Genomic DNA, 71,645 nt, shown 5'->3' on the forward strand with positions numbered 1-71,645 from the left:
CTTGTCTCTCTCCTCTGGCTTCTGCAGGACCAAAGTGCTGGGTAACCCATCTTCTGGCTCTGACAGGACCAGAGAGCATTTGGCGACCAGGACTCTGAATGCTGTGGTACCAGACAATACCTTGCAACCAGGACTCCAACCCAGTGCCCTCAGAGGTCAGTGCAGGGCCCACACTTTGGCTCCAGCATGCCCAGGGTCCCCCAAGAGACTGGAGCTTTGCTTTTAGTGGTATCTGAGGTCATTGTAGATGTAGGGTTAGTGTTCTAGCATCTGAGGTTCTTTCTAGTGGCAACTTCAGGCCCTGGAATCTCTAATGCTATGGATTCAGAGGTCACTGTGGGGCCATGGCTGTAAACAAAGCCTCGAGACCGCAGACAGACTTTAGCTGGTCTGAGGTTTGGTATTCTGATTCCAGAAGATTCACAGACTCTGAGGAGTGACAAAGGCTTTGACTCTACCTGGTGCTTTCCAGACAGCCCTGCTCTTGTCCTGTGGATCACATCAGAAGCTCATTTAATTAACACTAAGTCATCCCTTCCCACAGCTAAAATTTCTACTAATTAAAAAGTATGGCTGGGCAGTGGTGGTGCACGCCTTTCATCTCAGCACTTGGGAGGCAGAGACAGGCAGATTTCTGAGTTTGAGACCAGCCTGGTCTACAGAGTGAGTTCCAGGACAGCCAAAGATACACAGAGAAACCCTGTCTCAAAAAACCAAAAAAAAAAAAAAAAAAAAAAAAAAAAAGTATGACTACCAGGGAAAACTTTAAAAAAGTTTAGTGTGGTATGTGTGTGTATGTGTGTCCGTATATAGTATGTGTAGTGTGTGTTGTATGAATATGTGTGGTGTGAGGGTAGTGTGTGTGTGCGTGTGTGTGTATAGTATGTATTGTGTGTGTGTGTAGTGCATTGTAGTATGTGTTTTGTGTGTGTAGTATGTACGTGTTGTATGTGTGTGTTGTGTATGTAGTATGTGTGTAGTGCGTATGTGTGGTGTGTGTATATTGTGTGTGTATTGTATGTGTGTGTAGTATGTGTTGTATGTATGTATGTTGTGTAATACATGTGTAGTGTATATGTGTGGTATGTGAGTGTCTGTGTGTGTATGTCTGTGTGTCTGTGTGAATAGTGTGTATTGTATGTGTGTATATAGTATATGTATAAGGTATGTGGTGTGCGTGTGTTGTATACCTCTGGAGGTCAGAAGAAGAGGAAGGAAGTCGGAGTCCCTGGATCTGAGATACAGGAATTGCCCTGTGGTTGTTGGGAAATGAACTCAGGTAGGACATCTGAAAGAACAGCAAATGCTCTTAGCAACTGAGCCATCTCTCCTGCTTCAGGCTACCAGGAAGTGTTAAATCACACAGGTAGCTATGATTTGTATGTGTCTAAAATGCAGGTGTTGCAGTGTGTGATAGTAATTGGAAATGAGTGAGGTCTTAAAAATTCTCAATCCTTCCCTTGTGTGTATAAACTTTAAGGATTTGACTCTGTGCTTGTACCTTTTTCTGAGTCCCAGGGTTGAAGCTCAGGGATGGAGCCAGCAGTTGCCTCCAGTGACCATCTCCAGCTCCCTGGAGAGAAAGTCTTGAAGCTGGATTAGGCCCCAGAGATCCTACCTTGGTGGTGTTCCCCACATGTTAAGCAAGTGCTCCACCATGGGACTAGATCTTCAGCCAGTAAGACTTTTTTTTTTTTTTTTTTTTTTGAAAAAAATAATGAGTCTAGTGTTTATTTATTTATTTATTTATGCATGTGTATTAATATTAAACCTCTATTTGGATATATGCCTGCATGACAGAAGAGAGCATCAGATAACATTATAGATGATTCTGAGCCATCATTGCTGGGAATTGAACTCAAGACCTTTGGAAGAGCAGGCAGTGTTCTAATGCTCTTAACGGTTAAGCCATTTCTCCAGCCATGCCCATGACCCCTCTTTTAAATATATAAGTTTCACAAAGCTTTAGCTTAGAGAGAGGTTTACTCCCTTCTTCATCCTGCCTTGTGGTCACGTCACTCATCCGTCTGGGACTGCATCTCTCACCACATAGCCTAACCTGATAATGCCTTCACCTTAGACTTCCAGCCCTGGAAAGTTCTTTGTATGTTTACCCACTGTGTGTGCCCTGCTATGGAAGCACCCTCTGAGCTATGTCTGCTGCCATGGCTGGTCTACTACTGTTCAACAGTGCTGATCTTACGGCCTGGTGAGTGGACATGGCTGGAGAGCTCTGACCCACTAATACAGTCAAAATTTGAACGGACTATTGAGAATTCAGGTGAGATGATGGAACCTGGTTGCAGAAAGTTGGTCACAAAAACCGAGTCCTCAGGCTGGAGAGATTGCTCAGTGGTTAAGAGCACTTTGATGTCTGCAGGTGATTAAATTGGAACCCTCAAAATGGAACGGGAAGCATCTCTGGGTATGACATCACCAACACACATCAACAATACAGGATGTACGCTTTTCTATTCCCCTGGGCTTTGTTCTCCATTAATGTTCTCAGTTAATGACTGACCAGTGCAGCTATCGGGACCTCTTAAGGAGCGAACGAACATCTGAGGCTTTGTTGACTCTCTGCCTTGCCTTCTGCTTTCCAGAAAAGCTTCCGTCTGTCTCAAAAGCTTCCATCTGTCCTGGGGACGTCTCTCAGCTTTTTCATTCAGTGCTTAGGATCCTAGCTGCTCACCCCCTGCTTCAGCAGCCCGGGCTTCCCTGAGCTGCTCTCAGAGCTAGGTCGATTTACAGCTAAGCAAAGTTTAGGATGCACTGATAAATTTAGACAACGAAAATCCTAGAATAGGGTCTTGCCAATAATACAGAAATCCCACAGGGGTAGAGTGAGAATCTCTTAATAACAGAAACAGCAGGAGGCTGAGAGCAAAAGACCTGTGCTGCGTGCTCCTGCCCCCTGCTGCGTGCTCCCATTAGTCCTCCCACCTTGGAAAACCTTGCTTCCCCCTGGAAAGCCTTGCACAGAGTTTCTGTCTCTGAAATTGTGGTAGGCGCCACATTCACTTTGGCCCATTCACCTTCTTCTCTAGAGTGCTGTTTTAATAGTGATGAGGGTGGGGACACCATAGATCCAGAGGAACTTTATATGATAGCTTTACAAAAAAAATTTTTTTTTAAATAACATTTTAACAACCAGAGATAATTTTAGTCATACATTTAGGATTAAATAAAAGTTATGTGAAACTTTCTGAAAACTATATAGCATCATTTAAACAAAAGCAATATCAGAAATGAGATTTTTCTTGGCGTTAGATGATAGGCCAGGAACATAGAACTTTTCACAACCCCCAAGTGGTTTGTACACAGTGAGGAACGGTCTGATGGGAAACGGAGCCTGACCATGTTCTTACACATATTAATACATGTTTTAAATAAGTACATATAAATATTTAGCATTGATATATACCTTATATTGATATTTAGCAATGATATATACCTTTATATTACATTAAGTATATATTAATTTTATGTGTAGCATATATTAGTATATATTGAATATATTATACTTATAATACATAAATGTAATATATTAACATAGGTTTGAGCCCTCTGTTAGGCAGTTACTTATCACTATGACAAAATACTTGAAGAAATCAACTTACAGTTGGAAAAATGTGTATACTCTGGCTTTTGAGTCAAGAGGTTTCAGGTTGTAGTCCTTTGGGTCCATTGGTTCTGAGCCTGTGGAGATGTAGAACACTGTGGTGGAGGAGTAGGGGAGAGAGAGAGAGAGAGGAAGAGGGAGAGAGGGAGGGAGAGACAGAGACAGAGACAGAGATTGCCTAGTAAATTACAGAGGCAATACTTACTGTGGGGAATGAAATGAGGTCATGACAGCTCTGAGGTACAGTTGAGAGAAGGATTTTATTGTGGCTATGAGAGAGAGTACAGCCAGAGGCAACCGGAAGAGTCCAGAGCAGGAAGAGAGTAGTGGACTAAACCTTTAGGCCATGAGAAGAGAGAGTAGGGAAAGCAAGGGACATAAAGAAGAGAGAGAAGCAAGAAAGAGGAACAAGACAAAGCCAAGAGCCGAACTGAGGGCTAAGAGAGAGAGAACCAAGACAGCACATGGCCTCTCTCTCTCTCTCTCTCTCTCTCTCTCTCTCTCTCTCTCTCTCTCCCTTTCTTCCTTTCTTTCTTTCTTTTTTTTTTTTTTTTTTTTTTTGTTTTTTTGTTTTTTCTTTTTTTGGTGGGGGGTTGGGTTTTTTTGAGCCAGGGTCTCATGCTGCCGGGCTAGCCTTGAACTTACTATGTGACTGAGAGTGGCTTCAAGTTCTCCTTTTCCTGCCTCAGGTTTCCAAATACTGACACGGGCCTTACATCACTCATATAAGGAACAATCTGGCCAAAAGCTCTAGTTTCTGTGAGCCAGCTTTCTTCATTTTACCCAAATCGTGAGCTCAAGAATGTCTCTTTTTCTGCAGGTCCTCAGTGACACTGGAGCCAGGGCCTCAGAGCTGCTAGCTTCCAGGGCCAACATGGATTCCAGTGGGAGAGGAGGTATGGGTTCTATTGCTCCACATCTCTCTCTAGGGTCACCTCACCTGTGTCCTGAATACTGAACATTTGAACATTTGAGTATCTGGGTTGAAATATTACAACAAGCAAACACAGAAACAACCAAAGCCACAAGCAAAAAAAAAAAAAAAAAAGAAAAAAAAAAGAAAGAAAGAAAAATAGAAATATTGTTAGACAATAGACTTTCAAGTGGAAGGTCAAAGCCTCAGTGGAAAATTCCTTCATCCCTCAATTAATCTAAAATTATAGTAACTGTAATAACACACAAAGGGGCTCTTTCTTCACGTCTCCAGCAACGTGGAGAAGTAACATTGTTCTTTTCCCACAACCCCAATCATTTGAACATGAGTTCCAGTACAAAGTCTCTCACACAGACTCAAAACCACATTCCTATAATTTTAGCTTGGTGTGATGTGGAACGTCATCCGTATATACAAACACTTCCATGGATGTACAGAAGTCCCTGCTGTGTTTACACAGATCGTGAGCATGATAGGGTGAGCGTCTAATTAGGGTATCCATGGAAACGCAGACATGTTCAGACATGGCTAAAAGGACAGGATGTGAGACCACCCAGGGTCTGTTTACACAAGAATCAGAGACACACGAACGGGTGAGACAGAGGGCAGTGTGGTAAGACAGAGTGGACCGTCTTGGAAAGAAGACCATCTGCTTTGAAACAACAGAGACATCCATCACCTCCTTCTTGCCCTAGACAGGCATCTCTGAAAGAGGGAGCAGCTATCTGCACAGGTGGGAGATCTGGCACTACAGTTTAGGCGGCAAGCAAATACCTAATTCTCCTACCACATACAGGGTGTGATGTGACCCACGAGTTCTAGGGTTCTTCTTCTGTGACCAGGAGCTAGGAAGACGGCTAAATGCTTGAAGCCTGTGGGGACCAAGTTAAAGAGCACAGGAGACTCAGATGGAATTTCTTCTCCCCTTCTCTGTGGGGCTGTCTATTAAAGCCAGTGAGGCCCAGGAGTGCAGTAGGAACAACACCTGTCATTGTGACCTGGCTCCGCCCACTTCCTCAAGGCACTTCCCCTTGATCGTCTTACTTTGCTCTCAGGCTCATGACCATTGCAAATGCTTCTCATCCAAGAATAAGGCTGCTTGTGCCTTCTAGAATGTCCTGGGACTCAACTCAAATGCAGAGGCGTCTATCCACTGAAGTTTCTGCATGGACGCCCGATTTAGGTGAGTCTTTGCAGGCAGAGTGATCCCTTGAACCTTAAGTCATGCTGTTTCTCTGCTCAGCTTTTCCCCTTCCTCAAGAGAAATTCAGCTTGTAACAGTAACGCTAATGAATGAATAAATGCAATTAATTAATAATCGCAATTATTGGTTTGCAAATACTCGTCGCGCCTCCTCTGTGGGCTACGATCCTTGAAAACCAAAGGCTTCTCTATCTTTCCATTGACTAATCCAACAAATGTTTCTGGGTACCCTGTGTTAGGCAACAGAGTTGTCACAACGACAAAACCACTGTAACATCAATCCTTGGGGAATCTGCAGCTAAACAGTAACAGTGAATTCTCACATAATATTCATGTGAAGGCTACATGCTGAATCAGAGTCAGAAAGTACTGTGGGACTGTTGGTCCCACATTAATTAATTAATTAATTAATTAGAATGCTAATTAGTATAGCCAATATGGAAACCAGTACTGAGGGAGTCCTCAAGAGACAAAAACTTTTTTTTTTTTTTAAAGATTTATTTATTTATTATATATGAGTACACTGTAGCTGTCTTCAGACACACCAGAAGAGGGCATCAGATCTCATTACAGATGGTTGTAAGCCACCATGTGGTTGCTGGGATTTGAACTTAGGACCTCTAGAAGTGCAGTCAGTGCTCTTAACCACTGAGCCATCTCTCCAGCCCGAGACAAAAACTTTTGATCACGAAAAGTGATGACTTTAGCCGGGCGGTGGTGGCGCACGCCTTTAATCCCAGCACTTGGGAGGCAGAGGCAGGCGGATTTCTGAGTTCGAGGCCAGCCTGGTCTACAGAGTGAGTTCCAGGACAGCCAGGGATACACAGAGAAACCCTGTCTTGAAAAACCAAAAAAAAAAAAAAAAAAAAGAAGAAGAAGAAAAGTGATGACTTTATGACCCATGACTGAATGATAAAACCCACCCAGGTGCCGTGACATATCCACAGAATGAAGTTTCACTCAGCTGTAAAGAATTAAGCTGTAAAATTAGGGGCTGGAGAGATATGGCTGGGCAGTTAAGAACACTTGTTTCTTTTTCAGGGAACCTGGGTTTGATTCTCAGCACCCACAGGGTAATTTTCAACTGTTTCTAATCCCACAGTTCCAGAGGATTTGAGGGCCTCTTCTGACCTCTGAAGGCAACAAGCATGCATGTGGTGTGTGTCTGGGACACACACACAGAAACACACATGCATATACACAGTCACACGTGCACATATGCACATAGTCACAATCCTCTCTCTCTCTCTCTCTCTCTCTCTCTCTCTCTCTCTCTCTCTCTCACACACACACACACACACACACACACACACACACACACACACACAGAGTTTAAGGCTTAGTTTGCATGTCCCTAACATAGGGCCACTAACACTTGCTTTATTTGCCCAGTAGAAGTGAAGCCAATAGAAGCTTTGTTTCTAAACTACACGTACCACATGTCAGCTACCGGACGGAAAGTGTCTGCCCTCCTGAAGCAGCAGTCTCTTGCCAGGAACTGTGTGTTGGGAGCCACAGTGAGCATGTCAGTATCCGCCATTCCAAGATGGCGCGGACATCGTGTCCTCCCACTAGTAAACAATTAACTGCGCAGGTGCAAAGGCAGAAAGCCCGCCAAAGTCACTGGCCAATCCCGAGGCATAATATTGGGTGATGAGTGAACAGCCAATCAGAAGTGACTACGTCACTCTAGGGTGTATTTAAGCTGTGCCTCTTCCTGTCTTTGGCCCTTCTGCGTTTTCCACTTCTGCTGTTACAAGTAAAGCCTCGCTGTGGTGATACCCGAATTCCGTGTCTCTCGTGTCTCTCTTCCACGGGCGAAAGGGGACGCGGGAGGTGCGCGGAACAACTGTGTACATTCTTCGGCACTAAGGCACAGTCTGGAAGGAATCTGAAACTTGTGCCAGCTTCCTGGAACTCGGTCTCCCCGTCTGTATCAGCTGTCTGGTCTATCTGTCTGTCCAGTTTCTCCAGGGACAGACTCCATGTTACCTGCCAAGAGAGGGAGTCAAAGCAGGAACCACACTGGTTCCTGGAGCTTCCCACTGTCAACAGCCTGCCCGGGTACCCAGGAGATTTTTGTGCAGCCTTTACTGCCTGAGAAACTGAGGAAATGCTTGTTGGAACTGCTCTGAGAAAATGAGGAGATGAAGGACGTTATAATATCCATTTATGAATCAGCGCTCATGGCATGACCTTTGTAATGTTTCCTGTGATTTCTGTAACTTTGAAAGAACAAGAAAAGCTAAGGGTTCCAACCAAACACACTTCTCACCTTCTGGATCTTTTAATGGATATTAAGTCGCCACTTAAAATGTGTTGGTTTTGGAAAGACCTAACCGAAAAAATAATAACCTTTCTCTTTTTTTCCTGGAGGATCATTTTTCATTTTGTAGGGTAGGGAATTTTGTCAGCATTGTTGAGACCTTCCATCCTCAGATGTCTAGACATGCCATGCACAGGGTGTGTACTCCTGCCTGAGTTTTTAGTTGATTTAAATTTAACTTTTCTTTCTCTCTCACCCTCCACTGTACCTGTCACCATCAGCATCTAAACTATCCATAGGTGACCATCTTAGAGACAAAACCTGGCAATTGCTATGGTCTCCAACAAATTCCCTTTGGAGCAGGTTACTTTTAATTGTAGGGAAAAAAAAATTAAAAGTCTTGAAATCGTTGCTAAAAGAAAGAGTAACAGAGTTTAAAAGATGGTGGCATGGGGTGTGACATTATGGATTTTTAAAGAAAACATTGGGGAAAAATTAACAAAGCTAATAATAAATAAACTAATACAAGGTTAGTAGACTGGAATGTATTAGACAATTCTAAACTAAAAATCTACAAACTACTTAAAGGCATGAATCAATTGTTTTCAGCTTTTATTGTTAAGGTCACAAAGTTTGACCTATTTGTCAAAACATCTGTCTCCATGAATTCTTTGTTCTTTAAACAACAATATGGTCCATGTCTGTCCTGTTAAAGCTTCGCTCCCTGGCTATTCATTTATTGGCTCTTCAGTCCTGGCCTCATCATTGGCCTTCTTGACCATGGTTCATTCACTCATCCAACAAATGTTGGTTGAGAGCCTGCTGTGCTTCAGACAACATCCACGGCAACATGGACCCAGACCAGGAAGAGCTTATCACAAATGGGAAACAGCTAGTAGGCCCAATATGACCTATCTGTCTCATCCCTAGTGCACATAAATACAACAACAGCAACAAGTAAAACCTATTGTGCTTCCTGTCAAAATCAAACTATGGAGGGCTGGAGAGATGGTTTAGTGGCTAAGAGCATTTACTGAGGACCTGGGTTCTCTTTCCAGTACCTACCTTGGGCAGCAACTCGCTGTAACTCCAGCTCCAGGGTTTCCAGTGCCCCTTTCTGCCCTCTGCAGGTACCTGCAGGCATATGATACACATGAACACACAAATATGCATAAATAAAACACATCTTTTAAAAAGAAAACTGGAGGTTGGAATTCTCTCTAGAGTCTCATCTCTTATATCAGGCCTTTTCAGGAGGAGGTTGTAAAAGACAGATGATAAAAGAATTTCGTGGGAGGGGGCAGGAGAAGACTAGAATGTCCATTACTTTGTTGCTCTAGACCTTGGGCAAATTCTTTGAGCTCTCAGACCTTAGATTACTCAACCATAAAGAGGGATGGCCAGCCGGGCAGTGGTGGTGCACGCCTTTAATCCCAGCACTTGGGAGGCAGAGGCAGGCATATTTCTGAGTTCGAGGCCAGCCTGGTCTACAGAGTGAGTTCCAGGACAGCCAAGGGCTACACAGAGAAATCCTGTCTCGAAAAACCAAAAAAAAAAAAAAAAAAAAAAAAAAAAGAGGGATGACCATAGCAATTATGGGCTTCTTAGTTAGGATCTTATTGCTGTGAACAGACACCATGACCAAGGCAACTCTTAGAAGGACAACATTTAATTGGGGCTGGCTCACAGGTTCAGAAGTTCAGTCCAGTATCATCAAGGCAGGCATGGTGTAGGATGAGCTGAGAGTTCTACATCTTCATCTAAAGGCTGCTAGTGGAAGACTGCTCCCAGGCAGTTAGGACAAAGGTATTAAAGCCCTCACTGACAAGGCCACACCTACTCCAACAAGGCCACACCCCCCAACAGTGTTACTCCCTAGGCCAGACTTATACAAACCATCACATGGGTCAATACAAGTGGTAATGTGTTCTGTTACACCTGGCTCCCAGTAAATTGGTCTACTGATATTGATATTCATGCCCCTGGGTAGTCTCCTCACAGAGCCCCTCCCCCTTCTGACTCAGATGGGCTACTGAGGCATAGCTGTGTGTACGGCAGATGTTTGGTCAGCACTTGCATGTTGGAGCTAACCCTTTTGCAATCCAGGTGTCATATAAAGATGTTTCCACTGCATTGTTGAGACTGTTCCCAGTCTTCAGCTATCCCACAAGTCATTTCAGTTCCGGGCAACCCATTGGTTGGCCATCAATGGCGGATAACTCTGAGCAAGTCCAGGCAAGACCACTTTGAACCTTATTGACATGGCCAATGTTGTCTATTCTATTGACAATGGTGACAATTTAGACAGTTTCTAAGACATTCCAGACTTTTCCTAGCCTTTTTGTCTCTGGAGCCCCTCCCAGATCACCTCCCTAACAATCTGTTTAGAATATTCTAGGCTTTTTGAATAACTCTAAACTCTAGCAACTTCTCACCAATATTTAGTTCCTAAAGGTGATTCCACACTTTGGGGTGTTGTTACAACCCCGCCCTGTGCTGTGTTTGTCTGCCACCCACTTTCTGTCTTAGTCTGTTTTCTGTTTCCGTTACAGAATGCTCAAGGCTGTGTGGCTCATAGATGAAAGAGGTTTCTTTAGTCTCATGGTTCTGGAAGCTGGGAAGTTCATAGCCATATCTGACCAGAGCCTTGTGCTACTTCCTGTGGAAGCTGGAAGGATGAGTGGACCCACATGGAAGAGGAAAGGGGGCTGAACTCTCATCATAGCTGAGTTACTTCCCAAGACAGACATCACCAGAGTCGTGACCCGGACGCTCCCACTAGACCCTCCCCTCAACAGTATTGATGAGGAATTAAGATCCCAACACATGACATTTGCTGACACTCTTCCTAAGGTACTTATAGAAACTCTATTTGGGGGCGGGGGGATCATCTGTGGCTTTTCTCCTTTTTAAAAAAGTCACATTTCTGTATTGTCAGTCAAATGGAGACAGATAATAATTGTGTATCATTGACATATCCTTGACTATTTGAAAGCTTTTAAGGAAAACAAACAAACCATCAAAACAGGTGAGGCCTGAAGGTTTAGCTCTGGAATGACTTTGTGGTTAATTATAAACGGTATTCCTAAGACCTTGGAGATAGATACTAAGGAGCCCTGAGAAACCCAAGGGTGACTGCCATAAATGCCAAGGCAGCGGTGAAGGACAAGCATGTAAGATGATAGACACACTCACAAAGCTGTGAAACTGGGACTAGTATCCACCTATGGGACAATGTGATAATAGTCTTCTCTCAGTAGCTCAGCTGCTTAATTAACCGATACCAGAGGGCTCACCACACTGTGGGTGGAACCATCCCTTAGCAAGTAGGCCTGGATTGTATAAGAAAAGTAACTGAGCAAGCCTGAGAAGGCAAGCAAACAGTGTGTCTTCATGGTCTCTGGTTAAGTTCCTGCCTTTAGGTTCCTGCTTTGAGTTCCTGCTGTGGCTTCCTTCAGTGGTGGGCTGTGACCTTTTCCTCTGTAAGTTAGTGTTGGGCACTGTTTTATGACAGCAACAAAGAGCAAAAAAAAAAAAAGGACACTTATTTGACTTGAAATTTTTTGAAGAGATAAGTTTAGATAGACTCTTCTCTGTATTCCATATAAATTTGTACCACTTAGTCCAGGCTGGCTTCCATTTTTCAGGCTGGCCACAGTCTCTTGAGTTCCATGACGTGGATCCTCATTGCCTCTCTCTTGTTTTTGATCTTGCTGCTCACGTGGCCACGTGGCCATTCTGGTCTTGAACTTTGTGGCCTTCCTGCCGCAGACTCTCAAGTACTGAGACTGTAAGCTTGTATTACAATTCTTTAGGTACATTCATGCTTGACTGAAATTTTCATGACTGATAGCTGGGTCATAGTGACATAAACTTTTAATCCCAGCACTCTGGAGGCAGAGGCAGGCAGATCTTTTTTTGTTTGTTTGTTTTTGTTTGGTTTTTTTTTTTGGGGGGGGGGAGGGAGGTTTCTCTGTGTAGCCCTGGCTGTCCTGGAACTCACTCTGTAGACCAGGCTGGCCTCGAACTCAGAAATCCGCCTGCCGCTGCCTCCCAAGTACTGGGATTAAAGGTGTGCGCCACCACTGCCCCGCTGGGCAGATCTTTTCGAGTTCAAGGCTAAGTCTGGTCTACAAAGTGAGTTCCAGAATAGCCAGGGCTATCTATGCAGAAAAGCCCTGTCTCAAGGCTCCACAACCACACACATGCACAAATTACAGATTTACATACAATCATAAAAACAAACACATATCTCTTGTTCAATGTACTTTTGTATAAAGATAGAGCCATTCAACCTACACTGATATATAATGCATTTTCATCCTGAAGGATCCCTCTCATCCCTTCAGAGGCAATACCCTGTCAAGGGCATAGCACTGTTTTAAAATTTTTATTTCAGGACGGTATATTTATTATAGAATATTTATTACAAAATACTGTGTATTTATTACAAGAGGCAGGGCTGTGCCTATGAGACTTCTGTAGCTGGTATGTTAGAGGAATCAGGTTTTTCTCTACCCTTTGTTTATTGACCACCTATCCCAGACTGTAGTCTCTGTGTCTAGTTAGGTACCACAGAAAAATGAACTAAGGTGTGTTTTAACCACACTTGATTTGAAGTCTTTCCTGTATTCATGCAGTCTGTCTTGTTTCTATGCAGACTAGACTGTGCCTCTAGACCTTACTAGGGACATAGCATCTCTTCTGTGGTTTATCTGTAGCTGACCATTCTCATTTGCATGGAAAAGAGGGCCAGCAGTGTCTACAGGCGTGATGCACAGTGTTTTATATGCCTGTCAGTGGGGCTCCTTGTGTAGATTCCCTCATACATCCTCAAACCCCATCCCCGAGACAGATGTTCCATAAGCTTTGTCCAGATGAAAACAGGAATGTTGTAGGTGGAACACACAAATACACCCTAACTTCTCCAACTAGCCAATCACTCATGGCTCATCATTCATCAAAATCACCACCCTTCTTAGGGCTTTTGTTCAGTATCTGGAAGATGAGGAAGACAAGGAGGAGGAAGAGATATTCTTACATTTTCTTTCTTTCTTTTTTTTTTTTTTTTTCCTTTCCCCTTCCCTTCTCCCTCTTGCTCCAGCCCCAGCTCATTCTGGCCCAAAGTACACTATTGCTATCTTCAGACACCCATATGAAGGCGTCAGATCTCATTATGAATGGTTGTGAGCCACCATGTGGTTGTTGGGATTTGAACTCATGACCTCCTGAAGAGCCGTCAGTGCTCTTAACCGCTGAGCCATCTCACCAGCCCATTCTTACACATTTTCAAGTTGTTCCTCCCCCCAAACCAGATAACACGCATGTAGGGTTGTGCACTGAGTGGAATTAATGTTTGTTACTCTCATTTGTTTTTGAGATCTGGGCTCACTGTGTAGTCCAGGCAGGCCTAGAACTTGAGATCTTCTTATCTCTGCCTCTGGAATGCTGGGATTAAGTCATGGGTTATCATGATTGGCCCTCAAGCATTTCACATCTGAAATATGCTTCAGCAAGGGAATTCTGGCTCCTGAATTTATTGCGTCAGAGGAATCTCCTCTGAAAAGCAAACCCCAGAGGGAGTGTGAGGCAGTGTGGGAGTAGCTTAGCCCTCATTGTTTTCCTGGCCTTTTACTTCACGACTTGAACTATAAAAAGAAACACTCCGCTGCTGCATGGGAACGTAAGGATGCGTCTCTTTTTTTTTTTCCTGCCTTCTTTGTGTCGCCTGGCAGCTGTATGTTGGTGGACCTGTGATGTCGGATGATGGGAAGGGCTGCAGGGGCTTGTTCCTGGTTACTTCATTTCAGGGTTAGCCTGCTCTCAGGGCACCTGGGAGCCCGGGTGATCTTCATCTCTGAGGATCACACCTGTACTTCTGACAAGGAGTCCCAAGTCTGCAGCACACATATGTTTAGAGGCGAGGCTGGAGAGCTGGCTTAGCGGTTAAGAGCACTGACTGCCCTTCCAGAGGTTCTGAGTTCAATTTCCAGCAACCACATGGTGGCTCATAACCATCTGTAATGAGATCTGATGCCCTCTTCTGGTGTGTCTGAAGACAGCTGCACTGTACTCACATACATAAAAAAATAAATAAATAAAAATATGTTTGGAGGCAAACCAGGGCAGAATGAAGAAATGAACTTGAACCTTGGATCCTTGTCACTCTTCCAATGGCTCCCTTCTGCTGTTCTTAGTCTCGTGATACACCCTGGGGGCCTGGACCTCTGACGTGTCGGGGCTCTTCTGAGGAGTTTGAGCCACTCACCTCGAGGCTTGTTTGGCCTTGCATTGACTTGGCTCAATCTTTCCTCTGTGTTCTCAGAGAATTGCATCATCTCTGCCTATGCTTTTGAGACAAGGTATAAAGATACAGCCTCGGCTGTCTGCTGCCTTCAAATGGACCATCCTCCTGCCTCAGCATCAGTGTTAGATTTAAAAGCATGTGCCACCATTTCTTAAGTTACTATAGATATGTGTGTGTTTATATATGTGTGTTTGTGGATTGTGAAACTGGAAAGGGTATGGTGGGAAAGGAGGAAGATGTCCTGAGGGAGATGAGAAATGATATTGGAAGGAAAACGTGGAGCAGGTGGAAGGAAGGGAAGAGGGGGCATGGGGAAGAGGGAGCATGGGAGGGAGGGGCGGTGTGTAGGGAGGGGATAGTGACAAAGGATAATGAGACATGTATGAGAACATTATGGTGAAACCCATCACCTCGGATGTGATCCTTAAGTTAATTAAAAATAAAATAGGATAAATGTAGTAATGTATACAGTTACTCTGTGGGCAGTAGCTGAGTATATGGTGTATTAGTGTGCAAGTGTGTCTGGATGCAAGCTTAAAGAGTGGCCTGCAGTTGAAACCAAGTATCTTCCTCTATCACTTTCTGCTGTGTTTTTTTTTTAAATTTATTTATTTTATGTATATGAGGACACCATTGCTCTCTTCAGACACACACCAGAAGAGGGCATCAGATCCTATTACAGATGATCCCGAGCTACCATGTGGTTGCTAGGAATTGAACTCAGGACCTCTGGAAGAGCAGTCAGTGTTCTTAACCACTGAGCTATCTCTCCAGCCCCTCTGCCTTGTTTTTTTGAGGTCTCTTTGATGAAGTCATCAATCAGCTAAACTGACTGACCAGGAGCCTCTCTGCCCCACCAGTGCTGGGATTACAAGCGTGTGCCACCACATCAGATTATTCCTTCCTTCCTTCCTTCCTTCCTTCCTTCCTTCCTTCCTTCCTTCTTTCTTTCTTTCCTTCCTTTCTGCCTCTCTTCCTTCCTATCTTTCTTTTTTTTTTTAAGATTTATTCCTTTTTTGTTTTATGTGTATGAGTGTTTCACCTGCATGCATGTTCGTACATCATGTGTGTGCCTGAGGGTGTCAGATCTCCTGGAACTGGAGTTACAGCTGGTTGTAAGCTCTAAGTGAGTGCTGGAAAGCAAAGGGCTTCTGCAAGAGCAGCCTGTACTCTTAACTACTGAGCAGTCTCCCCAGCCCTTCCCACACCAGTTTTTTATACAGGTGCTGGGGATCTGAACTCACATCCACATGCTTATACAGCAAGCACATGCTCTGGTCCTATCCCTGTATTGTTTAAAATTAGTAAATTGTTTCTGGAACATTCCATTTAATATTTTCAACTTTCTCAAGACTATATTGGCTATGGAAACCTAAGCCACAGAGAATGATAAGGAGGAAGTGGAAAAACCGTGCCTCAGCCACGGGAAGGAACTGCATCCTGGAACTAGAGACCAGGATGGGATCCACAGAGGCCTTTCTGACTCATTCTGTTTCCCTCTGCACACCTGCCTCTACCTTTGGTAGTTAAAACCCACTCCTGACCAATTTAGCTTTCTAAGCTGCCCATGGTGGTTCAGGTAAGCGATGACTGATAGCTTCAGTCCCACTCACAAACTTCTGAGGGGAATTTGACCTCACGAATCTTTCCTGGGTCATCCTCAGCAATGCCAGCCAGTTGAGAGGAACGCATCAGAGCCAGACACACAAGCTATCCCTAAAGTGACAGAACGGCTTGAGACAAGGGACCGGTTCTTAGAATGGAAAGATGGCGACCTGGGAAGATGGCTTGAGTAATAAACAGATCCCCACACAAGTGTGAGAACCTGAACTTGAATCCCCAGCATCCAACACAAGAGTGAAGGTCAGAACTTGTAACCCCACTGTTAGGAGAGTATGGCTCGAAGTTCTCGGACCTTCCTCATGCTGCAGCCTCTAACACAGCTCCCCATGCTGTGGTGGTCCCCAACCATAACATTATTTTGTTGCTACGTCATAACTGTAATTTTGCTACTGTCATGAATTGAAATGTAAATATCTGATATTTGATTCCAGGGGGTCATGACCTACAGATTGAGAACCACTGGTATAGACAGCTGGTTTCTCAGAGTTTACTAATCTGTGAGGTGAGTTCCAGGTTTAGAGAGAGATTCTCTCTTAAAAGATCAGGTGGAGAACAATAAAGACACTTGGTCTCTGGCCTCCACGGGCACACTCATGGGTGAGTGTACCGAGAGAGAGAGAGAGAGAGAGAGAGAGAGAGAGAGAGAACACACACACACACACACACCAAGAAGAAACAGGCCAAAGCATTTGCCCATCAAGGCAAAATCTAATTCTCCGGTTTGGAATGTAGACCTTGCATAGTCTGATAGTCTGACATCTTATTTTTCTCCCATTTCCTGCTTGCCTCCCTATCCAGATTTACCCTCCATAATGAATGCAGTTGACTCTCCATGACTACAGGGCCCTGCACAGATTGTTCGCACTCTGGAATGTTCTTCCTCTTTTTCCACCTGACTAGCTTCTAATCATGCTTCAAAGAGTCAACTCAAATGTCACATTCTCATGCACAGAAAATAATCTCTGGTCCAAGTTTCATTTTACTGGGAATTAATCATCTTAGTTGTCATGGCGATACATGTCACCCTTGAGGGGCGGCAGCAGCGTGTATCTCAGTGGTAAAGAAGTGTGCACAGTAAACTGAAGGATAGTCTATTCACTCCCAGTTCCCATGAACTGGAGTTTCTAAATGGTGACGGTAAAGTTAAATGTAGCAGTATCAGAAGATATGAAGTTTGTGTGTGTGTGTGTGTGTGTGTGTATTAGAGAGAGAGAGAGAGAGAGAGAGAGAGAGAGAGAGAGAGAGAGAGAGAGAGAATGGGGGGAGGGAAAGAGAGGGAGGTTTCTGATAAGATTACTAGCTGTTCCCTATTAATAATACCTTAGGCATAGCACAACCTAAGAAATGACTACATTTCCCAGACTTCCTTGTGGCTAAGGCCAAACATATGACTGGGTCCCTGCCCTAGATTGTGGATATAAGAGATAAGCGTGACATCTGTGCTATTGCTTAAAAGGAAACAGTTTGCTGTCTGCTTTTTCTCTTCCCCCTTTTCTGGACTGAACAGAAGGTGGTCATGACCCAGCTTTGACCACGAAGCCAAGAACAACATCCTAGGAACTGTGATGCAACAAGATGGGAAGGAGCCACGTCCCTAAATGACCCAAAGGAGCTCAACAGTGTCAGCAGCCTGGACCACTCAGCTCTGCTCTCTTGTGTGAGAAATAAATCGGTTGTATCTTCTTTAAGCCAATAGTTGGGATCATAGCCACATTACCAATGCTTTACTCTAGCCATCTAGCCCTGAGGCCAAGCAGGAGACAGATCTCTAGAGCAGAGATGAAGTCACTGTTCTCCTTTTGTCCCCATACCCCAAACATAGCATCTTATAAATGATAAGTGTTCAATGAACCTTTGACAATTCAGTGGGTGGAAGGAGGGAGGGAGGAAGGCAGGCTGTAAAAAGTGAGCTGAGCGGTGGGATGGACTGTAGTCTTGGAAGTACAGTGCTTGCCTGATAGGCCCTTAGTTTGATCCCAGCATTGAAAAAAAAAAAAAAAAAAGACAGGAAGGAAGGAAGAACAGAAAGATAAAAGGAAGGAAGGAAAGACTATGTTAGGACAACTCTGGACAGCCCTTAAATCGCAGCTGAAGGTAGACTTCCATTGCCGCCACCTAGGTTCCTCGGAACTTTTTTTTTTTTTTTTTTTTTTTTAAGGGGGAAAAAATATCGTGTTAGTTGGTTGACCCCTGCTGGCTGTTTGGAATTCTGCAGCTTGAATCAGTCAAACTGTTTAGCCAAAAATGTCTTCTTCACTTTTTAGAGATCAAGGAAGCAGCTGTTAAGAATCTGAAGCCGCACACAGGCAGCGTTAAAAACCAACAACGACAGACACAACGGGGACTAACAATAACAGAGCAGTGCTCTGGGCTGGCCACCGTGGCGGTGCCATACCGCGGCGGTGCTGAAGCAGCCCTCCTCCGGTGGGGGAGGGGAGGCTCAGGGTCTGCTTTTCCTCTAGAAGATTGGTTGAAGCTCAGTGTCCAATTTCTTCTTTTTATAGATGTGTTTCTGTCCTTTGATCACGACAAGCCATAAGATGCCTCTCCGGTCCTTTCTCTTCTGTCATTTCCTTATCTGTTTCCATAGCTTGCTTTTCTCTCTCATCTCTATCAGTGGAGTTAGTCATGTTGGCTTTGTTGAGTAATTTGATTAAGGGGAAAAAAAAGAAAAGAAAACTGAAAAATAAACAAAAAAACTTTCATTCACAAACTCTCTCAAAGCATTGTGAAGAATCAGAATCTCCCCAGATTAGAAGGCATCCCAGGCCAGTGGCTGGGCTCTTCTTCAGTTTTGAAAAAAAAAACAAAACAACCAACCAAACAAAAGAAAACAAATAAACAAACAAAAGGTGCTTCTAAAACCAGTCTTGTAACTCTCAAGTGGCTGGAGAGATGGTTCCATGGTTAAGAGCACTAATTGCTCTTTCAAAGAACTGGGGTTTAATCCCCAACACCCACAGAATGACTTCAACTCCTGTTTCCAAGTGTCTGACATCATCTTCCTTCCTCTTGAGATCCTGGGCATACATGTGGTACACAGACAGACACAGAGGCAGAACACTCATGTGTGCTGCATGGTTTTTCATAAACTTGACACAAGCTAAAGTCATCGAGAGGAGGAGACCTCAGTTAACAGAATGCCTCCATAAGATGGGGCTGTAAGCAAGCCTGTAAGGAATTTTCTTAATTAGTGATTGATGGGGGAGGGCTCAGCCATTTGTGGGTGGGGCCATCCCTGGGCTGATTGATGATTCTGGGTTCTATAAAGAAAGCAGGCTGAGCAAGCCAATAAGCAGCCAGTAAGCAGCACTCCTCCATGGCCTCTGCATCAGCTCCTGCCTCCAACTTCCTGCCCTGTGTGAGTTCCTGTCCTGACTTTCTTTGGTGATGAACAGCAATGTGGAAGTGTAAGCTGAATAAACACTTTCCTCCCCAACTTGCTTTTTGGTCATGGTGTTTCATCTAAGCAAAAGAACCCCAGCTAGGACAGTGGATCTCAATAGTTAGCTCAATCTAGACTTAACTATGTAGCCCAGTGCTAGGAGGCTGAGGCTTCAATGACAGGCTGAGTTATACAGCTCATGTCTAGCCTGAGCTATTCAGAAAGGCTCATGCCTGGAGACAGAGGGCTTATGAAAGCATTGTGTGATATTACTGGTGGAACATAGATTCACCCCAAAACAGTCACTGGGGCTTTCTTTCTCTTTGCACACTGAAAAGTACTTGTTATCTTCAGTTTCTTTGGCTCTGGCTGCTGGAGAAGGAAGCAGAAGGTGTTGTTGCCAACTACCCATGATGCCAGGCTTCTAGGTATGGGAAGCAATGAAGTCCAGCAATCCTGTGTTCTCAGACCCCAGCACATTTTTTTTTAGGATGTATACCTGCCCTCTTCTAGAGACTGTTCCCTGAGAATGTGAACATGGAGTCCCTATCAGAGATAGGGATTTTAAAAGACAATAAACTAATACTGTATAATTTTATTTGAACCCTGTGATGGCTTGTATATGCTCTGTCCAGGGAGTGGCACTATTACAAAGAGTGGCCCTGTTGGAGTGGGTGTGGCTTGTTGGAGTGGGTGTGGCCTTGTTGGAGTGGGTGTGGCCCTGTTAGAGTGGGTGTGTCACTGTGGGTGTGGGCTTTAAGACCCTCATCCTAGCTACCTGGAAGTCAGTATTCTCCTACTAGCCTTCAGATGAAGATGTAGAACTCTCAGCTCCTTCTGCACCATGCCTGCCTGGATGCTGCCATGTTCCCCCCTTGATAATAATGGACTGAACCTTTGAACCTATAAGCCAGTCCCAATAAAATGTTGTCCTTTATAAGACTTGCCTTGGTCACAGTGTCTGTTCACAACAATGAAACCCTAACTAAGACAAATCCCTAGGACATGTTAAATCCTGAAACAGGGAGATGTCAGGACAGTGGTTGGTGCTTCTGTGTGTGAACATGTGGATCAAGTTGGGAACTTGAGTGGGAAAAGACCATGAGGGGATTTTCTGTATTTCTATGAAGTATCTGGACTTCCTTGTTATAAATCTTGATTCATAAGTAGACCAATAGACCCAAGATTGGTGCATACCACAGCATATAGATCAGAAGTGGCTAAGGAGTTGGGGAGAAGTGTTGAATTGGAGTGGAGTGCTTGTCAGGGTTTCCTGACCTCTTGGTTCATTTTTAATAGGTCTCTACGCAGCCAGGCATATTCTGAATGCTGCTTCACCTGCTGGATTCAGAAAGTTGGTACTACAGTTTTGAATACTCCCAGCCCCAGGGTTTGTTGCCTGGCAACCATCCAAGGATCTGCTGATAATGCCATAATCATGACTTCATCCTGTGGAGAGATTGGCAGCCAGCTTCCAAAAGGGTACCCAAGGATCCTTATCTCCTGCTTTTGCCTTTCTCTCTCTCTCTCTCTCTCTCTCTCTCTCTCTCTCTCTCTCTCTCTCTCTCTCTGTGTGTGTGTGTGGTGGGGATATCTTCCTCCCAATATGATACTGCAGACCAACAAGTTATAACATTAAATCAGCCATCATGCTCGTTCTTGGATCAGTTGTTTTGGAGGAAGCCAGTCCTGAGGAGATGCTTTCCTACCCCGCAGCTAGCGTCAGCTGCCAGCCACGTGAATGAGCCACTTTGGAAGCAGATCCCCCAGACACCTTGGTTCATGTTTCACACTGAGCCCCCTGAGAGGGCTCAAGTCAGATTCATCTTGCCAACCCACTCCTGAGTTCCCTACCCAGAGAAGCTCAGAGATTCAGAGATCTCTTCCCTCTGCCTCCTGAGTGTTGGGATTAAAGATATGGGCCACTAAGTTTGCCTCTTTTTCTTTTTTTTCCCCTCTGTTTCCCCTCTTCCTCCCCTTCTCCTTCTTTTGAGAGTGTCACTATGTAGCTCTGTCTCATCTATATAGACCAGAGTTGCCTCAAACTCATAGAGATTCTCCTGCCTCTGCTCCCTGGGTGTTGAGATGAAAGATGCCCTTTAAAAGCTATTTCTTTTTTTTTTTTTTTAAAGATTTATTTATTTTATGTATATGAGTACACTGTAGCTGTTTTCAGACACACTAGAAGAGGACATCAGATCCCATTACAGATGATTGTGAGCCACCATGTGGTTGCTGGAAATTGAACTCAGGTCCTCTGGAAGAGCAATCAGTGTTCTTAACCACTGAGCCATCGCTCCAGCCCTCAAGAGTTATTTCTGTTTTGTTTTGGTTTTTGGTTTTTTCGAGACAAGGTTTTTCTGTAGTCCTGGCTGTCCTGGAACTCACTCTGTAGACCAGGCTGGCCTTGAACTCTGAAATCCTCCTGCCTCTGCCTCCCAAGTGCTGAGATTAAAGGCGTGCACCACCACTGCCCGACAAAAGTTATTTCTAATATCATATTCTTCTCATCAGCCTCACTTTTCTCTTCTAAGAGGACTCTGTCTACCCAGTCATAGTGTGTGTATGTGAGACCCGCCTTTAGAGATTTCATAGCAATGTTTTCACTGTAAAAGAAATACTTGCTCACTTTAGAAAAAATGAAAAATCTATACAGCAGCCATTGTTAAAGTTGGGTATGTGTATGTTTCCAAAGAAAATTAATTACAAATGACTTAAAGTGATGAGATTATTTTTAAAAATATGTTTATTTTATGCACATTGCTATGTTTTTGCCTGCACATATGTCTGTGTGAGGTTGTCAGAACTTGTAGTTACAGACAGTTGTGAGTTGCCTTGTGGGTGCTGGGAACTGAACCAGAGACCTCTGGAAGAGCAGTCAGTGCTCCTAACTACTAAGCCATCTCTCCAGCCCCAGCAATGAGGTTATTTATCTTGCCACAGCCAAAGTTCTTGAAACCAGTGTCGTCTCGAACCAGAGATTTGTGTGTTAAAGGCATATTCTGGTGAGTGATAACTCAGAACTTCTAGAACTAGCATGGACTCAAATGACAGGGAAGGAAGTCATCCCTGAGGCCCTCTATCCAACCAAAGGATATAGCCTCCAGGAAGAGAGTGGAGCAGGGAACTGACAGCAGACCCCTGTGGTTGGACCCGCCCCTTTCTGAGCTCTTCACCCAGTCTCTGTGGATCCCTTGGCCCTTGTCACTGACCCTGGCGACAGAATGACAGCTTCCTCCCACTCCCCGCCGCACCCCCCCCCCCCTTCTCCTTTTGTTTTCCTCATAGCTCAGCCTGAAGGAGAGTCATCCGAGGCCACGGCTCATTGCGTTTGATTTCCTAGGGCTGTTCTAATAAAACATCACAAGCTGGGTGGCTTAAAACAACCGAAACAACTTGCTAGCTCATAGTTCTGGAGTCTGAATGTGGAAAATGAAGATGTCTGTTGGCAGGTTGGTTCCTTTGCAGGGTTCAGAGCAGACTCTGCTCCCTGCTCTTTCCTGGCCTTGGAGGAGGCTGGTGATCCCTGGGGTCTCTGTGGCCTGTAGATTATTGTCCCAGTCTCTCCTTCTGCTTTCACACTGGATTCTGTGTGTATCCTCTGTGCCTTCATCTGGCATGAGCCAGCTTTCTGAGACTGTAAGCAAATCAAAGCAACAACAAAACAAAACAGCCCATGATAAAGGACTTATAAAGGGGAGGGAGTTACGTTGAGCTGTAGTTCTGAAGGATTCTGGCCGTGGCTGATTGGTCCTGTTCCTTCTGTGTTTGTGCTAAGTAAGTACTTTATGACTTCGGTACGTAGTGGGGCAAAATCATTTGCTTAATGGCTAAGACTCAAGTAAGGGACAAAATTCCACTGTTCCCTTCAAGACCTTGATCCTAATGACTAGACTGTCTTCTTTCTATAAAGCCCCACCTTTTAAAACCTTCCCAAGAGAATCAAGACAAGGACTATGCCTTTACCATATGTGGGCCTTTGGGGGATAGATAGTTCAGAACAGTAAACAAATGTGACATAGGGATATTATCCATCCCTGGATTTGGGCTCCACCCTAATGTACTCTGACTTCATCTTTCCAGATTACATCCACAGAGACATCATAGGAATAAGGCCATGTTAGACTAAGGACCACGCATGGCAGAAGGCTCCGGGAGGACATGTTTGTAGAACATACAACTCAGTCTACATCAGCATTCACAGTCCTGGTTTTAGCCATCGGTGAGGGTGATGCCAGTATCTAGACTAGGCCTACTGAATGGATGATAAATGTCTTTCTCATGAGGAATAAAGGAAGAAAATATTTTAAACTCAAAGTCTCTTGAAATAAATTTGATGAAACCAATTCGTGAAGACCCCAGGAGATGACAGATGAAGATTCTGCTGACTTTCCTGTTGTCTGAAGGAAAAAGAGAGGGGCTCTTTGCAGAAGGAAGCATTCTAAACTGTAGATGGTTAGAACAAAACTCTAACATAGGCTTGGCTCACCAACTATTTTGGCAAGAGGACAGTGCAATGAACACTATGTAACCTCTAAAGTGGCTTTAGCAAGAATTTTTAAGAGCGCCAGAGAAGGCTGATGTTGAAACATTAAACAAACAAACAAAAAGCTAAGACAAAAAGTTGTGTTTGTAGCATGAGCTCACACATGCACTAAGAGGTAATAGTCCCCCAAGACGGGTCCAGTGAGCTGGGGAGAGGGAAACAAAAACCTGTTGCTTCCAGTCGCCTCAGATTCTACATGCTTCTAGATTACCTACATTTCCCCCTCCCACTGATAATGTCATCATTTAGGAAATACACTTTCAAAATTTGAGAGCAAGTGTAGAGGTACTAAAAATCTGCAAAGATTTAAAGAGTTCTCAAACTCAATATTCCGTTTGTACCAATGCTAAGTTCTGTATTCAGAACAATTAATGAACCAGAATGATTTGACCTATGTGCATACTTTCATGGTGGAATTGGAAATTTTATGTACTGGTTAAATTTATATTATTTTTTTTATAGTGCTGGGGATAGAACCCAGGGCTTCATGCACACTAGGCAAATGTATCCCAAGCCCTTTTTTTCTTCTTTTGAGACTGGGTCTCAGAGTGTAGCCCAGGCTAGCCTCGGATTTGCAGTCCTGCCTCTGCTTTCTGAGTGCTGTGATGTGTGGACTTTGTCCTGCTTCTTATGGAGGTTTCCAAAGCTTCACCTACTGGTTTCTAGTCTAGCATTTGGCCTTCAGGACTACCTGGCTTGCTTAGGGAGCACACCCTCTAAGCTCCCCTGGGCATTTCCTCAGAGTTTCCTTGGATGTTTTGTTTTGTTGTTTTTGTTTTTTCCAAGGTTTCTTGGAAAACACAGGCTTCTCTGTGTAACCCTGGTTGTACTAGAACTTGCTCTGTAGACCAGGCTGACCTTGAAATCACAGAGAGATTTCTGCCTCTGCCTCCAAGTGCTGGGATCAAAGTTGCGTGCCACCACCTCCTGGAGCTTTCCCTTGGTTTTGGTGACCTCGATGGTTTTGATGAATACTGGCTAGGTCTTCTGTAGAGTATGCCTCAGTTTAAGTTTGCCTGATATTCTTCTTAATTAAACTGGAACTTTTAAGTTTCAGGGTAAAAATTACCCTGTAGGAGTTTTTCATCCTCGTATCAAAGGGTCTTTACTCCTGTAATGAATGAAACACAATGAAATCCGTTTTTAAATAAGAGTTGCGCCATCAAACAGTGTTTGTTTCTGGAGAATGAGGAGTGTTTTCTGATAACTTTATGTAGATTTCTATGCAAAACAAAATATTTTATAGTTAGGAAAATGTTTTTTAAAAGATAAACTTTAAGAAGAAGCACATTGTCATTTTCTGGAGAGACTATTCACTGGAAAATAGGGACCACGGTGGCCATGGGAGGGGCCTACAGAGCCCCTGCTTTAGCAGCAAGTGGCAGAAAAGAAATTTATCATATCAGTTGACAGCCGGGCATACTGGGGTCTCCAAGACACAATGGTCCAGGTGGAAAGCTTTGCCATCCTGTCTATGCTCAGAATCATCATCGTCATTGTCGTCGTCACCGTCATCGTCATCATCATCCTATAAATACCATAAGAAAGACTGCAACTGGGCATAGCTTAGGGGACTGGGGAGAGAGAGAGGAGTTTCAGCCTCTACGTGGCCTGATCCAGGAAGGGAAAGTGTCAGGTTGACAAGGAACACACCAAGGCCTGACTTTGTGCTTCGGGCAGTCAAGATTACGAATGGCAGTATAGACAGTAACAGCAACAAAAGGGCGCAGGCTCCGGCTGGGCAGACAGCTCTAATGAGAACATGGAGATGCATTCCAGGCGAAAGGGTAACCCGAAAAATGTAAGCAAGCCTGGAGCCGAGATTAGCTAGCGCCAAATAAGTCATGCAAGGCTGGGAGTGTGCGGGCAGCTGCAAGGAGCCCAAGGCATCTCGACAGCGCTCTCAGTCTGGTTCCGCAAACCTTTGTGTAAATACTGACTTTTTTGGGAAGACGTGGAGGGCCTCTCTTTTTTTCCCCACTGGAGGCAGGGATTAAGGAGAGTTTATTGATTTTTTTTAAAGCAGGCTATTTATAATTAGGTCTTATTTTAGATCTAATAAGTCTCCTGTAAACAAACAAACAAACAAAAAAAATGGGTTCAGGGAGGGAAATATGATGCCAGCCTCTGGGTAAAGTGTTTCTAATTGCTTTGAAAGATGTTACATTGAAACCAAGTCTGTAGGTTCCATGATTACTCAAGGCTCCTAAGAAGCTTATTACAAAGCAAGAAAGCAAGGGCAGTCTTGGCCACTGTGTCTGTCTGTCATCTCTTGGCTAGTATTACCTTTTTTTTTTTCCATACAATAAAGCTGGATAACTTCCAGAGAAAGCAGATTTTTAGTTTCCACTGACAAACTTGTACTTATCCTTCAAGACTCAAGGGTTCACAAGGGGTCAGTTAACGTTTTCTCAAATTCTCCCAGCTGGCCCAGCAGCTTCTACAATGCAACCATGGGTTTCCTTCAATGATTGCAGTTACTGGATCATTAAGGATGATCATTAAGGATAAGGGATGGCTCTCCCTTGGTTTGAGTCTCTGTCACCTTTTCCTATTTTGCATCCTTTGCTCTGTCAAAATCGCTCAGCAATTAGAAGACCGCAAGCCTGTTGATGAAAGAAAGCCTGGGAGAAGCCTGGATAGCCAGAGGAGTAAATGCAGGAGACCAAGAGAAGTAAGCAGTCACCAGAGCCCAGGGAGCTGTGGAATGTGGAGGGTGGGTATTCTCATTCCAGATCACCTCTAAGGAAGGTCTGCACTTCCCAGAGTGCTCAAAGAGACCATGCCTCTCCCTAGAGGCATGGAGACGGAAGGATAGATAGAGGTGGTTCCCCAGGAAGAGCAGTTCTGCAGGGAAGGAATGAAGGCAGCCTCAAGGCTCTTGCAAAGACTTCTGGGTGAATGCTGTGATCCAGCCGCTCTGGGTCCTTTGCCAAGGGGTCTGATCTCCTTGAACCTTAATCTCATTTGTAAGACTCATTTGAAGTACTCAAGCTCATCCTATTTTAATAGGCAAGCAGAAAACTGTATTTATCTAGGAACAGAGTGGTATTCTGAAACGTACACACATACTTTGTGAAATAATGATGCCCAGTTGATCAGCACACAGACGAATGAGCTTTGTACATACGCATGGTGAACCCACAGTTTTCAGTGACGGTGCCTGTCAGTGGGTTCCACAGTTGTAGATTTGGCCAGTAGTGGGTTAAAAATATTTGGGAAACAAAGTGTATGTGAAGTCAACAAAACCAGACCCCTTCTGCTGCTTCCCCTATGCAATGCAGTGTGACAGAGACTCACACAGGTTCCATATTGTGCTTTTTGTTCACTTCTTATGAGTGACCTATGACCTAAGGTATGCAGGGAGATGTGAGCAGGTTTATGTGTAGTTACTGTTAGCATATCTTCTAGGCTCCACCCATCAGTTACCTAGCAACACCCAGATCTGATCCTAGCTTTCTATAAAAGGTTTGTTTGTACTCTCTGCCTCTGTCTCTCTCTTTGTTCCTCTCTGTAACCTCCTTTTTCTCTGCCCCCACTCCCTTCTCCCCCCTCACTCCCAATTGCCCCAAATAAACTTCATTTTATTCTAGACCTGCCTTATGGCTGGTACCTCATGGGAAGGGAGGATGCCTCAGCATGGGCCCGCTAAGGCACTCCCTCCCACCGCATCATACCACGTTGTACAAGGCATATCAGTTATTATACAAGGGGTTTGGGCATCTTCATCTGTAGTCCTGGGTACCCTCTCCTACTTACAGCTCTGTGACTTATGAGCTCTGTGACAACATCTATACCGCTGCTAAGGTTTTGTCTGTTACAAGGGCATCCAAATCATTTCAAATCACTGAAGACCCACAGAGCAGTTGCAATAGTTATATTAATGAATAGCAACTGCATGGATCATATCCTATGCACTGAGCCCTCAGTTCCCAGGTGTCCTGTGCTTGGTCTCCTCTTGTGCCCTGTTGTTTACTCTGTCCAGCCTACTGGTCTACTCCAACCGCAGCACACTCAGGCAACCCAGGCCTGAGTTAACCCAGGCCATAGCTAACTTTTCTTCTTCTTCTTCTTCTTCTTCTTCTTCTTCTTCTTCTTCTTCTTCTTCTTCTTCTTCTTCTTCTTCTTCTTCTTCTTCTTCTTCTTCTTCTTCTTCTTCTTCTTCTTCTTCTTCTTCTTCTTCTTCTTCCTCTTCCTCTTCCTCTTCCTCTTCCTCTTCTTCCTCTCCTCCCCTCCCTCTTCCCCCTCCTCCTCTTCTTCCTCTTCCTCCTCTTCCTTCTAAATGGAAATAAATAAATCCCCTTTTCCTCCTTCCTACCCTTACCTCAGCCCTCCATTGTGGCCTTCCACAGAAAGAATTCCCTCCCGCAAGCTGACTTTAAGTTTCCAGATATCATTTCAATAAATGTCCATCACATTGAATTCTGGTGTATGCAGTATCCGATGTGGTCAGGGGGCTAATAGAGGATGATGAGACGGTTGAGCAAAGGCCTATAATGGCTACACTTTAAAAAAAAAAAAAAAAAAAAAAAAAAAAAAAAAAAAAAAAAAAAAAAAAAAAAAAAAAAGCCCGGACTGGACTCTGACTCCGGATCCACCGGGCCTGCCTCCTGAGGTCCTGGGGTCACAGACATACTCCAGTACACCTAGCGAATCACTTTTTAATTTTGGTGAAGAAAACCAACAGGCTGGCAGCTCACCTGCTTGATTAGTGAGGCACACTAGGGGGCTAAGTAAAAAGCCATGTAGTGCCTAGTGCCAGGGCGGTAGTGGCGCATGCCTTTAATCCCAGCACTTGGGAGGCAGAGACAGGTGGATTTCTGAGTTCGAGGCCAGCCTGGTCTACAGAGTGAGTTCCAGGACAGCCAGGACTACACAGAGAAACCCTGTCTCGAAAAACCAAAAAAAAAAAAAAAAAAAAAAAAAAAAAAAAAAAAAAAAAAAAGCCACGTAGCGCTCTCCTGCCTGTTGGTGCGTAGGTGAAGAGCTCTGCCCACAGGGGGATGGGGAGCGGTGTCTGCACAGTTTTATAGGGTAAGGGGTGTTGGACAGGCAAAGTCAAGGGTTTCCAGATGAGGGGACAGTGGTGCAGTGGTGGAAATCTGGGGAGGGTGTGCTTGGCAAAGGGCAATTGGTGTGCAGGCAGTCTTGTATTTGGGGAGAATGAGCCAAGATGGCTGCCGGTTAAGAGAGCAGAGTGACCATGATGCAAAGGGGCACCACACATCAGAATGTGCTTTACAGCCATGCAGCGGGATGTGGGTAGGTGTGCTTAGGCATGCCGCGCTTCTGTTGTTTGTTTTTCCTGAGACAGGGTTTCTCTGTGTAGTCCTGGTTGTCCCGGAACTCACTCTATATAGACCAGGCTGGCCTCGAACTCAGACAGATGCCCCTGCCTCTGCCTCTGAGTGCTGGGACTAAAGGCATGCGCCACCACTCTTTGGTTTGTATTGTAAGAGGGTGACTAGACATCGGAGGATGGGATGGCGGTATTAACTGCCAGCTTGATTGTATGGAGGAAGGACTAGTGGACTAGTCACACTTCTGCATGTGTCTGTGGGGCCATCCCAGAGGAGTGTGGCTAAGGGAGAAAACTTGCCAGTTCAAGGTGGCAACATGTGACAGGCTGGGGCAAAGATAAGAAGGGGCCTACTGTCACAGGTATCCTCTCTTTCTGCTTCTCGCCAGTGTGAGTTGAACAGACTTTACTGTATCTTCCTGCTGCCAAGATGTTCCAGTCCAACCTCAGGACCAAAGCAGTTTTTCTATCTCCCCAGGGACTGAAGCTCAGAACCATGAGCCAAGATAAACCTTTTCTCCATCATCGTCGTCGTCGTCGTCGTCGTCGTCATCATCGTCATCATCATCATCCAGGTATTTTATAGCAACAACAACAACAACAAAAGTAGTTAACACAGGATAATTATGAGGGTAAAGGAAACATCTTCAAGAGAAAATTTGGATGCAAGGGTGAGCTGGGTTGGGTATCAGAAGAGAAGAGGATGTGTGAAAGAAAGTTTGTTAGTGGCTGTCTATCAGGTAGCATTCTGGGATACCTGAGAGACAATAATGTTCTTTTTTGTTTTGTTTTTGTTTTATAAAGTACTTTCAGGTATCTTATTAGGCTAATGAAAACGGCAGTTGCCTAATGATTTGGCAGAAGACAGAAAGTAAGAGCAATGGGTTGGCATATGGAAAGAAATCAAGTCTAGGAGCTGAGGTAGAGTGTCCTGCTGGAGTTTTCTAAGGTCTCTAATGACACTATTGGTGTCAGCCACCGTTGGCTGCGAAGACTGGGACTCACATCCTAAATGCTCTCAACTTGGGCACGTCTAGGTCATTCAGATGCAGGAAGCTGAGGGTGTATTAGCAGGACATCGTGGTGGATTGTCGGGAAGACTGGCAGAGAAGCAGGTATGGATGTCAGGAGAGAGCCCAGCAGGAGATTCAGGCTGGAGCAATGAAGCCAGAGGCAGAGGTAAAAATCACCCAGGACGCCAAGCAAAGGAAAGTAAGTACTCAGGGCCTAGCGGCTGAGGAGGGGTGGCAGTGGGATCTGAAGTAGGGAGGGAAGGAAAGCAAAGCAGAGCCTGGAGGCTGCTCGTGATTGGTCAGGCTGAGGAAAGCTGCAAAGGAAACCAGGTGAAAATCCCAAGGGGATGGAGCCATTTGGGAGCAAAGACAGCAGGTAGGGAGAAAAGGTGTGTTAAAGTCAGCACGCAGCGCATGGTTTGGTTTCATCCGGGGCCATTCTGCCTCCACGAACCAGTTTTAAAACATCCAGACCCCACTTGGCTAACTATCAGTTCATAACTCAAGCCTCTAGAGAGGCCACGTCTTGACCTCCAGGGTCTTGTGCGTCCTGGGTCAGAAGGTAAATCAAGTAGGATGTTCTCTAATCCTGTCTGCTCATCCCTGGGATCAGAGCTTCTGGACCATGAACCAATACCTACCTCTCTTTGCTGCTCTGTACTGAGGAAAATATCTGTGTGTAGGTTTTTCTGAGCATCGCTTTGATCTCACTATAGAGACATTCCGGAGAGTGGCGGGCGGGGAGGTGGGGGTGGGGGGGGAGGGGGAGGGGGAGGAAGAAGTCTTATGACGAATCTGCTGCTTCTTCTCTGAAAGATTGGGAGCAGGGCTGATTGATGAAGGTCACGACTTTAGGAGCAAAGCCCTCTTCTTGAGATCAGAAGAATCCAGCCTGCTGCCAACCACTTATAATCTTGCCTCTCTCATGGCTAAGTAAGCACTTCTATGAACTACCACGTGCGAAATGAATATTTGGCTTTATTAAAGGAATAAGCAATCACGCGTGACAGGGTTTAAACTGTTAAAAGCCGGTAGTGAGCCTCCAGATCTAACCCTGGTCACTTACTCTTTTTTTTTTTTTTTGGTCACTTACTCTTAGTTGCTTGATGTGAGGCCACTTCAAAACTCAACAGAGTCTTAAGCTCAGAGAACAGCTTTACTCTGTGGTCTTGATGGGAGTCGCCGAGAAAGTGAGATCGCGCATGCTCAAAACACTGGTACCTTCCTAACCTCCGATTCCCTTTCCCAATGCCGCAGCTCATCAATACCTTGTCCAAAACCCATCTTTGAGGAGGTGGGCTTGAGACAGGCTCTTACCATCACTACACTTGGTCACCTAATGGATAAATTCTCTTTTGCCATACTTGTTATGACAGGCAGAGTATGAAGTAGGCAAAACGGGCTGGGTTTGGTAACAACATTACCAAGAGTTCATTCACCAGCAGTGACATCACCGGCAAAACCATGGGTGTTCCAGTTTCACCCAGTGTGAGTACAAGCAGCTTTTTACCACGTCTATCAATTTTTATGATTTACTCTGAAAGATTTTTGTTGTTGTTGGCTTTTTTATTTTATTTTATTTTATTTTATTTTATTTTCTCTGTGTGTGGCCCATGTTTGCGGATACAGAAGGTCTTCCTGGAGGCATTATCTCTCCCTGGCTTGATGGTCTAGTTAGCCCGCTTCCTCCTGAGTACCGGGATTATAGGTGAGCCACCCCTAGCATCCCCTAGCATTTCCATGGGTGCTGGAGAATCTGAACTCTCCTCCACGTTCTCGCCCAGCAAGTACTTCACTCACTGAGCCATCTCCTCCAGAGATTTTGAATGCCAGAATCTAGGAATGAGGAAGGAGGCTGGGGGATTTAACAGTGTGTCATGGAGCTACAAATTCGCCATTTTCTCAACTTTTCTATTTTTCATGATCACATCATAACTGTGTGTGTGTGCACTTTTTTTCTGGCTAAATACACATTCCAACAGGCATGGGGTAGATTTTAGAGATGACTATGAATAAAGCCAGAAATAAATCTTAAGAAATTAAGCACTTATTAGGTGGTAGGCTCTGAACACACACACACGCACACGCACACGCGCGCGTGCCTGCCTGCCTGCCTGCCTGCCTGCCTTCTTCCTTACTCCACCCCCATGTGTGTGAGTTGAGGACCGAACCCAGGGCTTCTTACAAACTACCTCTGTAAGAGCTACACTGCTACCTCAGAGCAATATCCCCAGCCCGCTTTTTACTTTTTGTTTGAAGACAGAGTCTAAGTACCCCAGGCTAGACTTGAACACACTTACCCTGTAGTCCAGGCTCATCCTGAACTGTTTCACCTTCTTCAGACTCCTGAGTAGCTGGGATGCCGCCGGCAAGCCTAGGAAAATACAGATTTGCTTTTCTAAGAAAAAATAAAGAGGTATTTAAGATACAACCTTTCTCTTCAAAATCTAGGATTATTCTCTCTCAGTTTCTCTCTGTCTCTGTCTGTTTCTGCCTTTCTCTGTCACTCTGTCTGTCTGTCTGTCTGTCTGTACTTCCAGGTTCCCATGAGGTGAACAGTTCATTTAGCTAAGCACAGCCGCCATGCTGTGTTGCCACAGACCTGAGGGCAACCAGGCTAGGGAACCACGGTTGCAACACAAAAAAGTAGACCTTTTCTATCCAAAGTAGACCTTTTCTCCTTCTAAAGTCTCTGTTCTCGGGTATTTTGTCACAGTAACGAGAAGCTGACAAACAGGAAGTGTTGTTCACAGTGACGTTCTAGTAAGCTAAAATGAAGCTGTTTCTGTGCCCTTCTCAGAACTCAGGCTTGGAAAGGTAGTAGCCAAATGTTCCAAACAGTCCTTTTTAATTATTTATTTATTTTTTTTTAAAAAGCTATTTATTTATTTTATTTTGGTTTTTCAAGACATGGTTTCTCTGTGTAAACCTGATTGTCCTGGAACTTTGCTCTGTAGAACAAACAGGCTGGTCTCAAACTCACAGCAATCCACCTGCCTCTGTCTCCCAGGTGCCAGGATTAAACTGGGATAAAACGTGAGCCCCACCACTGTCCCACCCTTTTTATTGTTTTAGTTGATGTTGCTGGGATCTGTTATCTGGGGATGTTGTCAGGGCCCTGCAAAAATGAGAAAAGTGTTCCACCACCCAGCCAGTTCAGTCCCTAAACAAAACAGCTTGAATTGACATGTTATTGAGGGTTCCTTTGTTTCAACTCAAACATAAAAAAAAAAAAAAAAGAAAAAACTAGATGTAACCTGATGGTGACCTCCCAGCCCCATCACTAGGAGTCACACTGAAATGACCAATTTGTTCTTGTTTTCTTTCTTCTTTCTTTAGCCTGTCCCCTTACAAAACTTACAAAACCAACCCCTCTGTGCAACCCATAATAATGTGCATTCTATTTTATGGAACTAAGTGCTGCCTGATGCTAAATTTAACAATTAAAAAAAAACCTATCAATTAGAAGGTTTAAATTGTTGTAATTTTGTCTTCAGATGATTGAGGCCAGCTTTCTTCCATGTTCTCGGTAGCTATCTCAAGGGGCTTCCAAAAAGGCAGTTTTGCTTAAGCTAGTTTGAAGACGACTTTTTACCTGGTGACCTTCACTGTGAAGACCAGAAACCAAGACAAAGTTGGAGACTTCAGATGGGATTGGTGCTGAGAGAGAGTTGAGGTGGAAACGTGCTCTGCAGGAGTGTCTGTCTGTCCCAGTGCTGCTTCTTCGTGGTGGCAGTCTATCCCAACCCCACCCCCTTAATGGTGATTTTTGCCCTTGTGGGCATCTGCTTGTTTAGTGATCATTCCAAGTTGTTTATCATCATCATCATCATCATCATCATCATCATCATCATCATCACCACCACCACCACCACCACCACCACCACCACCACCACCAGCACCATCATCATTTTACCAAGTATATATTTCTAGTTGCATGTTGTCACTGAGAGTCCTGTTTTGGTGTCTATGTGGCCAGCTAGTGTCCCAATAAATACTTTAAAAAAAACAAACAAACAATCTGTTTGTGGCTTTAAATATTTCTATAGCTATCCCCAGGGACAGATGGCCACAGCTGGCTAAAGAGTGGCGTCCATTTTGTTGCAGCTAGACAAAGCGCACAGCCCCAGCCTCTTGTAGGTACTTCTTTGCTGGTTCTGGTTCCAGCTGACTCTGCAAGACTGTGGAGCAGTAGGGGTGGCTGTTCTGAGACAGGAGCTAGTTTGTGCATTATGACACAATCTCTTAACAAAGCCTCGCCCACACACAGTGCTTGGTTGTGCGTAGTATTTTATTCCTCTAATCCCTGCACTCTGGGGTTTAGTCTGATCTTCTATCAGTTTTATGGTTGTTTCTCTGTGGGCACCAAGCCTTAGAGCGTCCCCCTCTGCCAGTGTGCATGAAGCCCGGCTTCTTTAATCCACTTCTGTTCATTTGTACACAACCGATGTACTTAATAGTTTTGCAAGCCCCGGGTGGCTCCAGGAAGGATTCTTCCACAGGTTTTTCTTGCATCTTTGACCATGACCAGTGTAGGAAACTTTCCACTTCAGACTTAACTAAAGACTAATGTAGGTGACAAACTGAGCTCATAATTGAGTTCAAAGTTGGGACACTAATACTTTATGATGTTTTACCAAACCTGGTGGTGGTGGCACTCACCTTTAATCCCAGCATGTGGGAAGCAGAGACAGGCAGATCTCTGTGATTTCAAGGCCAGTCTGGTCTACAGAGGGAGTTCCAGGACAGCCAGGGCTACATAGGGAAACCCTGTCTTGATACAAAAGAAAACACCAAAAACAAACAAACAAAAACACCCCCCCCCCCCAAAAAAAAAATCATAAGGGAAAGGAAGGATCTTACCAAAAAGGTGCTGACATGAACAGGCCGTCCTCAGAAGCCAGATGGAGCTTTAATATCTAGTCTATGCCTGAGTTGTTTCCTACACTTTTTTTTCCCTCTTCATGTGTTTGTTTATTGCCAGATCTCAAAGCCTTCAGTGTTTCCTGTTAAACAAGACTTGTTTTCCTCATGTATGCACCGCAGAGTGCACCCTAACCCTAACCCTAACCCTCAGCTCACCAGCTCTGCAGCCACAGAAGGTGTGGGTAGGGTGTACTTATAGGACCAGCAAAACTGGTCAGCAAGGGAGACGACTTTGTTATTTCATAACACTTTGGAACCCCAGCTTTTTCTAGTAAAGGCAACCCCTCTGGTTCTAGTCTAAGCAAGGAGAAAATGGATTATTGCTTTTACAGAAGTCCGTATTTGGCCAGGTCTTGAAACATCTATGTTTTTTATTTTCTATCTTTCCATCCTCAATTCATGATGTAGATCAGGGTAGCCCCAATCTTGAGATCTCTCTGTCTCATCCTTTCTATGCTGAGGTTACAGAGTTGTCCCTCTATAACTAGCAGTGTATATTCTTCTGAAAGTACACACAGGTACCAAGGACATGCAGTTCACTCCGTGTTCCCATGCAGGCCAGCTTGTGGCACTGGGCTGGAGAAGTCTCATTTCCCAGAGTGTCAGAGTCTGAATCTGTCCAGAGTCATCTTTTAAAGTGGGGAATTCATAAATCATACTGAAGCTCATCAAAATTGTGTTTTAAATTCAAAATCAAAAGGTAAACCCATTGACTTCCTCTATCATTCTTAAGCCTTTTCTCTGACTGCAGGCTACCAACCAGGACGCCTGCTAGCACAGGTAGGGCCATTATCAAAGCTGAGGGTGACTGGCGTGAGGGCTCAAGACACTTGCAAAGTGAGAGGAAAAGTTTTATAGATTTTGGTTTTCCTCCCACACCCAAACTCTTAGGATGTTTTGTGCACATGTAATTCTACAGGTTCCCCCCCCCCCCCTCTTTTAAATTAAGCCTTTATCAACTCTCAAACATTCAACTTATTTTCATAAAGATTACAACTCTCTTCACACTCATAGTTGTTTGGTTTGGGTGACATCGAATTAAATGAGGTAATTTCAAAGTACAGCTTGCACAAACAAGGTCGGGAACACTCAGGATCTAGAGAGGGCTGCAATTAGCCTGCCATCAGGCCAGCCACTCACTAGACTCACTAGTTCTGAAAAGATGTAAGGCCTTGAGAGCAAAGGCAGTTCAAAGGTCTGTGCCACACAGGGAGTGAAGGCAAGTTGATGTGACTTCACAACTGGAAACCAAGCCTGGTGGTGCACACCTGTATCTAGCACTCCTGAAGCAGGAGGCAGGAGGATAACAACTTTGAAGCCATCCCTAGGGAGAGCCCATCTTGAAAAAAATCCCCAAACAAATAGCAACCCAAAAACCCAAACATAGGCATAAAGGAAAATGTAATTTTAGGACCTTAGCACTGTTTAAATCACATGAAGGTAAGGAGTGCTGAGACCTTTGGAAGGGGTGTTAGTGATGTAGAGATAGATGGTTAAACCGTTCTTGGCTAGGTCTCTGGTGGGACTGGTAACACTTTCCCGTAGGACAGTGTGGCCGGTACCTCCTGTTGGATGTTTAGTTAGGAGACTGGTCTCTGCTACCTCTAAAATATTTTAATATATTAACTCTTTAGAGGAGTCAGGAAAGAAGTCTTTCCTAGTTTATATTAGAAAAAGTCTGAAGTAGGTGATGGTAGTCTCCATGAGGCCTCTCTGGCACCTGCGAGCATCAGAAATCGGCAACACGCCACTGCCAGAGTCTCTCGGGATAAAACAGATAATGGTCTGCGGTGGGGACATCAAGCTTTTGGATGGAACTCCAAGCTCTTCAGTTCATTAATGCTTGGCTGGACTGCGTGCTAAAAGCCCTCAAAATGAATAGCAGTGGTGTTCCAGGGTGGACTATGAAGTTAGGTTTCTTCCTTACCCCCTAAATCATTGTAAATGAAATTATATCGCTCTAATCAGTAGAAACCAAGAACTAAAAAGCAAAACACCGTTGCAGAGTCCCAGCACAGCTGTGAACTGCGGCCCTACTCAGAGCTTCCGCACCCTGGCAGGGAGCCCCAAGCAAGAGAGCCCCTGATTGGTTCATTCTTACCAAATCCGTTACAAAGATGAAGTAGCTTTTTCTTTTTAAAATTTCCCCTAATTTTGCTCTCATGTGGCTGAAGAGTCTTATAGACTGAAGAAGTTAAATCCAAATCTCCTTTTCCTACCTAGCAGCCAGGAAGCTCACTAAATTACAGAATCTGGATTTTGGAAGGCCTAGAGACTTGCAAATGGCCGATTGCTGGGGTCGGGGGTGGGGTGTTGGGGTGGGGGGGGTGGTTCGGTGGGGGGCTTGGGGGCAAATGTCACTTATGAGCTTAGTGATCTTGGTCACTTACCTAACCTTTGTGCTTCAGTTTCCACATCTGCAATTACAGGCGCTATTATCTCATTAAAAGAACTGAAGGAATCAATATAGAATAAACAAGCTTTCGTGCACGTGCATGCGTGTGTGCGCGCATGTGTGTAGTAAGTCCCATGCATACGTAAAGATTCCTTATTTTTATTCACCTGTGTGGAGGGGGCAAGGAGTGTGCAAAGGACACAGGTAGCCCTTGGAGGCTAGAGGCTCCAGATCCTCCCTGAGTTGGACTTTGAGGAGGTTGTGAACTGTCTGACATGGGTACTGGGCACCTGAAGTCAGGTCCTCTGCAGGGTCAGTTCACTTTCTTACCTGCTGAACCACCTCTCCAGCTCCTCCACGGAGCTTAATAAACACAATTTGTTTTAAAGTCAGAGCTGACTCAATGTGTTTAGTAGTGTCAGAAATAGTTTGGCATTTCCAGCATTCTCCCACTGAGTATCATCCTTCAAGGCTTTTGTTAATAATAATTCCTATTAGGCCTAGACGAGGTAAATTGATGCCTAATGAGATTTATGGGCATTTCTAAAGGGTAAGACAAAAATATTTGGTCTTTGTCTCGGTTGGTCTCTGGTATTGAGTTCCACAAACCTCTGGAACCTTCCATCCCATGTCCGCTGAGACGGAGAAATGGAATTGATACATCGGCCTCACCCCACGAACTCTGAGGAGAGTAGAGGAGCTAAGGGTACACAAAAACCTCTCAGGTGACACTCACTGAGTTTCCAGTGGGCAACACTGCCACAAAGGGAGAAGGTGGCCCTAAAGAAACGGCAGCCTATGGCATCTCCACCTCACCCCTCCGCCCCTCATCTCCTCCACTCTGCTGGCTCAAGTTGTAACTCTCCAACTGGCAAAATCCATCCCCCTGATTCAAGAGCCAGTACAGTAAGATTCAGGGAAAGAGACAGTTTCTTTCTTCCCTGCCTGGCTACTACCACAGCCAGGGCATGTTGGCTTATTCCACCATGCAGCTTACTGTCTAGGATAAGTATGGTGACTCAGGGATGTGTCAAAGGGAGCAAGCCACAGAAGGCTGGTCGCTACAGAGGGAAGAAAGCAGCATAATGTCTGAACTTCAGTTCTTCATCTTGCAGGATCAAACATTATTTTACCAAAATATTCAGAGACTGGGAAATTTAAAGCCCAAGTGCAAATCCACAGACACGAAATTAACACAAGATAAATGTATAAGCCAGAAAGCTCCTCTGAAGTTTCTATATACAGACTGGATTCGGTGTTCCTGGCCAGAGTTCCTCCTCTGTCTGGAATGAAAGTTCATAGCTGGGCCTGAAACTCGAAGGTGGACCAGTTAAGCCTGCAGTTAACAGTTTAGAAACAAAAACAAACAAAACAAAACAAAACTGGCTGCATTTGAAGTATGTTCTTCTTATCTCAAACCACAGCTGGTTCTTTTGAAATGAGAGAACTCTAGTTTCAGAACGGCTTACAGCTCCTGGATTGGAGACACAGGCAGATCACTGTACATTCTCTGCATTGTTTCTCTGATATCTATTTTGGTAAATTGTTTCTGTTCACATTTTTTTTTTTTTTTCGAGACAGGGTTTCTCTGTGTAGCCCTGGCTGTCCTCGAACTCAGAAATCCACCAGCCTTTGCCTCCCAAGTGCTGGGATTAAAGGCGTGCGACACCACTGCCCGGCCTCTGTTTACATTTTCTGCCCTCAGATAAGTTAATATTCCTTCATAACGTACAGAGTGTGTGAGAAATGCCAAGAGTCTTCTCACTAAATCCACCCCCCCACCCATTCACCCAAATAAAGCCTGGGCCTTATACATGCTATGTTGCATATGGTTTTGTGCTACCCTGCCTAAGCTCTGGGATCTGGCCAGGTTCCCAGCTTCCCTTGAATCCTCAGATAAAACACACACACAGTTGTTTGTTTTCAACTTGCCTTCTTGGCATAATTGCTGGGCGCTACTATCTCCCGCCTGGAAAACATGCCCTTATCAAAACTCTTAGTTCTGCACCTCCCACCTGCCCTAACCTTGGCTGGTCAGTTGAATCTAGTCCCTGCTAAACATTTCTGACCACCTATCTATAGGAGTGGCCACAGCCCACCATTCCTCCTGAGACCTCACATGGCTGCCTGATTCTACTCTCTCCAAAGCATGGTGAACTCCTTCTCCTCCAGAGACCTAAAAGACCCACCTGTACCTCTGCCCAGCAATTGGCCCTGGCTTTCTTTACTGACAGATCAAGAACCAATTGGGGAATAGGACCTTAGCATCAGAACCATCCCTACAATGCTAGGCAGATGCTACGGTCCCAGCCCTCACTACATAGGAATTCCTTAAGTTGAACTCTCTGGAGCTTTGTTGCCGAGTCCTTAGGCAGTGTCTTATCTCACTGCTGCCCTCACACACTAACTGCATTTCAGAGGAGCAGATATGTGGCCCAGCAGAACCTGCCCAAGAGCATTTCAGAGCCCGTGTAGTTTCACAGGCAGTATTTTTTAAAGTCACTGGCACGGAAAGCTACCCTTCACACATCTTCAGCAAACGCTCCATCTCCAGGCTACAACTTCAGCTCTGCTTATACTGTTTGAGACAAGGTCTTACTAAGTTGACCAGGCTAGCCTAGAACTCACGACATAGCCCAGGCAGATCTTGGACATTCCATCTTCCCACTTAGCACTCAAAGCAGCTGAGACTGTAGGCTGCACCACCTGACTTGGGTCTATAATTTTGATGTTTTACTGAGAGAATTTCCATGACCAACAAAATTCTGACTTCACCATCAGGGCTGCAGATCGAATGAGTTTTTAAAAATTGGGCATCAGTGCCATGGTATCCTGCTCCCATGGCCCTGTTCATCCCACTACAGCTGAGTGCTTTGGCCCAAGTCCTGGGTAAAATTTTTTTTTTTTTTTTTTAGATTTATTTATTTATTTTATGTACGTGAGTACACTGTTGCAGTCTTCAGACACACCAGAAGAGGGCATCGGATCCCATTACAGATGGTTGTGAGCCACCATGTGGTTGCTGGGAATTGAACTCAGGACCTCTGGAAAGAGTAGTCAGTGCTCTAACTGCTGAGCCATCTCTCCAGCCCCATGTCCTGGATGTCTCTTCACCAGTTTCAGAAATATAAAGACAGAGCTCTAGGTCTTATTCACAAGAAAATTAAGTATCAAGACTCTATCTTTATTTAAGAATCTTAGTAGTCATCTGATTTAGTATCTTGGTATTAATGTCCTCAAATTCATAAGCTGAAAAGTTGTGTTCTATTAATTGTATGTACTGTTGTATTGGATTATTAAGATATGAGGGGATGAGGTGTGGTTCAGTGGTAGACTGAGCGCTCAACACATATGAGGTCTTCGGTTTAAGGCCCAACATTGAAAAAAAAAAAAAACAACAGATTACAATGCAGTCCTTAATTTTTTACCCTCTATATAATCAGATAAGCAATTATACAAATAGTTACTGATCTGTACTGTGGCAAAATAATGCCATGAACAGAAAAGTTTCAAAATATTTTAGTATTTGTATCTGTACACTTATTTTATGTGTATGTGTGGAGGCCAGAGGATGGCTTATGGAAATCAGTTCTCTCCTGCCATGTGAGTTCTGGGGATAGAACTAAGGTCACCAGGCCCGGTGGTAAGTGCCTTTAGCTTTTACACAGTGAGCCATCTCTCCAGACCCCAGTCTTAGTTTTATTATCCTCAGAAACTCAGGAATACATGAAGCTGAGTGGTCACTTGTTTGCCATTTTAATCAGAGATCATTCCTTCTGAATGTATGTAAGGCTTATCTTTCCGATTACTTACTGAGAGAAGAAACATTCAGATACATAGTCCTTTAAAACAGATTGAGGTCTACACTCAGTCGCTGCTGAAATCCCACCAGCACTTTCAGTTGTGAGCCTTTAAAGGATGAGCCATCTTCCAGCCCTTACATGTTTTACAATTTTATTAGATTTATTCACTCTGGTGCCCTCGGAGGTCAGAAGAGAGTATCAGATCCCTTGGAACTGGAGTTACAGATGGTTGTGAACCATCACGTGGGTGCTGGGAGTCAACCCTGGCTCCCCAGAAGAGCAGCAGATGCTTTAAGCACTGAAGCATCTCTCCAGACCCTCCCCTCCATTGTTAAACAGCTATAAATACCCAAGAGGGAGAAGTAAGAACGTCAGCTTTGAAGAGTCACGAATACTAATAATGAAAATTAAGGCAGCTATTTGGGGAGATTAATGCAAGTAGCCAAACTTTTATTTAGTTATGGCATATGGTTACATTAGAATACAAACACATAATATGACATGGTATCATGGGTAGTCTTTTATACAATAAATGCATGTATAATAAAAGAAAAGCTAAGTCTATACATTACCAGGACAAGGACAGGGAAACAATATAGTCCATATAAATTATAGCGCTAGTTGCAGTGGGACCCACCTCTCTCCAACTCAAGTTCCCAGTGTCAAGTCAGGATGAGGCCAACACACCAGGCCCTTTGAGAGCTAGCAGAGGCGGAGCACCACCCTGACAACCCCTCAGTTCTTGACTGGAGTCGAGCTGCCTTTCATCGTCTTCTTCAGGTGGTGGTAATTGGGCAAGATCTTCATCAAGAAATCCAGCTGGAGTGTCTGCGGCTGAAAAGATGTGAAGATGGACAGACAGCAAGGTCAGCAACAGCAGGGGGAAACGGAGCTCAACATGACTTTCACTCACTCCCTTCTCTTTATCCGTTTGCTGCCTTAAGTCTGTAATGGAATGCAGCAAGTCCGAGGACAAAGCTGGACAATTTTACATATCAAACACCCTGAAAAACACTCTTGGATTTCGGTTTAGATTTTTATCCTGGCTTCTAAGCATTAAGAATGCTTCCCTCGATGGGCAGTGGTGGCGCACGCCTTTAATCCCAGCACTTGGGAGGCAGAGGCAGGTGGATTTCTGAGTTCGAGGCCAGCCTGGTCTACAGAGTGAGTTCTAGGACAGCCAGGGATACACAGAGAAACCCTGTCTCGAAAAACCAAAACCAAAACCAAACCAAACCAAACCAAAACAAAAAAAAAACACTAAGTGTCTCCTTTAGTCTATGGAATACCATCTCATAATAATGATGCCAAGACTACAAAAGAGTAATCTGTGGGGGTGAGGGGACAGCTCACTGGGGTGCAGGGTTGCCTTAGCATGCAGGAAACCCTAGGTTTGCTTCCCAACACCACACATATGGGACACAGTGGAGCCATCAGTAATCCCAGCCCTAGGGAGTTGGACTCAGAAGGACAGAAGTTCAAGGTCATCCTTGGCTGTGAGTTTCAGATCAGCAGGGAGTACACTAAACTCTGAGAATGGAAAAGTGGAGCAATCTAGAAAGAATTGGTTTTAATTTATGAGTAAAAGTATGGTTAAGAAAGGTCAAGCATCAAATGTCTTGAAAATATTTTCTTTGAGGGGAGAGGAACAGGAAGCTTAGGAAATCTATCCTGAGTGCCAAGACCTGAGCTTTAAAGCCTCAGTGTGAATGCCTCCTGTCTAAGGGGGTCCAGCCTGGGCCTTTCATCTCCTAGTATAGCATCAGCCTCCATTTGAGTTATTAGGAAAGGGTGATTCTCAGAAGCCTGATAAATATCCAAACATCCTTCCTTTCCTCATAAGCTGTGTATATGACTGAGTCATGGCACTTTCATAAACTATGTTAGAAACCCATGGGACAGTTGGAGGCCACGCCCTCATCTTCACAATTTATATTTGGAAGTGAGTCAGGGAATTAACATTTCGGTGTGAGGTTCAGCAGTGCATGGGGAAAACACTCTGGACCCTCCTCCTCCATTATCAGTATGTCAGTATCTCACACACACACACGAACATGAACACAGAGGAGACATATATACACATACATATGAATATATATTTGAATATATGATTTTAATCTAAAGAATTGTGATTGAACTGCAAATAAGTCCAAAATTTGGGGAATGTTTCCCTGGTGTTTTATTCATTTGCTTTGGGGATGGAACGCAGGGCCTTGTATGGTAATCATACCAAGTCAGGTCCTTGGCCCCTAATCATTTGCTGTCCACTGAGACAGTCATATGGAACTTGGAGACCTTAGGGTCCAAGATGGACCCTTTTAGAGAGGTTTTGTACCTGTGGCCGCTCTGTCTGCACCCGGCGCAGGCAGTCTGCCCCATAGATCACAGTGTTCTCAGGGATGGCTTCAAAGGTGTTCAGGCTGCAGCAAGCCCCGATGATGCAACCGCTGGTCAGGATGACATTCCTGCCGACATATGCTGCAGCGAAGACAGTTACAACTTAAGACATCAAGTATTGACATTTCTCATTGTGTTTATGCTTCCCCACTACGACTTAGGAATAAAAATGCAAACGGGCCTTAAGAGACAGAGAGGAAATGCCTCACAGTGAGTGCACAGACAGCACAGGAACAGGCAGTGTGGTATAGGGCAAGTCAGGGTAAGATGTCTGAGCAGGCAGTCCAGTCTGCGCCCTTTAAAGATCAACGAGGTAGTGAGCGGATAGTGCCGAGCCATGTCTGACCCTCAGAAACACAGAAAAGGCCAACACCAATGACAACGCCCAGTAATGAAAACTAAAAACTATTAATCGAATTCACAGAAAGTATACTTTTGTTATTAAAAAAGCAGCATTCCTCCTGTCAGTCAGGATCAGGAAAGACAAAGCAGTGTTCTAGCAGTGTTCTCTCCTAAGTGCAGGGGATTAGCTCTGGGAGCTGGTTCCCAGCAGTGCTGGGACCTCCTCAAATGCCCTGCCTGACTCTAATTTTGATAAGTAGATGACATTTGTCTCTGGCTAGGGTAAAGCAGTCCTGAAATTAAAGACAGCAACTCCTGGCAGAGCTGCCCCTGGCTCGTTCATTCTCCAAGAATGTCATCAGCTCCAGCACCACAGACAATTTAGCTGAAGTCCACCTCAGAGCTTTCCAGGGAGCTCTAATCCAGCCCGACTTAACAGTGTACTCCTGTCCTTCTCACTTAATGCAGTTAGCCACGTTATCAGATAACCACATAACTAGGTTAGCTTCTTCTCAGGCAAAGAATTAACCTGACAATGACTTTGGTCCAGCCCCAGCATGCCACCTTGCTTGTGCTTAGGTGGTTTCCCTGGACACGAGAAAAGAAAGGAAGTGATCGCTGTGACGACAGAGCTCTCTGGACACAGCTTACCTTTCGACTCAATGACATTATTGTCTCCCATTTTCATGGCTTGGGAATCTGTAAGCCTGAGTTAAGTAAATCCTTTTTCCCATGCACACAGAATGTCCTCAGTGTACTGGACAGAGGTGTGAGACGGACTGCAGAGACTCTGCCTTGCCAGGGGTCTCTGCTTACAAAGCTTTCCTTCTCAAGCACAAAGATCTCCACTCATAAAGAAATGACCCCATGCCTTTAAATACGTGATTATACTTACTGATTCAGTGCACACGTGTGGGTATTTGTGCCTGTTCATACGTGTGTCAGGTGTGTGTATGTGTTGGGATCAGAGGACAATTGAGGGAGTCAGTCCTCTTCTTCCCCCATGTGGGACGGGGGTGGGGGGGACTGAACTCACACAGTCGGGCTTGGTGGCAAGTGCTGAGCCATTTTGCCAGCTTTTGCATCAACTAAAGCTAGAATTAGCTTCTCAATGTCTAATGCCCTCAACCAAGATTACCTGTCAACAAGCTACAGTCCTAGTAAAGGATTTTCAAAGAGCTGAAGTGTGTGTGTGTGTGTGTGTATGTGTGTGTTGTGTGCGGTATGTATAAGTGTGGTGTGTGTGAGATGTGGTATGTGTGTGGTATATGTGTATATGTGTATGGTGTGTTTGGTGTATGGTGTGCAGTGTGGTGTGTGTCTGTGTGTGGTGTTTGTGGTATGTGTATGTTGTGTGTGTGGTATGTGTGTGTTGTATGTGGTGTGTGTATGTGGTATGTGTGCAGTGTGTGTGTATTGTGTGTATATGTGGTATGTGTGCAGTGTGTGTGTGGTATGTGTATGTTGTGTGTGTGTGGTGTGTGTGTATTGTGTGTTTGGTATGTGTATGTTGTGTGTGTGTAGAATGTGTGTGTTGTATGTGTGTGTGGTATATGTGGTGTGTGTATGTGGTATGTGTATATTGTGTGTGCATGTGTGGTGTGTATTGTATGTGTGTGGTATGTGTCTGTTGTGTGTGTATTTACCTTACCGAGTGACTTTCCAGAACAGGAGGGACTTCTTGGTTCTGTGGTGATGAGAAGTAAACATGTGGCAGGCAGCCGTGTGCTCTATACTACATCCCCAGTCCCAGAAAGGACGTACTCTCTCCATTATCATCTCCCTCCCTCTCCCAACTCCTCTTTCCTTAAAAAGATTTCTTTAAAAAAAAAAATTCCTTTAATGATTTATTCTTATTTCATGTACTTTGGTGTTTTGTCTGCAAGTGTATTTGTGTGAGGGTATTAGAGCCCCTAAAACTGGAGTTGCAGACAGTTGTGAGCAACCATGGAGGCAATTGAACCTGGGTCCTCTGAAGAGCAGCTCGTACTCTTAACTGCTGAGCCATCTCTCCACCCCCAGAAAAGATTTCCTAACATACAGCACTGAGTCTGTTTAAGGAGCTGGATGGCCTAGTCTATCTATTTTAAATCTACAGGACAGATAAGGTATGTCACTTTCTATCCAGGGAGAGGGCTAGGCACCAAACGCATCTGGAGGTGATCTGAGCAGATTACTGCAAAGGATACGGCAGCCGACTTCAAACACGTTGTTGGTGCCGATGATCATAGGTTTGGGTTCTGTGTCTTCATTGTCTGGGATGATGTTATCTGGATGGCTATAAAGAGAAGAGACAAATAAATCACCAAAGGCCAATGACACAGCAAGCAGCTGCCATCCCCTAGTTTTACCTGCACCAAGCTTAAAAGGCACGGCTACCGTAGCTCCTGAGCCAGGAGAATTACTTCTCCACCTCTCCCCTGTGCTGGGGAAGGAAGGCTAGGTTCTAAGCTGAACAGAACTAAGGAAATGTAAGACTGTCAAAGGAATAAAAACAACTTCAGAAGAGGTGTCACACCTTTAATCCCAGGAAGGCAGAGGGAGGCAGATGTCTGAGTTCAAGGCCAGCCTGGTCTACAAAGTGAGTTCCAGGACAGCCAGGGCTACAGAGAGATCCTGTCTTGGGGGGCGGGGGGAGGCAGAGAATGTGTCAGACCCCCTAGAGCTGACGTCACTGGTGGGTGTGAGCCGCCCTGTGTGTGTGAAGAAACCTGAACTCAAGTACTCTGCAGGAACAGCAAGTGCTCCTGACTACTGAGCCATTTCTCTAGCTGTCTCTTATTTCTTAAATTCTACGTTCAGAGGACATCCCCCAGTGTAGGGGAATGCCAGGGCAGGAAGGCAGGAGTGGGTGGGTAGGTGGGGGATCACCCTCATAGAAGCAGGGGGAGTGGGGATGGGAGAGGAGGTTTCCAGAGGGGAGACTTGGAGAGGGGATCACATTTGAAATGTAAATAAAGAAAATAGCCAAAAAAAAAAAAAAAGTTCAGAGGACAGTTCTCTAGAACTGTAAAAAACAACAACAAAACCCAAAACAATTAGAACACTTTTAGCCTGCTAGAGAAGGATCAAAGTCACGCCTCACTTGAAACTTTTCCATTCAGAATAACCGTTTACAACTGTGAAGTGGAACCTGTCATTCTGAGTTATGGATGATTGGTGAACTGTGTGGAAGATAAAGCTGTCCCCTTCGGCAGAGCGTTATCGCTGACAGCTGATCTCTGCTGACTCACAGGCTGCGGTGAGTGACCTCACAACCACGGCCCAAATAAAGAGAATATTAATACTGGGGGATGGAGTCACACCGTAAGAAACGCCCACACGTCCTGTGTGAATGTCAGACAAAATCAGCCTTTTTATCACAGCTAAATATTTTCCCACACAAATTCCATACATTGTTGCTACAAATTAGGTAAAAGCTTAAACTTCTTGCCAAATTCTATCTGGAAAAATTTATATATGCTTTTGAAAACACCGTGGGTACTGTAGCCCAGTGCACAAATACACACTGTCTAACAGTTTCTCACCTTGTTATCTTTAAAGTTCAGAAATTGCTACAAGGATCCCATACTTGCGAATAGAATTCTGGGTGCATCCCATGTGGAACACGGAAAAACAGACTAAAATTCACATGCAGACATCATAAGAAATCTAACCAAAGAAGTTTTCGGTACGGTAGGCACAACACAGGGGTACTGGATGGCATCAGAAAACCATTACAGGTTTGCTGATGTGTCGAAGTGTCCCAGCAGGAGACCACCAGACACAGGGCTGGTGTGTGTGTGTGTATATATGTGTGGTGTGTGTGTGTGGTGTGTGAGAGAGTGTGTGTGAGAGAGAGAGAGAGAGAGTGTGTGTGTGTGTGTCTGGTTTTCTCAGTGTTTTTCTGGTCTGGTTTCTGGGTCTCTCACGTACTTAACGATAACCAGGCCTCAATCCCCCTTCTCTATGCTTTCCTGAGCTCCGCGGTAATAGGCTTCTGGGCAGCTGGCACTGTTGGGAATCTTCCCCGTGGCATTCAGTTCAGTTCTTACTCACGCATTTATGATGAGGGCCTGCTCTTCTATTAGGTTCCCTTCACCGATGATTATTGGCCCGGCCTCGGCAATAATTCGTGCTTTAGGGTGGATCACCGTCCTAGGGCCTGTGAAGAGGAGCAGGTGAGAAGAGATTATCGGTGTAGGCTGCACTTCCAGCAGGAGGGTAGGAGGTGATGGAGGTGGGTGAGGCTTCTGGGAGGAACATTTTCTAGGGTTGTGCCAGGCACCATGCTAAGTACCATACAGGTACTATCTCAGGCTGTTATCAGCAGCAGTTAGTGCCAAATCTAGCCACGGTAAGTGAAAGGGCACACATGGCAGAGCAGACAGCTCAGCCTCCATCCAACCTCCTGTGACCTCAGTGTGTGGAGACAGTGTGTGGTACTCGGGCAGAGATGACACTAACTCCTGTCCTTGCTTTCAGACAGGCCCAACACTTTGCTGATAACAGAGTGCTTCTATGTGATTAAGAGGAAAGAACCATGGGTGGACAGAAATCAGGAGACAGAGTCCACCTTCAGCCTCTCTGGTGTTATCTGAGTGTGTGTCACAACTGGAAGCAGGTGGGGCATGATATGGACAATTCACGTACCCAAGGGGAGGGAGGCAAGAGGAGCAGAGGTGGATGCTGGGCCATCAGACTGAGGTTGGGAGAGCTGAGACAGCTCAGTCCCAATCTAGGGGCACAAGGAGGACACCTTCTGAGAACTGGGTGGCTCTGGAGAAAGTGGCGCACACACACACACACACACACACACACACACACACACACACACACACGCCTATCTGCCACTGATAAGGAAACACCTTCCTCCACCCACACCCACCTGCTCTTATCATAGTATTGCAGCTATTTTTTCCTTTCTGCTTTTTGTTTTGTTTCTTAAAGAAGGATCACACTCTATCTCTGGCTGTCGGACTCTGCCCAGCCCGAGTGCTGGATTACTCAATGCTATTTTTATTTGTGCACAGTGACAAGAGGTAACTCATTCAGAAAGGAAGGTGGATGGAAGGATCAAGGGGGCAGAGGTGTCACTTTCCAGGATTCTGTGGTCACTATCCGCTTATAAAAGGCAAGATGCAACACTCATGTTAAAGGATAATGGATAAATTAACAGGTGACGAGCCTAGAGCAGTTCAGTTGGTGAGCATCTGTGTGGGTTGTATGTACAAGGCCCTGGGTGGGATTCCCAGCATCACACTCTCTTACACGCACCACCCCCACCCCAACACAGAACACAGAACACAGAACACAGGCTATTTCTGCCCCTTTGAATTTGTCTTGACAACTGGGATTACTTAGTGCACAGACTCCCACCCAAATCTATGAAATAGATATGCGTAGCCGTAGTTAGTTAAGCCGATTTATGTTTATGTTCTTGATGGATCACAAGTGCATACCTCCCCAAGAGCTATCTGAATTCTTGGATGAAACACGCGCACCCACACACACACACACACACACACATACACGCGCACGCATGCATACATGTACACACACACACACACACACACACACACACATGCACGCATGCACGCACATGCACACACACGCGCACACGTACACACACACACACACACACACACACAGAGTTAATTTTAATATGCCTTGCTAGCTCAGTGACTGGTCAGTTCTTACCCTTCCTGCTGCTAGCAAACACTCCCCTCCAGCACTCCTGAATTAACATCTTTTAAAACCTATGTTTCATCTCTGAACCCCAAACATAATTGGGGAAGTGGCCCGTGTGGCCACTTTCCCTGATTCTCACATTTGTGGGTCTTTAGGTCTTGTCTTTCTTCCCTGTCATGATGATCTCTCTCCCAGTCCCTAGGCCGCACAAATCTCAGTCTACCTGCCAAGCTTGGTCATTAGCTCTTTATTGATCGATCAAAAACCAATTGGAGACAAGGACCTTCAGTGTTTGGATATGCAGATTCCCGATTTTGGGGGCCAGATTAATTTAAAACATTAGAACCAATCTCCAACAGATACGAAGCCGTCAAGGCGAGCAGAGCTCTGGCTGGGCTCCCAGAGCCAGGCATTCTTTTCCTGAGATAAAGAACTGAGGGAACGGATAAAGGGGGTGGGGGCCCAGGACAGGACCTGGAGTCCCAAAGCACACAGGCTAGTATGTAACAGCACAAGTAGCCTTGATAATCCTGGCACTGCAGACTACTAATTAAAATCCTAAATAAAGTTTGCTATTCAGGATAGAGGACTGAGCTGCTGAGACCCCTGCGAAGACTCTCAAGGTGGCTATGTGTGCTGTCTTCTACTAAACACATACACACTACAAGACTGGGCTCCTTAACAGCCTGCCTCACTGGACAGACTTGAGGGTTACTAGAAACGCTGTTTGAAAGGGAAGTCACAGAATCTCACCTGCAGTCCTGACAGTGACAAGACAGCACAGCAAGGAAAGCCACTGCTGCCAAGCCTAGTGAACTGAATTCTACCCCTGAGACCCACACACTGGAACCCACTCCTCAGGGCCCTCTGACCACACTCTTGGATGCACACAATAAACACAGGAAGACATTAAAAATGTCAAGGTCACTGTGCCACAAAGAGCTACACATTTCTGAAAACTGAGCAAAGTGGCTAGTTTAGCCTTGAGGACAGAGCAGGGCCTGCTTTTTCCTTTCCTCGGGTACCATGGTAACAGCTTTTAACCACAGGAGAGACTTCTGATTGGTAAGGGATTAAGTAGGACATGGAGCTCACTGAGGCCATGAAGGCAGCAGCAGATCTCTGGTCAGGGCTGGGTAAGCAGCCAGAGGCACCAGGCCTCCGCTGACCCTTAAGTTGGAGCTGTGACAAGCACAATTTGTGAGAAGCCACCTGAGGATGTATTCTGAGGACTACACTGGTGGCCTGGCACTGGTGGCCTGTCTTTCTTTTTTTAAACATTCCTCTAATGTGTATCTCTGAAAATAATTTTTTTCTTTCAAAAATCCATGACACAAGGCTGAGACAGCTCAGCCAGGGTCCCTAGAGACACTTGCTGAGTTCTATAACGACACAAATGGTGGATGCCTGGGTGACACCTGAGGTTGACCCTGGCCTTGATGTGTGTGTGACGCGCACACACACACACACACAAACATACCACCCTCTCATGCACAAAATACACCTTGGCATGGTGGTGCCATCTGCAATCCCAACACTTAGGTGGGAGCAAGGAGATCTGGAGATCTGAAGTTCAAGGCCATCCTGGATGTCACAACCAGTTGGAGGCTTGCCTAGGCTATGTGAGATTTTATCACAAAAAACAAAAACCAACAACAAAAAACCCACCCCAAACAAACCCAAAAAACAAAACAAGCAAAATGAGACAAAATTATTACATAACAAAATCAAATCAGAATGAGCGTGGTTTTTTTTTTTGTTTTTGTTTTTTTTGAGTCAGGGTCTTTCTATGTAACCCTGGCTGCCCTGAAACCGTATGTAGACCAGACTGGCCTGAAACTCAGAGATCCATTTGCCTCTGCCCCTCGGTTGCCCGGCGTCTGAACAGTTTAAGCAGATGTTTTATTGCTGCCATTATTATTTGTTAATCATTAGTTACTAACAGGTAACTGGAGAAGAACTGGGTATAAGTGTCAGGGAGACTCTCATGGAGCTAGCACACTGAGCAGTTTAGGCGAGGCCTTTGGTTTTGACACTACTGCCACCTGCTGGCATCCTGCCCCAACTGCACGTTGTGGCACAGGAGCACTGAAATAACAAGAGGGGAAACCAATCTGCTTTGAGTTGAAGATGAAAGCAAGTGGGGGGAGGGGGGGAAGCACAAGAAACTGCACAGCCCCTCGAGTGAGGCCAGCACACAGCACGTGACCGCTAAGAGTGCGGTGTGGAGAACAGGAAGAAGGCACAGCTATCTGAAGCTTCACACTGAAGGCCTGGGACAGAGGGCTTGGCCTTCCCGGCAGCCTTAGCGGCAGCATGATACCTACCAGTCTCCTCCAGGTTTTCCTGGGTGCCATAAACACTTTTACCTAGAACGAGTCTGATTTAGAGTCATGTTTAAGGGTCTTGAAGTTAAACTGCTTTAAAAAAAAAAGAAGTCACCAGGCAGAGTCCCCTTTCCCACTTAACTCCGCTGTGGACCTTCTTGGCGCGGCTCCTGGCAGGGCAGTGTGTATCCTTTCTTCCCGAGTGCTGAAAGCCCTCTGGCTTATCTCCTTGTTTGGACAAATGTGTCTGGAGTCGGAGCTGCCTTAACTGGCGTATGAATTATTTTTCTAAACGGCTGGCTGGCCTTCCAGAGCACAGCCAGGAGGACATTCCTGCATCATGCCTCCTTTTCCCTCATTTGGTAAAGGGTCCTCTTCACCTTTGCCACGGACAGCAATCTCTGCGTGCATTGTCATATATCAATAAATAAACTCAAGTTCTTTCTTTTAAAAATTAAACCGCTCCCTTGACCACTGTCTTGCTTTGCGTACTGAAAAAAGACCCCAGCAGAGAGGCTCTGGGTCTGGTTAAGCTCTGCTGGGGAGAACAGCGGTTAAGTAGCAGTGCCCAGGCTGCTCCTCCTATACTACAGGGGGCTGCCCTCCCAAGCAGGTGGGCCAGGGCTCCGTGAGGCCTTCCTCATATGCCAGTCAGTTCTCAGAAGGAGGATTTACAGAAAGTAGTCTGTAACAGTCTAATGGAAAACAAGTTGGATCCTATGAAAATTAGCAGGACTCTTAGTTCTGAGCACCTTCCAGTGGGGGTGTGCTTCTCCAGGGCTGTAAGCCAGGGCCCTCCTGGCAAGGGCTGAACTTCCTCGATCTACCCTCTGCAACAACCTCTCTCTGTCATAGCCCCACCCACACGCCCCTATTCTGAGACAGTAGGATGTAGGCAGCCCTGACAGACACACTTGGCTTCACACTCCTAGTCAGTTTCACTGATAGAACAAATAACTGAGTTTCTAGAAAACCACAGATCCAATTTAAGGTCCCAATAACTTGAAACACAGCAAAAACAAAACGAAACAAAACAAAAACAAAAAACCCTTGCCCTCTTCAAACTAAAAAAGTGTAAAAAGATGGGCAGTCCTCACATGGAACACCCACACACTTCTTCTGTGGAGTACCCCATACACTTCTGTGGAGTACCCACACACTTCTGTGGAGCACCCCACACACTTCTGTGGAGCACCCACACACTTCTGTGGAGCACCCCACACACTTCTGTGGAGCACCCCACACACTTCTGTGGAGCACCCACACACTTCTGTGGAGTACCCCACACACTTCTGTGGAGCACCCCACACACTTCTGTGGAGCACCCCACACACTTCTGTTTACTGCTCCCCAACTCTCTGGGGAGCAGTTTATCAAGTGCCTATTGCCAACTGCATAGACCACAGACAAGATTTACACCAATTACTCCAGGAGTCTGAGCAAAACCAAAGAAAAGCTTGAGACAGAAAAGCAAGACCTGGTCAGAGAGCTGGAACCAGACACTCGGCTCTGACTAAATTTTATAATAGTGTTTCTCAGGAGGGTTTAAATCTGGGGTGTTATTTCAGAAAAATGAATAGCTGCCAAAAAGTGAAGATATTATGGTAAATGCAACAGTGACAGAGATAATTATCTAAGCCCAACTCTGGGGAAAACCCACTTATTTATATACACAATTAAAGAAACAGAAGGTTTGGGGCTCGGAGAGATAAACACAACAATCATGAGATAAAAACTGATAGACACAACACTGTGTAACCTCATCCCTCTCCTGCAGCTTTTCATTGTATTAAAATGAAATTGTTTCTAAAATAAATGTATGCATGTTCATTGCATGCTTGCACATGTCTGATGCCAAGCACCGCAGTATGTGTATAGGTAATATATATACACACATATACTATCCATGAAGCAAGTCACTCTGTTGATAAACAGTAAATCATTCCAGCTTTTTTCCATTAAAGATTTTCTTATCACTTCTGTGAACATGACCAAAACACATTGCAAGAAATTCTCAAAGGATTAATAAAACAATTTTTTAACCACTTCATAAGGCCAGGTGTGGTAACACATGCCTTTAATCCTAGCACCTAGGAGCTAGGAGTTATATAGTGAGACTGTATGCTATAATCTATCACAAAAAAAAATTGTTAATGGCATACCATTACATATTTAATCCTAACTGTATAGTATCAGCTGCTGATCAAATGCGAGACTGAAAGTGCATTGGGGGCTGGGGAGATGCCTCAGTGATTAAGAACACTGGATGTTCTTCCACAGGTTCAATTCCCAGCACCCACATGGCTGCTCATAACTAGCTATAACTCCAGTTACAGGGAAGCTGATAACCCTCCTCTGCCCTCAGCTAGCACTGTGTACATGAAAAACATATATACATACATGTAGAAAAACCACCCATACATGTATAATAATAATAATAAAAAACTGTTGGTGTGGAACAGAGTGCTGCTGAGTCTGTGCGGGTGACAGGCAGCTGTGTGTGGCTGAGGATGAGTGCCCATCAGTTAAACCTGCAGGGGCGCAGTGTCCACATCTTACAAAAACACATCTTACAAAAAGGACTGGATAGTAGCTGCGGCACTGGGGATTCAGCCATGCTTGTAAGTTACCGGCCATGTGCTGGGCTGGTTTGGTCTTGGTGATGGAAGTTCTGGCCAGACTTATACGGTGAGAGCTGAGGGTACAACCAGCAAACTTTCTTGTTCTCACTTCAGATTCCTACTCTGCCTGAGATGCAACTACTAACTGCCATCCAGTATCACTCTCCTCTCCTTGCTGTAGAGCCCTGACCTCAGAGCTCCAGTGTAGCCGCTCCAGCGTCAGGGTCCTGGTTATGAGACACACAGGAGAGTGGCTGTGCAATGTGCAGGGAAGCTCTTAGAACAAGCTAACTCAAGTCGGGTGGTAGGGGCTCGCCTTTAATCCCAGGAGGCAGAGACAAGTAAATCTCTGAGTTTGAGGCCAGCCTGGTCTACAGAGTGAGTTCCAGGACAGCCAGGGCTACACAGAGAAACCCTGTCTCAAACAAACAAACAAACAAACAAACAAAAAACACCAAAAACCAAAAAAACCCTACAAAACCAATAAAGATTGTAAGCCTCAGTGACACAGATAACAGGACTTAAAGGTGAAGCACTAAAATCAGTTCCCCAGCATTAGATCTTGAGAAACATTAATAATTTTCTTACCTATGGTTACATCTCCTCTGATTTCACTTTCTACACACACTACCGCTCCGGGAGCAATCTTCACGCTGTAGAAAGACAAAGAATACTCATCCTGAGTAAGATTTAAAGTATGGACGGTGGGCAAGAGGGCTCCACGGATAAAGCCCTGCTGTGTAAGCCTCATGACCCAAGTTAGAGTCTTGGAACCCATGTTAACAATATTAAAATTTTAAATTTATTGTTATGGAAGGTATGTTGAGGCCAGCAACATGGCTCAGTGGGTAAGGAACTGATTAAGGCACTTGCTGCCAAGTCTGCCCACCTGAGTTCAATCCTGGGTCTTAAATGGTAGAAGGAGAGAACCAGTAAGTTGTCCTCGGACACCACATGCACACTATTGCATGTGTGTACTCCCATACATATAAACACATGCAATCAATCAATAATTAAATATGAATGGATTACTTTTCTGTTGTGGAAATAAAACACCTTAACCAGAGTAATTTGTGGAAGACAAAAATTTACTGTGGCTTAAGAGTCCAGAGGGATGAGAGTCCTTCACTGTGATGAGCCAGGCAGCAGGTGGCAGCAAACCAGGAAACTGAGACACCAAACAAAGCCTGAAACATGCAGGCATGTGCAAGGAAGAACACAAGAACATGCACTCTCGAGTGCGAGTGTGCACTCCTGCACGCATGTGTGAACACACACACACACACAGATCGCATGCATGCAAGCAAATGGAAATGTTAGAACCTTTGAACTCTCAAAGCCCTCCAGCAACACACTTCCTCCTACAAGGAGGTGACACATAACACTTTCTAAACCTTTCTAAACAGAACCATGTTTCTAAACTGGAGACCAAGTACTTCAAACACACAAGCCTGTAGGAGACAGTGTCATTCAAACCACCAAAAAACATAATAAAAAATGTTTTTAATAAAGCTAGGTTGACTTTGTAGTTAAGAAAAAGGTTTAAGAAATTCATGGAAAAATAGCAAGTCAGTGGTAAGAATGTTTAATATACTGTGGGCTTTTTTAAATGGCATAGTCTGTTAGGTCAGAAATCACATATACTTTTAAATGCTTAAGAAAACAGCTTTGGTATTTTCTTTGAATTTAATACCAGCATTTTGTCTAAACAGCAAGAAGCTAAAATCCCCCAGATGCCCATCAGTAGTGGATTGGTTAAGAAGTTATGGTATAGACTAATATACAGTTGTAGAAAAGAACAATTCTTTATACAGAGATTCTGACTTGGTAGTACACATCTGTAACCCTCAGAGGAGAGCACGAGGCAGGAGGGAGGGTTGTGAATTCAAAGCCAGCCTGGACCCCACAGTGGAAGAAAAGAAGAGAGAAAGGAAGTGAGGGAGGAAGGGAAGAAAAAACACGGAAAGACATCTTGGAAACAGATCTATGGCTGTTCTTTACTGTTTCTGGGATGGCAGACAGGAATTGATACAGGCTGCCAGCATGGAGACAAACTGTTAATAATCCTGACCACCATAAACTTGGGAAGGGAAGGGAGATATCGCCATTAGCTTCACTGAAACAGTATATAAATGCAGCTGCTGAGCGTGTGGTAGTCAAAAGTAACAGAGTATTCATATGAAGTGCATGGAAAGGGCCTAAAGAAGTATCTCTGATTATCACACAAGCATAGCTCTCTTCAATATGTCTCCATCATCTATGCTTCAGGACTGCCCAAATGTTCCATAACAATTAAAAACAGCACTGAAAATATTACTTTTTAAAAACTGCATCAATTTCCCTACTGATATGAAGAACTGAAAAAAGATACATCAATTTTCTAACACAAATTTCAGTGAACATATTCTTAAGGATTAAAGATAAAAATGTCAGCCAGGAATGGTAGGGTACATCTGTAATCCCAGCTGGGGCAGGAGGATTGCCATGAACTTGAAGCCAACCTGAGCTATATACCAACACACTGTTTCAAGAAAACGAACAACGGCTAAGCATGGTAGTGTGCCTGTGTGATCCCAGCACTGAGGGGCAGAGGCAGGCAGATTGCTGAGTTCAAGGCCAGCCTGATCTATATAATGTGCCAGGCCAGGACAGCCAGGTTCTACAGAACAAGCATAAAAGGAAGAGGGCAGAGGCAACAGTTCTAGGCCTATCTTTTTAAATTTTTAAAAAAATTTTTGTCAGTTGAATGGCTTTATTTGAAGAATGATTCATTTTTGAGAGTTGTATTAGTATGGGTGGGGTATGGTAAGTATAATGTATACACACGTGTGTATGATTGTGCATGCCTATGTGTGTGCATAAAGAGGTCAGAAGAAATGTCAAGTTCCAGACCAACAGTGTCCTTCTGGGTTACCACAAGTCCTGTCAAGAGTCACCCTGCTGAAATCATCAAAACATGTAACTACCCTACAGAGTATGAGAAGAAACCCTGGTATTCTTTCGGTGTTTGTTGTTTGTTTGTTTGTTTGTTTTTTGAGACAGGGTTTCTCTGTGTAGTCCTGGCTGTCCTGTAGACCAGGCTGGCCTCGAACTCAGAAATCCGCCTGCCTCTGCCTCCCAAGTGCTGGGATTAAAGGCGTGCGCCACCACCTCCCGGTGAAACCCTGGTATTCTAACTGTTCTGTCTTGCTTTCTGTTGCTGTGATAAAGACCATGGCCAAATGCAATGTGGGGAGGAGAGGGTTTATTTGGATTACACTTCCTGGTCACCATCCATCCAGGGAACTCAGGGCAGGAACCATGATGGTCACTGCTTACTGGCCCACTTGCTAAGCAGCTTTCTTAAATGGTCCAGGCCTGACTGGAGATGGTTCTGCCCACAGTAGGCTGGGCCCTCCCGTCTCAACCGCTGATCAAGACACTCTCCCAGACACGGACAATCCTAGACTAGGCAGTCTTTCAGTTGAGCTTCCCTCTTCCCAGATGACTCTATGTTGTTTCAAGCTGACAGTAAGGACTCATCAGCACACTAACTCTAGAAGTTTTACATATGATCAAATGGAAATGCATACCAGAAAGTTCTTAGTGCAAAGTTTATTCCTGGGGCGTCACTATTCTGACACCAGTATTCTTGATTCCCAGCTGAAAGTTGCCCAGAAACACCCTGTCTCTCTAGATCTTTGTCCTGTGATGACTGAATGCCTCTCTTCGGATGCCCTAGCATTATTTATTTATCATTTGGTTTGGGTTTGTTATTGCTTGTTTTGTTTTGAGACAGGGTCTCTCTATGTAGCCCTAGCTGCATAGGAACTCACTATGTAAACCAGGCCGACCTCGAACTCAGATTTATAAATCCACCTGCCTCTGTTTCCTGAGTGCTGGGATTAAAGGTGTGTGCTAGCATACCTGGCTCACCACTCTTTAAAGTGTCATATGTTACATGCTTTTCGCTTAAAGTGGTTTTGGTGTTAAAATGTAGCACTGTTTAAAGCTCTGGTCAAATAAGCTAGTCTTTACAGTTACCTCCCCCTACCAAGTTTCACCATGTAGGATGTAGACCAGGCTGGCTTCAGATTCAGAGATCTTGTCTCTGCCTCCCAAAAGCTGGGATCAAAGTCAGTGGACACCATGCCTAGCTTCCATAACCACTCTCATTTTACCTCTAACTTCCTGTGACTACTTGCATCCTTCGAGCTTCCCACGAAGCAAGCATTACGTAGCACCTAAGAGTCTGAGAGGCTAAGGACAGAAGAGAGATTCCAAAATGTGTCCTAAAGAGAAACCCCGGGAACTGTTTCTGTCAGTCAACACATTTCCCAGGGAGGCAGAACATAAGGATCAATAAATTTACTACTAGAATAACTGGTTTTAGTGGTAAACACAGTTGGTTATCAACATCTCCCCTGGACCCACTGTATCTATTGGTGGTGGGATACAGTGGGTACACAGGTAGCTGGAGGTATGGGGATTCAGACCTAGCAAATAATAAGTTGAAGGCTGTGCGTCTGTGTGCTGTAGTCCAAGAGATGCTTATAGCAGATCTGTTTCTCTTTAGCTTAGGAAAAGGGGGGACAAATCACCAGTGGCAACAGAAGGAAAGCCCACATTTTAATTTATGGCACTGGGTACAACATGGGTTTTGGAAACTTAACAGAAGAGTTGGAGAGATGGCTCAGAAGTTAAGTTAAAAGCGCTTCAGTTAAAAGCAACTGCTGCTCTTCCAGAGGACCAGAGTTCAGTTCTCAACGTCCATGTCAGGTCGCTCACAACCTCCTATAACTCCAGCTGCAGGGGGATCCACGCCCTCTTTTGGCTTTATCGACATCTGCACTCATATGCACAAACCTGGACGCATATCCTATCATAAAACACACACACACACACACACACACACACACACACACACACACACACACACACACACACGACTCAAGACACTAATCCCAAGACAAAGGAAGCAGAGGCAAAGGAATCCCTATTCTTTTTTGTTATCCATGCAGTCTCTTCCCACCAACGGTTCCCATTGGTGAAGGCTGACAGAAAAAGCCATAGTTGCTGGCCCTGGGCTCTCAGGCACTAGACAGAAGGATGACAGCTTCAGTGACTTCTTCCAGGCCTCCCTTTTCCTGCCCAGAGGCGGGGCCGAAGGTGCAGACAACAACTGGACGGCGTCTCGCCCGCACCACCTCCCGCAGCCTCCCTAGCGTCCCCCCGCAGCCCCAATGGAGTCTGCGCAGACGTGCTGGGATGGGTGGGGGGTCACGGAACAAACCCTCCCCGCCCACTCCAGGCGGACGCTAGGTATGGGATTATATATCCATCCTATACACTGTCTCAGTGCCCCCACACTGCGACCAGAAATAGGTTCCGCCCTCTGCGGAAGTGTTAACACGCACCTCTTTTGAGTCTTCTCCGCCATCGTCAGGCCCGGGTCTCAGGAATCGCTGAGATCGACCTTGCAGCCTGGCTGGAGCGATGATCTCTACATTCGATTGCGGAGCCTGGCGAGGCTGGGAGGGGCGGGGCCTGAAGAGACCTGCCGTCTGCTTTGCAGGCTCGCGCTTGCGTACTGCGGATGACTTGCTTTTCCGGGGTCCGCTTGGCTTGCCTCACTCCTACGGATGAAATTCACCGGCAGATCCTGCGGGCCTGCCTCCTGGGAAATCCTTTTTTCCACTTGGCAGTGTTTACCTCACCAAGTCTACCCTAACGCCAGCAGCCCTGACCCTTATCGTTAGCTCGCTCTACGTTTAACTTCTAGAATCACCTTCCTCCCCAAGCCTTATCCATGGCTTTTCTTGTCAAAATCTCTTTTGAACATCAAATCCAGTTTTTAAACTTCCCATTACAAGTGTGTGTGTGTGTGTGTGCGCGCGCGCGCGCGCATGTATGTACTTGGCTCTTCTGAGGTGTTGTCATCTCATGCTATTACACTGAAGAAACCAAGCTGACTTTCCACCTTCCAACTACTGCTACGTCCCCGCACACCCACTCCCCACCCCCGCCGCCACCCCGCTGCTGCTCATTCTTCTAATCCTATAAATCCCAGATGGCATAGTTAGGATTCATTCTGAGAAGCAGAACCAGCAGGAGCTATATGATTCACGAGGGGTTTGTTAGGAATTAGTTTATTAGGGATCTGTTGTGCAAGTTCAAAACCCGTAGATCAAGCTGGGGACTTTTCATTTTGAAGTCCAAGCTGCTGCCCTTAGGTGAAATTTCTTCTTTTCCGTTTCTGTGCTGCCCTGAAAAACTTTAAACTGATTGAATCTGGCCCGCCCCAGTTTATCTGGGAGAATCTGTTTCTTAATTAGGTAATGGACTCTAAACACATCAAGAAATATATTAATGGGTGTGTGTGCGGGGGTGTTGGTCAGTTGGTACAGTGCTTGCTTAGCATGCATGAAGTCCTGAGTTCATTCGGTAGAGTCACAAGAAACTGGCTATGGCAGAGCACATCCATAAACCCAGCCCAGAGAGGATCACAAGTTCAAGGTCATCCTTGGTTATTCAGAGTTATGACTCCTGCCATTTTCCTGTTTTGTTTTGTTTTTTTTTTAATTTTTATAGTGGTGTTATTTCCTCTGTTTAAAAGTTTTTCTAGTGTGGTTTATTCTTTTTTTTTGTGGTCTCTCAGAGGGACTTGTCTCTCTCTTCCGTCTGAAAGATTCCTTCAGGTCTTCTGTAGAGCTGACTTAGTGGTCAGTCATGAGTTCTTTTAGTCTATGTGTGTGTGTTGGGATGGGTATTTTTATTTAGCTCTGACAGGTAGCTTTAGTGGGTGCAGTATTCTCTGCTATCAGTTGTTAGCTTTCAGAATTTGAAATACATCGTTGTGAGCTCTTTTGACTTTTAAAGTTTCAGTTGAACAACCCACCATCATTCTGAGGGACCTGCCTGTTCATATGATGTGGCCTCTCTCTTGCCACTTTCAATACACTTCCTTTTTTGGTCCTCTATGATAGTGTTTTAACTACAGTATGACAGGAAAGGTTCTTTTCTGGTTTGCCTGTCTAGTGCTTCCTGTATCTGCTTCCTCTGTCTCCCTAAAACTGTGGGGACATTTCCTGTCGCAGTTCTTTTGGAACTATTTTCTATTCCTTTAGCATAAGATTCTTCACCTTATATATCTGTAACCCATAAAATTTGTCTTAGACTATCGAGATCTTGAAATGCCCATTTATACTTTTTAAAAATTCTTTTCTTCTTCTTTTTAAAAAGGTTTATTTACTTATTTTATGTATGTGAGCACACTGTCGCTCTCTTTAGACACACCAGAAGAGGGCATCTGATCCCATTACAGGTAGTTGTGAGCCACTATGTGGTTGCTGGAAGAGCTGTCAGTGCTCTTAACTGCTGAGCCATCTCTTCACCTTTGTCCTTGCTGGATTGTTCCAGTTCCTGCAGGTGTCTGTAAGATCAAATGCTCTGTCCTCTCCTTGGTCTGGCCTATTGCTGAGGTTTCCCATGGGGCTAATTGTGCTGGTGTTTTGTTATTTTGATACAGGGTCTCACTATTCAGCCCTGGCTAGCCTGGAACTGGCAGTGTAGACCAGGATGACCTTGAACTCACAGAGATCCTACTGCCTTTGCTTCTCCAGTGTTGAGATTAAAGGCCCAGCCTTTTACATTTTTTTTTTTTTTTTTTTTTTTACTTTGAATAAGTTACTTTTTTGTTACTGAGATAAAACATCATGACTGAACACAACTATAGGAAGAAAAAGGTTATTTTGGTTTATGGATCTAGAAAAATAAGAGTCCATGTCGGCAGAGTTGATGCTGGGAAGCAGTTGGCCGACATGCTGGCAGGAACAGGAAGTTATGAGCTCACAACTGGAACCACAAGTGCAGAACAGAAGAAGCAAATGGAAAGTGGCAATGACTATCCTCAGTGACACCTTCCACCATTAAGGCCACACCTCCTACGCCTCCTCTAACACCACCACCAAATTCAGAACAAGAGTTCAAATACCCGAGACTATAGAGCTGACTCTTCATTCAAACCACCACAGACTTACTATGTTTTTCACTTCTGGCATCTCAGAGTGGTTTTTCTTCAGTATTTTTGTCTCTTTATTGGCTCCTTCTTTCATATCCCGTAGTATCCCTATGTCTGTGCCTTTGAACATGCTTGCAATCCTTAGTTTGAGTTCTTTGGCTGGGTTTCATCTTGCTCACTCTCACTAAATGCTATTACTAGAGGGTTAGCATCTTTTAGAAAAGTTTTGTTATCTTAACTGTTTCATACTATGTCACTGTATTGGGATTTGTGTATCTGATGCTATTTTTTTTGTTGCTTGATTTATTATCTTTTAATTTTACTGGTTGTATCACATTATTATTTTTTTATTATGTATATAGGTGCCTTGCATGAATGTAAGTGTATGCACCATGTGACCTGGGAGGCCAGAAGGTTTCAGTTCCCCCTAGAACTGGAGTTTTAGACAGTTGTGAGACATCAGGTGGATGCAGAGAATAGAACCTGGCTCCTTTGGAAGAGCATCCAGTGCTTTTAACCACTGAGCAATCTTGCCAGACCCTTGGTTTGTTTGTTTGTTTTTAATCAGCTCTATTCATTTATTTTACATTTTTTATATGTATGGATATTTTTGCCTGCATGTATACTATGTGCATATGTGTGCTCAGAGAGGCCAGAAGAAGGTGTTCTAGGAGCTGAGTTATAGGTGGTTGTGAAATGCCATATGGGTGCTGGGAATCGAACTTAGGTCATCTGGAAAGTGCTTATAACTATGGAGACACCTCTCTAGACCCGGCTCTGGGTTTTCAGTTGAAATACTTGCAGGGCTCAAGTAGGACCTGGGTGTGGTAGGGTTGAGTAAGTAGCTTAGAAAATAATTTCCCAGTCCAGGGGCTCAGGATGCCTGCTGTGAACTCTGTATTATTCCCTGAGAGGGATATTAACCAGGAGAACCACCACAGCCACTAGGTACCATCACTATTCGGCTGTCATACTAGAGAGTTAACAATGTGTGACCCCTTTCATTTCAATAACTGTTGGAGGTGAAACACCAAGGAGAGTTTCATGCTTATTCAGAGTTTATTTAATCAGATCTGGCATGGGAGGGAAATGGAGTGAGGGAAGATGAGGATTATGTATTAGAATGACTTTGAAAAGAAAAAAAAAATAACATGAAGTGGATATAGTATTTGGGAGAGGAAATGAAAACACTGTCAGGCTGCACAGATTTCAGGGATAATTAATGCTATGAAAGATTATAATGAAGGAGCAAAAGGAGGGGGCTAGAGAGACTGCTCAGCGGTTAAGAACACTGACTGTTCTTCCAGAGGTCCTGAGTTCAGTTCCCAGCAACCACTTGGTAGTTCACAACCATCTGTAATGGAACCCAATGCTCTCCTCTGGTGTGTCTGCAGAGACCAAGGGTGTACTCATATACCTAAAATAAACAAATTAATTTTTAAAACGTAAAGTAAGAGGAGGAGGAGGTGAGCATGAGAGAAAGAAGACACGGAACTGATATGGTCTTCTGGCCTCCATGGGTCACACACACACACACACACACACACACACACACACACACACATCTTTGAAAAATAAATGAGTTGTAGCAAATTCCATGGAGAAACGCAAAACAACATCCCTAAGACCTAACTGAGCAAAATGCAAGCAAGAGCAAAGACAGCATGAGACATATACGCAGTGATGTAAATGAAGTAATAGAAAATGAGAGACGAAAAGAGTATTTGCAGAGTCAGTTGCTGGCCCAGCTCTGCCGAGTTAAAGGTGAAGGTCTCAGATCCCTCTGACTCTAGCATGCTTTATGTGGCATTGTGCCGGGGCTGAATAATAGAAATTTCGTTACTAATTCTAGAGGCTGGGAAGCTTGAGATCAAGGATTATAGGTTCTATGGTGAGATCTAGCTCCTCACAGATGGAGCCTGTCACTGCAGTCTCATGGAGTGGAAATATGTCCTGGCAAGCCCTTCGGTAAGACACCAATCACATACAGGAGGGCAGGGTGCTCCTCATTGAATTTCCAATGCCATCACCTTGAGGACTAAGCTTCAAGGAGGGGCACAGATATCCATCCAGAATATGGCATCCTGTAATAAAAGACAGGCCACCCTTCTATTCTGATTGCTTTTTTTTCTTCATAAATCCCCATTAAGCTGAATTTATTTATTGTACTGTCTCCCCCAGAACTGAGATCCCTGAGAGTAAGACTCCAGAGGCTTTTCATTCTTTCTTCAGCACCAGAGTGCCTAGTGCATGCATGGTCAGTAGCTCCCTCTTCAAATGTATTGAGCCCCTGCTGGGTAAGGACCCCCTCGCAATATCTAGGCTAAGCAGACAGGTCTCTGCTAGCTGAGAGATGGCTTCTCACTCTTGCCTTGCTTTAAGGAAGCCTCTTCTACATTACCCATCCCTCAAATAAAAGATTTTATAATCTTTTGTATAATGTTTCCTCCCACATTTGCCTGTTCTCTAAGCCTTAACTTCAATAAATGTTTACTGGATACAAAGTATATCTGTATCCCTCGTTTGTGCTGGAGATGTTGTAATAAATGAAACAGGGACCCTTGTAGAGCTCTCGCTTTGCTTATAAAGGGTAGAAAATAAACCAGTCCAGCAGTAGGTTCGTAATTCGGGAGGGGTGATGCTGTTCTGGAAGAATAGTCACTCTAAGAGAGGTAGCTGAGAAGAGAAGTCTTAATTTTTTGTCTTGTGGATCTGCCTTCCTTTGGTCCTAAGCCTTTCTGTCCACAACCATTTCTTTTTCTCATGAACTTAGTGAAGAAAATATAGGAGAGTGTAATGGCCGGAAAGGCAGATAGTATGCTAGGCTGCCTGCAAGATACAGCCTCTGAGAGTGACTTTTCAGTAAACACAGCATGCTTTGGTTTCCATGGCTCCGCCCCTTCGTTGGGAAGCCAACCTTTACATTGCTTATCTCCAGCGCTTCCATTCTGTTTTGTCCCGCACGTCTTTCTACACCACATAAAAAGGCCACGGAAAGCCCGGTTGTGACTTCCTTTGCACAAGGGCACCGGTTAGGAACTCTAGGAAGGACAGTGCGTTCCAGGTTCACGATGGATGGGCTCCAGCTCTTCTTTCTCCATCCTGTATCACTGTATCAAGGGGCTGCTTTCCCCTTTGCGCTTCTGTTTAATTATCTCTGCATCATGGAATCCTTTTCCAACCGGGCCAGGTAGGCTGGATGGCTAATATTGCCTTTCCATCTAGGGCTACAGTAATAGGGTGGAATGCACAGAGTGGTCTGTACATGAGGGCACACATTAACTACCCTCCATTTGTAATGCATGCATGTGTGAGCTTATTACCCATCCACCCATGGTTGACTGCTTGATAATGACTGTCAATGGTTCTTGACTTTCCCAGTGCTGTGATTGATCCTTTAATACAATTCCTCAGGTTATGGTGATTCCCAACCATAAGATTATCTTTTGTTGCAACTTCCTATCTTTAATTTTGCTACTGTTATGATTTGTGATGTAAATATCTGAAATGTAGGAAATTGATATTTAACCCCAAGGGGGTCGAGACCCACAGGTTGAGAACCACTAGCTTAGCATAAAACTGACTCCAAAATTAATTTTATGTTTGCATTGAGATGATGCCAGAGTCCTGAAAGGTATACCTCTGTGCTGGCCACACATCCCGCTCCGTCTCCAGCAGTCTTACTTTTATAGAAGTTTACTTACCATAAAATTAAACTGTATAGAAAGCCTTGCTTGTGTGTTACATCTATAACCGAGTATAAGTTTTTAAAGATGTCTTTGTTTCTTTGCTTGTTTTGTTTTTGAGAAATAACTCAAAGCAAACTTTGGTAGGCCATACCTCATTTGGTCTAAAATCATTGCCACTAAAGATCTGATAAGTGCATTATATGTTTTCTTTGTGAACACATTAGAGGCAGACTCTGTTTTGAAGAGGATTTAGTGGAAGATCCTTCTGCAAAGTCAACAGGCTGTTGCCCAAAGCCACCTCCTAACTTCTTACTTAGGAAACTAAGAGTTTTATTTAGTGAAGCTGTGTGTGTGTGTGTGTGTGTGTGTGTGTGTTCACATATGTGTGGTGTTCAAGTGTGCATGTGTATGTGTGTATGCCTATCCACATGTGTGTGGGGTCCAGGACGGAAACCACGGCTTTTTACATGTTGAAATATGCACTCTACTGCTAAGCATCATCTCTTAGACCTAGTGGATCTTTTTAAGTAATATTTAGCTGTATATGATATTTACAATTACTGGGTTTAACTAAATTAGAATATATTATACAGTGTTGACAATTGGTAGATGGCCCTTATCTTGTTTCTTGGAGATGGCCATAGGGGGACAGATATTTGTTTTGCTTGGTTTGGTTTGGTTTCTTAGAGACAGGATTTCTCTGTGTAGTTCTGACTGTCCTAGAACTTGCTCTGTGGACCAGGCTAGTCTTGAACTCAGAGATCTGCCTCCCAAGTTCTGGGATTAAAGGCATGCACCACAACCACCTAGCTTTAAGGGAACAGTTATAAAGAAGCTTTCTATATAGGAAGATTAAAGTACCACGCAGCTACTCTAGGGCTGAGATTGTTCACTTATCCTGATAAGGTTTCTTTGCTGTTGTTTGTTTTTAAAAAACATTTATTTTATGTATGTGTCTGAGTGTGTGCATGTGTACCATGTACATGCAAGAGCTGATGAAAGTCAGAAAAGAGCATCAGATCCTCTGAAACTGGAGTTGCAGATGATTGTGGTACTCCCAATATGGATGCTTAGAATCAAACCTGAACTCTGCAAGAGCAATAAGTGCCCTCAACCACTGGGCCATTTCTCCAGCCCCAAGACTGTTGAGTCTTAATTCTCACATACACCACACATATAGACACACACACACACACACACACACACACACAACTCCATTAAATAAAAATCTTAGTTTCTTAAATAAGAAAAGTTAGAAGGTGGCTTCCGGCAACAGCCTGTTGACTTTTCAGAAGGATCTTCCACTAAGGCCTCTTCAAAGCAGGGTCTGCTTCTAATGTGCTGAACTGTGTGTGTGAATAGCTTCCTGAGGCACCCTGTCCTTACCTATAAAGTGAAGAAGGAGAAGGAGAAAAAGGAGGAAGAGGAGGGAGAAGAGGAGGAGGAGGGAGAGGAGGAGGAAGAGGAGGAGGAGGGAGAGGAGGAGGAGGAGGAGGAGGAGGAGGAGAAGGAGAAGAAGAAGAAGAAGAAGAAGAAGAAGAAGAAGAAGAAGAAGAAGAAGACGACAAAGGAGGAGGAGGAGGAGGAGGAGGAGGAGGAGGAGGAGGAGGAGGAGGAGGAGGAGGAGGAGGAGGAGGAGGAGGAGGAGGAGGAGAAAAGTCTGTCTCCTGTCCCTTGCAGTTTTGATCACTTCAGTGTTGGGGATGAATGGAGAGCCTTGGACATACTATCGAAAGTTCTACCAGGATCACACCCCTAACCCTCAGGATTATTTACTTGTTCGTTTCTGAGATAGGGTCTCATGAATAGCTCAGACTGGCCTTCAACTCTTGGTTGTCTGGTCTCAGCCGCCTCTGTTCTGCTCGTTACTAGCAGAACCTAGAAAGGAAATCAAAAGCACTCGATGAATTACACAACCTACACTGTATACATGTGTCGATACTTGATGTTTATTTTTTAAATATTTGTTTACTTATTGAATGCGTATGAGTACACGTTAGCTGTCTTCAGAAGGCACTGTTTCCATGTGGGCACCTTTCTTTCTTTCTTTCTTTCTTTCTTTCTTTCTTTCTTTCTTTCTTTCTTTCTTTCTTTCTTTCTTTCCGTCTTTCTTTCTTTGTCCTGTTTACACTTTTTTGGCTCAGGGTTAGCCTCATTCCTCCCTCCCCTTCCCACGGGGTCAGGCTTTGCCAGGAGCCTTTGCCACCTGGGCCTGCTGGAACTCCTGCTGCAGCTGGGCAAGGGTTTCCCCTCTGTTGCTCTGACTGCCGCTCGCTCGAAGTCCCGAAGCTATGATTCATATCGTTTAATTTCCGCTGTGATGTAGTCCAGGCTCTTCATCACCGTGGCTGAGCTTCTCCCAGCTCCTGTTTGGCAAGCACGGGTCCCAGAAGCTTAAAGACCACATTGGATCCATCCAGCAAGGCCAGTTCCTCCTTCACGATATTATTTTCCATTAGCTGTGCTTCAAGCTTCTGCCTCCCTTGACATGGATTTACTCAAGTCCTTCTGCAGCTGTTGATATTTCTCTACGTCTCCCTGCAGCTTCTTTTGGATCAGTTCAGCCATGGTGAACGAGAAAGCCTCCTGGGCGAGGGGAGGGGCGGGGGCGCTGGGTCTCAAGCTCTGGAAGGCACCTGAACTCCCCTTTCTGTCCCTGCAGAAGGACAGCACTTCCTACCCACAGCTCTCTGAGGCACCAAAACCTTTCTTCATCCAGAATAGCCACTCCCTAGGCAATGGAGAGCGAAAGAAGAGACCCCTAAATCCTCCAAGCCAGACCCGCGTGGGCACTTATCAACACGGAAGAAGACAATTATGTTCTGCTTCCTTGGACGCTTGATCACGACAGACACATCGACCATATCAGTGTCAATGAATGGTCCCCGATGTCCTTTACCATAGGAAGGCAGTGATACTAAGAAAGAAAACCAGGAAAGCCTGGCCAAATGTACAAAGCCATACCAGATGAAATCTGTTTTCTTTTAGTCTTTTTGGAACATAGACTATGTATGCTAGGCTAGTCTGGAACTTGCTATATAGCCCAGGCTGGTCTAGGATTTGTAATTCTCCTGCCTCAGTCTCCTGAGTGTTGGGATTACAGACATGGGACACTGTACCCGGCGAGTCGTCTTTTATTTCTATCACATCTCATTTGGGAGTAGCAAGATGGTTCTTCAGCTTACACAATAGAGAAGGAAGCCGTGAGTTGCATGAGATGAGGAAAGACTGCAAGGCAGTGGTAAAGGGCAGCTCAGGACAGAGCGAAGAAAGCAGGGAAGAGACCAGTCCTCCGCTGGAGAGAAGAAAAAGACCCTACAGGGCCTGATCTGCAGTAGTTGCAGATTTTCATAAGGGGGTCAATAAACTATAAAAACTTAAAACAAACCGAAAGAAAACAGCAAACCATAAAAACCTAAGAGCCACACTGTCCTAAATGTCACTTTGTTGTCCCCCTTTTTTTTTTTTTTTCAGGTACCTCTTTCTCCTGGCTGGAGGAGGTGTCTTGGCTTTGGCTGCCATGGGTCCCTATGCTCTGCTCATCTTCTTCCCTGCCCTCTGCGCCGTGGCTCTGGTCTTCTCCCTCAGTCCACAGGAAGTCCATAGGCTGACCTTCTTCTTTCAGATGGGGTGGCAGACCCTGTGCCACCTGGGTCTTCACTACACCGAATACTACCTGCGTGAGCCTCCACCTGTGAGGTAAAGACCCCTGTCCAGTTGGTTGTGCTGAGCTGACTCTAATCCTCACCCATCCGTGGAGCACGCGCTTAAGTGATTAAGTCTCTCCCAAGGCTCAGCTTCCTTTCCTAGAAAAGGAATACAAAGCTGGTGATAGCTTTCTTGCCAGCCTGTGGTGTTCGAGTTAATGCAAATTCAAGTTCAGTAACTACACACCACCATGGCGTGTTGCAGTCTATAGAGTTCAGTATCTGGCACTTGCTGTTGTTGTCATTGTGCCTGAGAGTGGTGACAGTTTGCTCTTCTCAGCCTTGGCAGCTTTGACACAGGCACATCACAGAGGGCCTAGCTGGCTGGCTGCTATCTTTTTTCAGGCTCAACTGCTTCATCGTTCCCTCCTCCCAATCTAGAAAGCAACAAAGGACAAACACTAAGAGCTAATTACAGGCCAGAGACATGTGTTGTGAGTCTGTGGGATTGACAAAGATTAGGGAAGAAAGTACCCATGAGTCTGAGACCTAATGTTCCTGGCACTCTACGGTTGTCGGCTGACACAAGTCTGTGTCACTCATGACTGTACTGGGCGGGTCACCTGTCTGATTCTAACCTGCTATTAGCTCAGTAGAGTGGCCACTCCCACGGCATCTAGAATCCTTTAAAAATTATTATGACAAACCAGACATGGTCACACCTGCCTGTAATCCCAGCACAAGGGGGGAGAGACAGAATCACAGGTTGAAGGCAATCCTCAGTTACATAGCAAATTGAGGATTAGACTGGGATACAGAAGACCCTGTCTCAAAAACCACAAACAGAGAAATAAGACAATGTTCACCAAGGACTTCAGACCTGTGTGCTGGAGAGATGGCTCAGTGGGTAACAGTGCTTGCTTGCTGTATAAATCTGAGGACCTGAGGTCAAATCTCAGGAACTCAGGGGGAAATCCAGGTATGACTGTGTGTGCAGCTGTAACCCCAGCTCTGTGTGTGTTGGGATAAGGCGGTGACAGGAGATTAGTGGGGTTCCTTGACTGCCAGCCTAGCTCCAGGTTCAGTGAGAGACTCTATACCAAGGGAATAAGACAGACATCAATTAAGCAGGATTTACATGTTCTCCTTTGGCTTCCACACTTGCATACACAACACACACACACACACACACACGCACACACACACACACAACCTCAGTGGAGTTGGGGTGGGTGATAGAGACTGACTTAAGGCTCGTCTCTCTGGGAAAGATTAGATAGTAAGTGGGCAGGATTACTGTTCTGGATGTAATGAATCAGTACTGCGGTAGGAAGCTAGGACCTGACAGAGGCCAGAAGGGCAAGTTGAACAGGCTTGGAGTGGGAGGAAGGCTGGGCAAATGTGAAATGAAAATATCTGCTAACTAGCCAGAGCTGCCACGGCAAAGCCAACTGACTGGGTGCTACATGCAGCAGAACTGAATCTGTCCACAGCTTGGAGGCTGGAGATGGGATAGGCACAGTGGCTGCTGCCTTTGAGGCTTCTCACCTTGGCTTATAGATGGCTGCTTTCTCTGGGTTGTCATTGCACGGGTGTGTCTGTGTCTGATCATACACATGTGTGATTGTCCT

At 44.9% G+C, this 71,645-nt stretch overlaps 2 protein-coding genes and 1 pseudogene across 3 annotated transcripts in view; 1 reads left to right on the top strand and 2 right to left on the bottom strand.

Annotated features, from left to right (window-relative positions):
- Positions 1-41,741: 41,741 nt before the first annotated feature.
- Dctn6 (dynactin subunit 6) lies at positions 41,742-60,227 on the bottom strand. 2 transcript variants are annotated; one of them, XM_034521020.2, is made up of 7 exons: positions 60,076-60,227; positions 55,268-55,332; positions 48,100-48,205; positions 46,251-46,339; positions 44,713-44,760; positions 43,658-43,800; positions 41,742-42,156 (listed from the first exon to the last, which is right to left on the bottom strand). In XM_034521020.2, the coding sequence occupies exons 1-7, from the start codon at positions 60,096-60,098 to the stop codon at positions 42,058-42,060; spliced, it is 573 nt and encodes a 190-aa protein (XP_034376911.1). In that variant the 5' UTR covers positions 60,099-60,227; the 3' UTR covers positions 41,742-42,057. The 2 variants fall into 2 exon arrangements, with proteins under 2 accessions (XP_034376911.1, XP_076770137.1); XM_076914022.1 differs by lacking the exons at positions 55,268-55,332; positions 60,076-60,227 and adding an exon at positions 49,871-49,889 and having other exon boundaries at positions 41,914-42,156.
- Positions 60,228-68,546: 8,319 nt separating this feature from the next.
- Positions 68,547-69,586, bottom strand: LOC117721851 (prefoldin subunit 6 pseudogene; annotated as a pseudogene).
- A 198-nt stretch (positions 69,587-69,784) lies between these two features.
- Positions 69,785-71,645, top strand: part of Mboat4 (membrane bound ghrelin O-acyltransferase MBOAT4) — a 4,997-nt gene continuing 3,136 nt past the window's right edge. The window contains exon 1 of the mRNA XM_034520678.2: positions 69,785-70,066. Within this exon, the coding sequence (XP_034376569.2) occupies positions 69,804-70,066 (263 nt within the window). The 5' untranslated portion in view covers positions 69,785-69,803. The remainder of the gene's footprint in view (positions 70,067-71,645) is intronic.

The sequence above is a fragment of the Arvicanthis niloticus genome, chromosome 16, assembly GCF_011762505.2.
Source record: "Arvicanthis niloticus isolate mArvNil1 chromosome 16, mArvNil1.pat.X, whole genome shotgun sequence".
Classification (NCBI taxonomy): Eukaryota; Metazoa; Chordata; class Mammalia; order Rodentia; family Muridae; genus Arvicanthis; species Arvicanthis niloticus.

Excerpts from the sequence above, each read along its gene's own strand:
- Dctn6 (XM_034521020.2), bottom strand. The coding sequence starts at position 60,098 with ATGGCGGAGAAGACTCAAAAGAG. Across the intron at positions 44,761-46,250 it reads CGTGTTTGAAGTCGGCTGCC|ATTCCCAAGCCATGAAAATG; the intron begins GTATCCTTTGCA and ends TCAGGCTTACAG. Across the intron at positions 43,801-44,712 it reads TAATGTCATTGAGTCGAAAG|CATATGTCGGCAGGAATGTC; the intron begins GTAAGCTGTGTC and ends TCTTCGCTGCAG.